Source organism: Coptis chinensis, chromosome 3 (genome assembly GCF_015680905.1).
Source record: "Coptis chinensis isolate HL-2020 chromosome 3, ASM1568090v1, whole genome shotgun sequence".
Taxonomy (NCBI): Eukaryota; Viridiplantae; Streptophyta; class Magnoliopsida; order Ranunculales; family Ranunculaceae; genus Coptis; species Coptis chinensis.
Window position 1 is genome coordinate 105,716,441 of NC_141458.1, and position 71,763 is coordinate 105,788,203.

At 37.9% G+C, this 71,763-nt stretch overlaps 4 protein-coding genes, 1 long non-coding RNA gene, 1 other non-coding gene and 1 pseudogene across 9 annotated transcripts in view; 4 read left to right on the forward strand and 3 right to left on the reverse strand.

The window, feature by feature from the left end:
* The first annotated feature begins 16,798 nt into the window (after positions 1-16,798).
* Positions 16,799-16,902, forward strand: LOC147512576 (small nucleolar RNA R71). Its single transcript, XR_015219615.1, has one exon. It is a non-coding gene; the product is annotated as a small nucleolar RNA R71 (small nucleolar RNA).
* A 13,100-nt stretch (positions 16,903-30,002) lies between these two features.
* Positions 30,003-32,683, reverse strand: LOC147512577 (uncharacterized). Of its 3 annotated transcripts, none has more exons than XM_086595611.1 (5): positions 32,373-32,683; positions 32,110-32,239; positions 31,549-31,639; positions 31,387-31,458; positions 30,003-30,476 (listed from the first exon to the last, which is right to left on the reverse strand). In XM_086595611.1, exons 2-5 carry the CDS (start codon positions 32,236-32,238, stop codon positions 30,265-30,267), a joined length of 504 nt encoding a protein of 167 aa, XP_086451737.1. In that variant the 5' UTR covers position 32,239; positions 32,373-32,683; the 3' UTR covers positions 30,003-30,264. The 3 variants fall into 3 exon arrangements, with proteins under 3 accessions (XP_086451737.1, XP_086451738.1, XP_086451736.1); XM_086595612.1 differs by adding an exon at positions 30,630-30,697 and having other exon boundaries at positions 32,110-32,683; XM_086595610.1 differs by having other exon boundaries at positions 32,110-32,683.
* Positions 32,684-35,339: 2,656 nt separating this feature from the next.
* On the reverse strand, positions 35,340-37,261 carry LOC147512578 (putative F-box protein At5g55150). The gene is made up of 2 exons (XM_086595607.1): positions 35,784-37,261; positions 35,340-35,640 (listed from the first exon to the last, which is right to left on the reverse strand). The coding sequence occupies exon 1, from the start codon at positions 37,259-37,261 to the stop codon at positions 36,017-36,019; it is 1,245 nt and encodes a 414-aa protein (XP_086451733.1). The 3' UTR covers positions 35,340-35,640; positions 35,784-36,016.
* A 1-nt stretch (position 37,262) lies between these two features.
* Positions 37,263-39,857, forward strand: LOC147512579 (E3 ubiquitin-protein ligase AIP2-like). The gene is made up of 4 exons (XM_086595609.1): positions 37,263-37,513; positions 37,603-37,992; positions 39,065-39,277; positions 39,577-39,857. The coding sequence occupies exons 1-4, from the start codon at positions 37,370-37,372 to the stop codon at positions 39,697-39,699; spliced, it is 870 nt and encodes a 289-aa protein (XP_086451735.1). The 5' UTR covers positions 37,263-37,369; the 3' UTR covers positions 39,700-39,857.
* A 608-nt stretch (positions 39,858-40,465) lies between these two features.
* LOC147512580 (E3 ubiquitin-protein ligase RSL1-like) lies at positions 40,466-42,069 on the forward strand (annotated as a pseudogene). Its single transcript, XR_015217236.1, has 2 exons — positions 40,466-41,627; positions 41,852-42,069. The product of XR_015217236.1 is annotated as an E3 ubiquitin-protein ligase RSL1-like (transcript).
* An 11,581-nt stretch (positions 42,070-53,650) lies between these two features.
* Positions 53,651-54,555, forward strand: LOC147512581 (uncharacterized). Its single transcript, XR_015217237.1, has 2 exons — positions 53,651-53,879; positions 54,186-54,555. It is a non-coding gene; the product is annotated as an uncharacterized LOC147512581 (long non-coding RNA).
* Positions 54,556-70,633: 16,078 nt separating this feature from the next.
* LOC147512582 (replication protein A 70 kDa DNA-binding subunit B-like) overlaps positions 70,634-71,763 on the reverse strand; it is a 2,223-nt gene continuing 1,093 nt past the window's right edge. Inside the window, exons 6-8 of the mRNA XM_086598743.1 lie at positions 71,153-71,267; positions 70,994-71,065; positions 70,634-70,816 (exon numbers count right to left, since the gene is read on the reverse strand). Of these exons, the coding sequence (XP_086454869.1) occupies positions 70,634-70,816; positions 70,994-71,065; positions 71,153-71,267 (370 nt within the window). The remainder of the gene's footprint in view (positions 70,817-70,993; positions 71,066-71,152; positions 71,268-71,763) is intronic.

Consider the following 71,763-nt stretch of genomic DNA (forward strand, 5'->3'; position numbering starts at 1 on the left):
TTCAAGGCAAAATCATGAATGAATTATGCCTGGGGTGCAAAAATGGGGTGTCTACACCTACCGACCTCCAATACTCGTCCTACGAGCTCGCTTCATAGTGACTCAAATCGGGTAAGCGACCTTTACGGCATATGCTCCATCCAGTTCCCCAACATCTAGTAACGGATGTCCTGGTTGTATCCTTCAAGAGCAGAGCTTCAGTTGTGCACCTCATTAATACCTCTTTACTCGCCATCATGGCTCGCTGGATGACCTTAAGACCCGAACCTGACCTGACGCGGGAGAGGAGAAAGCGCGGGCAACTTGCTGGCCTCTTTAAAGAGAAGAGGAACTACGTCTAATTTGATTCAAGTTTGGCTGAAGAACTTGATACGTAGGCAGTTCAAATTAATCTATCGTGAACTCAATCAAATTCATACTCAACCCTCCAATCCCTCAAACAATTAGATCGTAAAGCTTATCCCAAATTGAGCCTTTACATCTATCACTTAGCTCAGGTCATTGGTTCTACCTTTTTTTTTTAAATATTAATTTAGAAGCTCGATCTCTCCTCTGGATGAACCATATAGCCAATTTCGGATAGATATTATTCACCAGATCGTTTCTGTTGGGCCGGACCGTTTATTATTTGCTGTCAAAGGTACTTTTCATCTACCCGGGCCATTTTTTATTTCGTGTTAAGGGTATACTTGAACTTTCATCTACCCCGTCCGTAATTTAAAAAAAAAGGTTTTGAGAGTGATTTTTCCATTGGTTTTGTTTTGGGAATTGAAACAAAAAGAATTTAATTCCACTGCATTTTGTCATAAATGGAATTTCGATTTGTACCAAATTTACATTTATCGTGTGGGAGTTAGTATGGATAGAAAAAAAGAAAATTACCATAAAAATAAAATAGAAAAAAATTAGAAAAAAGAAAAAATAGAAGATAGAGATAGTCCAGTACTCCTGTAGAGAAGGTGACTGAGGCAAGGCTGAAAATGAAGAGAAATAGAGAATACAAGAACTAGATCTTGGACTATGCCCACCAGACCACAATTCCATATGTAGATGATGCATATGTTGTCTAAGCTCCGACATACGGCCCAACAAAAAATGTCGATCCAGTACAAAAGCCCATTTGGGAAAACAACAAAACGCCTATGATGTGTTTGGCAACCAGGATTTTAGTGTGGAATTCAAAATATATTTCCGAAAATTAAGAGTCACTCTATTTGGCAGCTTTTTCTATACTGGAATGGAAACCTCAAATCCCCAAAATCAAGGAAATGTAAGTTTCTATAGGGGGCAGAAACTTGAGAGTTCCATATATTCAGGAATTTTAACTACTTGAAATTGTAAGTCTTGGAATTATATTTTCAATTCCAATTTCAAAGGAAAACTTCCAAACAAACCTAGAGAATTGGAAAAGTAAAACGTGTCGTCCAATTTTCTATCGAGAACTTTAAATTTCGACCCTAGCAATTAAATCTCGGATTTTAGGTGTTGAAATTTTGTACATTTCAAGTTTTTTTTACTAAAGGTGGAGGTCTGGAACACACACCTGCAAATTAGGACGGACTGTGTTAAAACACTACTGTGCTCCACAGAAAGATTGTTAGTTATCCAAGAAATGAGCCTCATCCCCTTGTTTAGTTATCACTCTTGTTAGACTAGCTCTTTAATTTGTTCCGTATGAAGAATGCATAATGATTAATGAGAGCCTTAACTTTGTTTTGAGTCATAAAGAGAGCAATATTGGAAGGGTGGCAAATGATACATTGAATCCATATACAACCGAAAAGAAATCAAATATGATAACTGTAAAGGTGCATTTTAGTTTTCCTATACATACAAGGGAAGAAGGAGAATGGGATCAGATTTAGGAGAGACCGAGTTCGTTGATGAGCAAACTGTCTACGTATCTTCTCTTGATTCTGGGGGGAGAGAAGAATCAGCTCTGACGTAGTTCATGTAGGTGGTATTTATAGATATTGAGGATACAGATCCACGAGACACGTGCACTGCCATGCACAAGTGTGTGGTCGAGATGAAGAATGAGTGTTAGGTTGGTTTTGGTAGGAATTATGTAATCATTGGAGTAGTTAGAGTAGTTCGTATATCACGGTGATTGGAAGTACAGGTATGGCTTTGGTAATGATTGCCTCCGGATAAGGGATGGTGTCATCAGATGAGGCGTTCTATTTGAGGTCATCTGTTCGATCTGTAATATCTTGTAGCGAGCTGAGGTAGATCACCTACATGAAGCGAGCTCAATACAAAGCGATCTTACATGTGCTTAATACTCCTGAAGGAGAATATTACTCCCTCACACAACCCCCTCTCAGTAGGTCGTGTTGTACATTGAAGCGATCTGCTGAGAGAAAACATTGGCACGTGTTGATCGTGAGCGGAGAAGCGGACTGGTGATAGCGGAAATGCGTATCGTGTTGGAGAGATCGATTCACGCTGTGTAGCGACCTGGTGCGAGGTGTAGCTGGCTCGTGGTTGGCACGTGAGAGAATCAGAGAAGTTGTGGAGGAAACGTATCGCCATGTTTTCCGAAATCTTGAAAAGATAGGGCCTTGGTACACGTGTGTGGGCTAGGGCGTAGGCTATAATCATATTGCATTGGGAACTGAACGGGCAGTTATTCAAAACCAAATTTGGGAGAAACGAAAAGTTATCTTCTGTTTTCTTCTTTAACAAAACCGCAGGCTAGGGTTTCTCAGGTGAGTGCTTTTGCTGCCGCTGCTTTTCCATTTTCTGTTTTCTTTCTTCTTGCTCAAGTGTTGTGTGTCCAGTAGGTAGGCCAGTGTTAGGTTTTGTTGTTTAGGTTTGGGTATTTGAGAAGAAGAAACACAAAAATGTCTGACTCTGATGGTACTCGATCTGAAGAGGTTCAAGAATTATCTTTAAGTTGTAAGGAATATGAGAAAGATACGAAAAAGTCGGTGAGTCTTGAAAGTCGTCCTGAGTATGGTGAGGGGGAAGTTAGGGAAGGTGAGGGTAGGATACGATCTGGCTCTGTTGGTGCTGTGGCTAGCACGTCAGGTCGTGATGAGGGGTCGTCCTCGAATGGGTTGCCCCCTAGGGCGGTGGATCGACTTGCAGCGAGTGCGTTCCCCGAACTGAGGGCAGCTTATGGGATAGAAGGAAACGACTTGGAGATATACAAACCAAGGCCGAGCGAAAATGTGTGGAGTGAGGAATACAACCCTCCAAACGGTGGGATAATAATCTATGAGGGTTAGCTGAGAGCGCATATGCGAATACCATTCTCTAAGCTGGTTTGTGACTTTTTAGCTCACTGTTGGAAATCCCCTTGTCAGTTTGTTGGTAACATTTGGCGGTTATCCAAGGTGTTCGATCTACTGAATGCTAGTGGTGAATACCACATAGGGGTATCTGACATTACTGAGCACTTCGTTGTAAAGAGATCTCATAATTTCAATTTTCGCTTGCAAACTTTGACAAAGCGTTCCAGTGTGATGGATGGTGTAAAAACCGAGGCTTGGAAAAAGAGGTCGTTGCTGTTAGTTGGAAACTACTGTGCTAAAGGATGTAGGTTGCAAACTAGGGTTTGCAATATCTCTGGTGGGTGGGAGTGTATTGCTCATGTTGTTTTGATGGTTGGGTTACTGTTATTTTAATTGACTCGTGTTTTTGTTCTGCTTGCAGAGTTCGCTGTAAAGACACGAACTAACCGGAAGGAGATAGAGAGGTTTGCAAGGTTGACTCGGGTCCAAAAACAAGCGAAACTGCCTAAAGTAGCTCATTTCTTCGTGGAAAAAGGAGGTCCAGTAATCAGGGAGAAAAGAAGAGATCAAAAGGAAAAGGCTCGGGTCAAGCTAGTGATAAAGTGATGGAGAAATGCAAGAGCGATTTGGTGACAAGAGAAGATAGGAACCTAGGTCGCGCTGGTCCTAAGTGACCCTCCGGAGGTGCTGGTGCCCCGGGAACTAGTGGGTCGGGCTGGCGACCTGAGGGGGGGGGGTCGATTGGTGCGCATGTTGAGCTGGATAGGGTGGTCTTCAATCCTCGTGAGCGGAGCAGCTCATTGAAGAGGAAGGCTGATGCATCTGACCAGGACGCTGCGAAGGTTGTCAAAGCTGTGAAGCATGTGCTTGGGGAGAATTCCAGTACTGGGGGCAGTTCTAGTGGTGGGCGAGTTGGCGGTACAGCCACTCGTAGTACCAGGTCGAGGCCAGCGCCAGTTATGGACTTGGAAACTTTTGGGGTAAGGCAGAGTTCGTCCCCTGCTTCTCGAGAGCCCACTCCGTTAACGAAGGCAAAGGGCCCGAGTAAGGTGAGTGGGAAGTCTGCTATGATTATGGAGGAGTTGGAGCCCCAAGTAGTGTACTTGGATGATCAGGGAGTGCAACGGGCTGTGAGGCGAACTGACGCCAGCTTCAAGTCGAGTAAGATATCGGCGTGTCTGCTTGATCATATAGCTCTGGATGGCAACCGTAAGGAGCTGGATTCCAAGGGGCTAGCTGATAATCTGAGGCGAATGGATATAGCGCAGTGTCTGGTAAGTGAAATTCTCCAAACCTGGATTGCTAGCTCGTTTATGAGAATGTTGCGGACTGACTGCTATTGTGTGTGTGCTAATACAGCTTGTGAGTAGGTATCAGAAGCTGAAAGAGATCGCCCAGTTCGCCGAATCAGATAGAGAAACTGTGGTGAAGCTGAAAGACGAGTTGAAGAATGTTCGTGACGTGTAACCGATAAAAGTAAAATGAATAATCGATAAAAGTAAAGTGTTACCGATAAAAGTAAAATGAATAGTCTACCTACTTTAAAATGAGCGATGAATTCAAAACGTAAGTAAACTAAAACTAAACTTTTACTAGATATTTATCAAAGCTTCTTCTACTCGATGCGAATTGCACTAAGTGGAGTAGGAAGTTCGTTCCACTCCTAGTTCCCTAGCATGGATTGTTTTCTAGGTCTAAGAAATCAGTCCTAAGTCAATGAGAGCTTTTCTTTAAATGTTATGCTAACAAGACGCGTTAATTTAAATAACAAGATATAATATAAACTAAAGTTAATCTATGAAAGCTACGGGAATACGATTGTTTGACTCTAGATAAAGAAATAGAGGGGAATTAAATCCACCTCGAATCCAACTTAATAACCTAGTATAGATTGTCGTATCTCGATTCTTACGTTTTCACGGCAAGAATTTCGAGTCTAATCCCTAGTGTTCATGGCATTCCTACCGGATACTAACTAGCATGTGAGGTCAGGTCCACCCATTCTCATGGCTTAAACACGACCTTCTAGAGTGGAATAGATTCTACAACCAATTCTATACTAACCACTAAGTTTTCATCAAGGCTTCATCAACCCCTCTAATGGAGGTTTTAGCCTTGAGTCATCAACCTAACATTTTCCATTGAATCTAAACTAAACATAATGTAAGAAATTGAGATTTACTTAATTAAACAATAATGAATCTAATTTAATGGTGGAATGGAATAAGAACAAGAATTTAAATTAGATCTAGAATGGAAATGACAAGAATGAAATTGAATAATAACTATTTTATTTATCTAATCAATCAAGAACAATCATTCAAGAATTTAATCTAAAACAAGAATTGTAATGGAACTAAAACTTAATTAATTAATTAAAACAGGATCTAGAATTCTATATATTAATTTAGGTCTAACTAGCTACCATTAACAAAGAGTGAAGCTTTTGTTTTTATACATCCAGATCCAAAATCGTGCATGGGCTTGGAGCCATGTTTTGGGCGAGAATCGGCCCAAAACCCAATTCTTTTCGGTCCAAAAATGCCTCTTCAGCTGCAGTTCGCTTCAACAGACTTTTCGTCCACTTCTGCTCCTCTGATTGGGTCAAGGCTTGGACCATTGGAAAGCTCTTTTCCGAGCCGGTCGTTTTGACATAAGGTAGGCCCAATTCGAGGTCTGAGTCTAAAGATATGGTCTTCGGAAGTTCTGTTGACTTTGTGCACTATTTACACTGCGTGGACTTTGACTTTTCATCTTTTGACCAGGCTTTACAAAGGCTTGGTCTTCTTGAATCTTGGCCTTTAATCACCGAACTCCTTAGTAACCAACCATTGCTCCTTTATCTCATCAAAGTGGCACATTCCTACACATAATTGACTTTGAAGCCCGAAAACATAAAACACGTGAATCGGTCTTAACTCTTACTTATTACTCACATAATTGGTCTAAAAGTATGATTGCTAAGGGGTTAAAACTACAGTTTGGGCTCTTATCAAACCACCCCCAAACAGCATTTTGCTTGTCCTCAAGCAAAGATGAGAAATTAGAATAAGTGACCAAAATGGAGTTCTAACTACTCGCGTTTGTCGAAGCGATTGCATTGACCATATGCAACAAGGCCTTAAACCACTAGGAATTCCCTAGTGGACGAAGTTATAACCTCGTGAGAGTTTTCCAGTGAAGGTACTCACAAACTTCATCTATACTACAACGACTAAGAAATAAAACTATTGTTTTTTCTCCTTCATGTCTCAACTATCTATACATCTCACTAGCAAATACATAAGAATAACCCGGTCGGAACCCTAAGCTAATATATGCATAATAATCAATCATCTAAAATAAACATATAACAATGAGTAATACTATGAAATGTAATGGCAGGTCCGTTTCGAAACTTCGAATAGCGTCCTTAAGTAGGTCCTCACATAAATGTCAAGACAAAACCACTCTGATTTTTCCACTCAAGTTTATTTGCTCCGATTAGTGCGGTGGGCACACTTTACCTTACAATCTCAATGACAACAAAGGAAGCCGGAGTCGATCAAACACATCTGCCACTTACTATCACACTAACCTATTCCTAATTAAGCTAGAGGTCTTTATTAGGTGTTGAGGATTAGGAGATGGTTTAAGAAGGAAGGAAATGGATATTCAAAAGGACAAGTCCGAGATAATAGAGTCTTCATATTATGTAACTAGAGAAACCTTGTTATTTACTTTTTGCTTCTACACTTTGTTTCCATCCTTAGCCATATTTTTCTTTTTCTTTTCTTTGGCTTTTGACTCCCTTTATTCTATTTTTGGAGTTTTGATTTATTTCTATTTTTTCTTTTTTCTTTGGATGGAAACTTCTTTTCTTTATTTCCGAAGCAACTAACTAATTTTTTTGTTTACCACAGGTTTTTTCTCTTCTTCTTTCTTCATCATTCTATTCTCGGACTTATTCTAAATTGGGTAGGTTGATTTTTTTTTTTTTTTTTTTTTTTTTTTTGTAACAGGGGTAAAGGAATTATGGTTTATGGAAGGGCTAATGAAAGGATCGAGGGGCGACTAGCGGAAAATAATTCATAGGTTTGAATTTCTGGCTATATCGATCCAAAGAGGGCCTAAATTTCGCTTAGGATATGGCATAGTGATCAAGCAAGTGGGCGTGTGATTTCTCTATCCGGATTTTACTTCTCCCTTGTGTCATTTCTCAAATGTTTTAGCTCATATAAGGTTTTAGGCTATATTCTCACAGGATTTGTAGAATAAGTACTCTAGCCTAGATTTGAAACTTATCGCTAACAATCATAGATACTCATGTAATATATTTATAGATAGATGCAAAGATTATTACCTACATATTAACCTAAGTTTCTAACAATTATTCCGATGCAAAAGCTCATTGAGACTTCTAGATTGTTAAGAGCATAGAGAAAGAAAACAATACCAATATTCCTAAGTGTATAGCATAAACTTATTTATTTATATTTTTGAAATTTTTAACTTGAAAACAATATGCATATTATACATATCTATATCCTATCAGATGTCTTAATTACCGTGTTTCTATGCCCCCAAACAAGAAGCATGCTTTGTCCTTAAAGCATTTAAATAAAGAGGGTAGGAAAAATACCATTGAAAGCGTGAAATTCGGGAACATCTGCAAAACAAAGTTAAAACATACAAATATAGTAATAAAAAGCCGACGAACTCTATAAGAGTTCCACCCATTATGGGGTTAATGTAATTAAATTGCTTGGGACATAAGCGGACACTAACTTAACTAAAAAACTTACCCGCACCCCCAAAGATTTTTCGTCATCCTCCTCTTCTATATGAGGTTCTTTTCGCGATCCCCGCCATGCCATAACAACTTGCCACGCCTTCCCGTGTATCATCAACTAGTGCTAACTCTAGTGTTATTTGGTGCGATGGGGTGTAAGGGGCAACCAAATGTGGTTGCACCTGCCATCCCGCCAAGTCATGGCTCGGAATGATCTTACCCACGATTGGTGGGTCTCATGATTTCGACCCTTTCCCAATGCGGTAATCGCGGTACTGAGAATATGGGTAGGCAAAGCGGCGCATAATCGACAAACCAAAGGCAGGCATAAGAAGGTACTTATGCCTCAAGGTATGTCCTCGCCGAAGTAGCAACTAAAACTTCGGGGAATGTCATACCGACGGCGTCCCTCGCCTAAAGCAAGGAAAACGTCACCCGGCGATATTATTGGCGAAGTAAACCGCCGTTCCCCTAGAATGTTCATCATGATGAACAACATGGTTATGCCTACATTCAGCGATAGGCTACTTTCGAGGCGATGTTATATTGGTCTTGGTCCATGATATCTGAAACACCCCCCCCATAATACTCATGGAAATAGGCATATTCATATAGGTATGAGTTATCGTCATATATCCCCACGCGTGCATAGGTCGCGTAATGGCAACCCGAAACCAAAGCTATCAATTGCTTACTTGAATTTCATAGTCGTGCCATCAATAGCAAGGGAAAATTTTTGTTCTCCTTCTTGGGTACAATAAAAGTAATATTATTATAGAAGAATTCGGTTAGCTTAGGTGAAAAGAATCGTCATCACTCTTCTAAGAAGATGCCGCCATCCTAAGCTGCCGCGATCATTCGTGAACGATGCTCCATAGGTATCGGTTCCCATCAAGTTTTCAAATGACTGTTCGGGAATCACTATAGGAGGTGTCATCTCAAAACTACTCAGTAGAAACGACTGCGAAAACACGGAAGAAACCTCGAGAAAATCGGAAATTTTTTACGAAGGGAAGGAGCGCGCCTCGAGATTTTTCGATTTATAGTGTTTTAGAGGCGAAGTTTGGCTCTGAGATTTGCTTGGTGTTTCGACAAAAAAATTTATGGAAGTGTATAAGCAAAAAAATTTTGGAAGTGTATATTAGCCGTGGCTTCGTAAAAGCGAGTGTTTACAAGAAAAACAAAGTTTGAAAAAGCTTGGAGTGAAAGGTGAGAGATGATTGTGGGGTGTAGTGTGGGTTGTGAGTGTAGAATGATGGAAGTTTAAATAGGTTCGGGTTTCCAAAACGAATCGGCAAGTTGCCAAATTGTTTTAAGGCAATTTCCGGAAATAGAAATCTGCCAAACCCGAAAACGGAAACTAACCATAGTTTTGATTTCCTAACAACCCTGGTATCTTTTAAACTTGGTTTAGAATAGTAACTTCTAAACTCTCCTACATATCATGCTACCACTACAAAAAATCATAGATATGCCGATATCGGCCTAATTTTCAACTTTGACTCCAAGACATCCTTACGAAAGATGATCAAAATAAATTATATTAAAATAATATGAAATCCAAGCAATCTAAAACAAACAACTTAATATTTAAATCTAACTACTGAAATAAAATTCCACTAACAAAACAATAAAAACAATGAAATAACGAGGACCAACCGATGTTGAACACCTAGGCGTGTGAAGAAGATGGTCCACGAGATGGAGGCTATACGTGGTGAAGAATGACTTGAGCCATCGGCTGCGGCGACGGCGCTCATGCCTCTCGGACTTCGGTGAGACGGACTCATCCACGAGTGGCATACGTCATTAGCATCTCTATCTGAACAAATTTGTGCTTCCATCTCGATCTTGAGTATCGCATCTTGGGCTTGGTGATTACGGTGGATAATCTCCAAGTTAGACAAGATATCTTCGACCCCTTTTCGAGCATTTCAACTCGTCGAAAGTTCGTTTGCTTATTCGAATTACAATTTGTCTATGTCGGATATCTTCCGAGATCGATAAGCGCATCGAAACCCGGTTTGCGGCATTATCATTCGTTCTAAATTAGAAGTTTGACTATCGAAATTATCCTCAACCAACCATGTCATATCTTTTGCCTTCATTATTCGACTCAACTTTATTCTCTGCGGACAGCGGCCAAGTCTCTTGGATGCATTCCTTATAAATACTTGCATTAGAATGCAATTTGATCTTTAATAGGGCGATTTAGCGGCGACTCTAAATGAGAGCATAATCTTTAGTGATCAATCACGGGAAGAAGCGCCATGCTCTTTCCCACTCCTCTAATCACATTCAAAATTACATCGAGGGATGCAGAAATTACACTCATTCGTTTGCAAAATCCGAGAACGCGATGGAACGAAGTCCGATGTCGCTGACTTTGTCTTTCAGGGGCGTTCCTACCAATCCACCGAGCTACCGCCGGTTGATTGGTTCTCGTGGTCGATGGCGCTTAAATGAGATATCGTATTGTATTCACCCTCTATGACCGTATCTTTCATCAAAGCAGAACTGCGGTAGATTGGGATTCTGAATGGTAAAATATCAGGTTGGTTCTGGCGTGATTCCTAATAGCTCGCCAACAATTTGTCTCGTTACTTCCTCCTCCGTTCACCTTTATCCTAATGAAAATCCTATTTCCCTCCAATTCTCGTTTCTCATAAAACTGTTCTACCAAATCATAGTGATAAAACTCATCTGTCGAATACCACAGTCTGTTCCAATCCCTCTTAATCATATTGGCGTCGTAAAATGGTGCGAAATGGTCGGCCTCAAACGCGTGCTCCGGCAACATTCTTCGTCGTAGCGCCATTGAAGTTTCTTAGATAACTAATGGTTTTTGTAGCCTGTGGGGGAGGCGAGTTTGATAAAAAACAACGAGAAACAATGGTGGTGGCGGTGGTGGTTACGGTGGCAGGTTTGAAAACTTGAATTGGTGGGTGTTTTCTTGGTGGAAACGGTTGGAGATTGTGTTGGTGTTTCACAAAGGGCGTGGGTGGTCTTTCTATTTTGATGTATTCTATTTTTTATTTTTTTTTTTTTATTTTGGTTGCTAGGGTTTGAATTTTAAATTTGTGACAAGCGGTTGGAGAAGATGAACTCGCGATTGGGTTTTTGGAAAGGGAGGCGCGGGCGCGCTGTAGGTGAGCGCGAGTTGGCCCAAAGCCCAATTCGATTTTTCGACTTTCGTCGATTTTCAGCGCAACTTCAAACTAAATTTCCGCCGTTATCGGTCCGATTTTTTTGCGAATGAGATATGGAAATGATCGGGAGAGAATTTCCAATCCAATGATCCATAAACTACTCTATTCCGACCGTGGGTGACATATAAGATAGTAGAAAATGCCTCGAAGTGCGTGCATGGCGTAAGTTATCGCGAACAAATGAACACTAAATTAGATGGCGTCAACCCCAATGAACTATACTAATGGACCTAAGCAGCATGAAAAGGAAGGTTCAAGCAATCGGATGCAAGGATCGTGCCCACCCCAAACAAATTTTAAACACAAAATTTGTTTACAACGTGGAGTGGATTTAAAGTCGATTCCCAAGACTTGTTGGATTGCTATGTTTATGATTTTAAAATTTTTATTTTATTTTTATTTGTTTATTATAAGAAACCACGAAAAACAATAAATACATAATTCACTCCATAGAGGAACATGACTCAAAAATCCGAGAAAACATGCAAAGAGTGGAAGCGTGAACTATGTGAGCTGTGGACTTAGGATCCGGTACTTACACCCACACACTCCATAGGGAGGGCCGGTTACCTTAATGGTGCACTTACCATTAAATGGAAGTGAAAGGAAGTACACCAATGACAAAGGGTCATTCCTCATATATAGGGTCTGTAAAAGGACTTCCTCTATATCGGGGGACGAAGTTAGTGAAAATGTTTTAATCGTTGACCGTTAACTTGAAAGATACTTTGTTGTCCTTGGGATTTACCAAGGTAATTGCCCCGTAAGGGGGTGACTTGATAACGAGAAAAGGACCGACCAGCGGGTTTTAGTTTCCCAGGGAAAATATGTAGGCGGGGAGTTGTAAAAAGCAAAACCTTTTGTCCGACCACAAACTCTTTGGCGCAAGATATGCTTATCATGAACCGTTTCATGTTAGCTTTATAATCCTTGGCGAGATCGTAAGAATCGCTACGGATTTCTTCAAGCTCATTTAATTGTAACTGCGTTTGACACCGCATCATCAATATTGTAGTTAAGGCTTTTTATAGCCCACGAGCCGCGGTGCTCTAATTCAACGGGCAAATGACATGGTTTCCCAAATACAAGTCTAAAGGGAGACATACCTATAGGAGTTTTGAAAGCAGTTTTATATGCCCATAAGGCATCCGATAGGACGCCGACCGGTCTTTCCTATCGGGGTTTCTTGTTGTTTCTAAAATCTTTTTTGATTTCCCTATTAGAAACTTCTACTTGTCCGCTAGTTTGTGGATGATAAGGAGTTGCTACTTTGTGTGTAACTCCATACTTTTTCACTAGGGATGCAACAACTCATTTGCAAAATGTGTTCCACCATCACTAATGATGGCTTTAGGAATGCCAAACCGGCCGAGAAAATATATTCTTTAATAAAAATACCCGCGGTCTTATGGTCATTGCTCACGGCAAGCTAGGGCCTCTATCCATTTAGACCGCGTAGTCCACGGCAACTAGAATATAAATATAACCGTGGGAAACGAGGGAAAGGGCCCATGAAATCAATACCCACACATCAAAAATTTCTACAATCAAGATTGGATTTAATGGCATCATATTACGCCGTGATTAAGCCCAAGTTGTTGGCAAAGCGAATACCGTCTTTGCAATGCACTTGGGCATCCTTAAAAAGGGTAGGCCAATAAAATCCACATTGAAGAACTTTAGCGGCTGTTTTCATTCCGCTAAAGTGGCCACCACACTCTTTGTCATGGCAGAAGCGATAGAACTTCATTATATTCCCCTTTGGGGAATCTGGCGACGAATAATCTGATCCGCACAATACTTAAAAAGGTAGGGCTCATCCGGTAGTATAACTTGACTCGGCCAAGAACTTCTTACGTTTATTTCTTGTCCAATTATAAGGCATAACATCAGCCGCTAAATAATTTCACGATGTCCCATACCATGGTGATGAAAAATAGCATACGATGCTCATCGGGAAAAGAGTCGGTATGGACTCGGAATCACTACTATCGTCATTTGTAAGTCTAGATAAGTGGTCGGCAACTCACGTTTTCGACCCCTCTTTTGTCCTTTATTTCTAATGTGAACTCTTGCGGGGAGAAGAATCTATCGGATTAATCTGCTTAGCATCCTTCTTTGCAAGAAGGTACCTAGAATCTTTGCATGGTCCGTGTAAACTAAAGTTTTAGAACCAACCAAATAAGGAGCCGAAATTTATCTAAAGCATAATAAATGACTAACTAAAAATTCTTTTCAGTATTTGTATAATTCCGTTGAGCATCGTTTAATGTTTTACTAGCATAATAAATAACGGTGGACTTATTATCTAGTTTACGTCCCAAGACGGCACCAAGCTGCATAGTCACTAGCATCACACATGAGTTGAAAGGTTTAGACCAATCGGAGGTTGTATAATAGGTGCGATGGTTAGAGGCTGACTTTTAAGGTTTCAAAAGCCTGTTTACAGTTAAAATTAAAATCAAAGATTGCATCCTTCAAAAGCGAGGTTAGTTAAAGGCCTAGCTATTTTGAAAAATCTTTAATGAAACGCTATAAAACCCCTCGCATGGCCTAGAAAGGCTCTAATCTCACCCGGACGGTTCGTGGTTTAGGTAGAGGGTCGCTATCTTATCTAGTTTGGCTTTATCTACGCCGATGCCATCACTAGATACAATATGACCTAGTACTTATGCCCTTTTTACCATGAAATGACACTTTTCTCAATTTAAAAGCGAGGCTCTTTTCTTCACACCGTGTCAAGACCTTAGACAGGTTAGACAAGCATTCAGTAAAGGAGTCTCCATAGATAGAAAAATCATCCATGAATACTTCCATAAAGCTCTACCATGTCACTAAATATATGAAGCATACATCATTTGGAAGGTACCGGGGGCATTACAAAGGCCAAAAGGCATTCGTTTATAGGCATATGTTAGAAGGGACATGTGAAGGTTATCTTTTCTTGGTCATCAATATCAATAATAATCTGAAAATAGCGGAGTAGCCATTTAGAAAACAATAAAAGGCATGACCGGCTAGGCGTTCTAGCATCGATCTATAAATGGTAAGGGAAAGTGATCCTTTCGTGTCATAGCATTTAAACGTCTATAATCAATCTGATTCTCCATTTCATAGGACCTTGAGTGACAACATAGTCACCCTTCCCGTTCTACGTACCATGGTAACTCCGATTTCTTAGGAACTACATGAATGGGACTTACCCATTAATTTATCGGAGATTGGGTATATAATACCGCGATCGAGTAATCGCAAACTTCTTCCCTAACCACCTCTTTCATGGCGGGGTTCAAGCGGTGAGGTTAGCGAGAAGTCTTGGCGTTATCCTCCAAATGGATACGATGAGTGCAAACATTAGGGTCAATTCCCTTAATGTCGGCTAGGGACCAACCAATCGAGACCGATGTTCCCTAATCACCCTTATTAAACATGTCTCTTCATCCTTGTCCTTATCTTGCGTAATGAAGACTTGCTTAGGTAGCAAGTCTTAGGTAATCGTAATCGATATGGAGCAACCGACGGGTCTACAATTGGTGTGGACTCGGGATGGTGTTGACTTCCTCTAAGTAGGAGTCATTTATAAAATCTGAAGTTCAAAAGAAAGGAATTTGTACATATTGTTTTCAGGAAGCGTGTTGTTAAAATAATCTTGAGCTAAACTCTCGATCATGCTAACCTCCCCATCTACGAGCCGAATCACGGTAGCTGTTTCATCATTTTAAAACATTTACCTTGACGGAAAGATGGCCAAAAGATAAGGACATCTTTCCATCACGACAATTTATAAAGCATTGGCGGTTGCCAAGAAGTGGGCGCCCTAAAATGATCGGTCTGAGTCATTAGCGACTTACGTATCGAGGATAACAATCGGCCGGGATAGTAGAAATCACGAACCTTAACAAACGCGTTTTCCACTACACCTTTAGGATACTTAATTTTGTCCGCTAATTGCAGCGTTATTTTTATAGGTTGCATTTCTGTAGACCTATTTGTTTATACAAGTATCACTGGGGAGTAAGTTAACACTTCGCCCAGTGTCTAATAAAGGTGGTCGTCGTGTGGGAATCTCTAAGGTGCATTTTCTGATGGGGCGACCGGGGTCCTTGTACTTAACAATTCCATTATTTTTCGGATAAAGTTGGGAACTGTTCAGTTAAGAAGGCGTCTTTAGGTATATTGGTCTTCGCGCCTAGTAGTACAACAACTTTAAGAAACTTAGCATGGTTAGGTAGCTTTTTAATAGCCGAGAAAAGGAAGGTTTATCGTTAGATTCTTGAAAACGTTCCTAATTTCCTCAAAGTTTGTATCCCACGGTTAGCATGGCTAATTTTTGAGGGAGCGGTGGTTTAAGCTCTATATTTACAGTGATATGGCTCTACTTTTGTGTAACCTTGGCTTTTCGGTTTCTTTGGTTGTGATTTAAGCGGTACCTTTACCGTGGTAGGCTCCTCGGTTTCTATTGCGGTATCTAGTTCGATGTCCGGTGTAGAGTCTTGATCGATGGGGTAACTATAGGCGTAGTTACTTTGTTATCAACCACTCTTCGAGGAGAGTGGTGATGGCATTTAGGTCACCTACGATTGTAGTTTTCATTACTAGAATTACCGTTTACCTCAAAGGTCTGTGTTCTTTGTTTTAGGGTTTGGTATTGCTTGTCACGGAAACGCCTTTTGGTTGGGCTTTCGCTTGGGCTAAGCTGTTGTATGCCCTGATTTATGGATTGTAAAATCTGTTGGTTTGATTGAGTCATTGTATGCGGAAAAGTTGTTGGGTAACTTGTATAAAGGCGTCGATACGATCCGGTTGTGTAGGTGTAGTAGTCACGGGTGGTGTTTGGAACTATCTCTCGTTGATTATTTATGAGTGGGTTGTGATAGTTATTATTATTAACCGGAGCGATACCTCTATTGGTATTATAATTATTATAATTATCGACCTTGTGCTTGACCTTGTCGTGGTTGCGCTTGGTTGTTATAATTATTATAATTCCCTTGACCTTGTCCTTGTCCTTGTCCTTGCCTAGGTGGAGCTTGGTTGTTATAATTATTTGCTTGCCTAACGTTTTGATTATTGTACCCTGGAGGTGTTACTTGTTGATTATTTCTTGAAGTTGGGATGTTGTCTCCACGGCGTTAGGAATAGGATAGTTATTAATAGAGTAAACATTATCTTGTTCTGGTGGTTGTTGTTCATAAGCTAGAGGACAATAATCGTCAGGGTGCTCTGGACTCAAACAGAAATTACATGGGTTGGAGTTTACATTCATGACGGGGATAGGCTTTTGTTGAGCAGAAATAGCCTCTACTTTTTTAGTTAGAGATTCGATTAGATTTTTAAGTTCTGGATCGGTTTTCTTCTCAAACATACCGGCGGCCTTTACTGTTGAAGAAGAACTAGCTGAGCGGGGGATATCATCACTACCCCCCCAATTATTATTCCGTTTAGTTTGGTCTTCTAAAAATTTGTAAGCCTCCGAGGCTCCTTTACTTAGGAAACTACCCCCATTCATTATGTCAAGGACTTCTTTATGGTGGTGTAGAAGACCTTTGAAAAGGCCGCGAACTAACGTGTCTTTAGCTAAGTTATGATGTGGACACTCTATAAGGAGATCGGTGAAACGATTCCATGCCTCAGAAAATGATTCATGAGGATTCTGTCGGAAAAAATGAATCTTGGAAAGCATTTCATCCGTCTTTAGGGGTGGGTAAAAATGTTCCATAAGCGGTGAACAAGTTTAGCCCACGAGTCCATTGAAAATTAAGCTTGGGCGTTAACCAAGACGCCCGCCTTATCGGCTAATGTGAAAGGGAATACCCCGGTTTAATTTGTTCGCACCTACCGTAGGATGATGGAATGTTGTAAGGACTTGTTCAATCCCTAACGCGATGTGTGATAAGGTTTTCATGGTCTAACCCATGAAAAACGGGTAACAAATTAAATATGTTTGGGGATTCGAAAATCCCCCGGGGTCTCCGGCTAGAGCGATGCGATTTAGGGCTATCGCTCAAGGCTTTGTAAAAGTCGGAGAGAGGAGTCTCTCTTTCTTGACCATTATGTCGGTATATGGTGTGTGTGATAGTAGTTAGAGGTGTGGTGGGTGGTGTACTAGATAGACTTGTTTTTGTTCGTGTAATTACGTTTGTTGTTTTGTTCGACCGGACCTTAATCTCATGCAAGACTAAGTTGAGCTTAACTAAACATGCAACACTCCAAACAATTCGATATACTAGTAGAAAACCTCTAACCGGAAATGCGAGGTATGGAAGAAAGGAATACCCGATAAGCGTCCTTGCTTCGCTTATGAATAACGTCTTGTAATGCGGCGTGTTCGGTGTATATAAGAGATTAGAACACCGAAAAATATGAAAGATCAAAGTTTGAATCAAAACTGTGGAAATCCGGAAATTTTAACTTTGCCTGGCCTTTGGCCGCATAATTTTCAGATTACGGTGTTTTTTTAGGTGGGTTATTTCGGTGGGAAGTCGAAGTTCAAGTGTTTGGCGGTCGCGCTTTGGTATGGCGGGCGCGCTTCGATTGGTAATTTTAAATTCCAAAGAACTTAGCTGGTCGTGCTCTCGCTGAAGCGTGGCGCCAAGGGTATTTTCTCGTGGAATTTGTCACGCTGAAATGGGCAGCCACAGTATGAAACAAACAAGGGTGGGTGGGTTTAATGGGACTTAAAATGACTACTTCTACTATGAAAACAATGCTAAAGTGTAACTAAGATGGCAGCGGCGCCATTTGATAAAAGTAAAATGAATACTGATAAAAGTAAAGTGTTACTGATAAAAGTAAAATGAATAGTCTACCTACGAAATGAACGATGAATTCAAAACGTAAGTAAACTAAAACTAAACTTTTACTAGATATTTATCAAAGCTTCTACTCTCGATGCAAATTGCACTAAGTGGAGTAGGAAGTTCGTTCCACTCCTAGTTCCCTAGCATGGATTGTTTTCTAGGTCTAAGAAATCAGTCCTAAGTCAATGAGAGCTTTACGAAATGTTATGCTAACAAGACGCGTTAATTTAAATAACAAGATATAATATAAACTAAAGTTAATCTATGAAAGCTACGGGAATACGATTGTTTGACTCTAGATAAAGAAATAGAGGGAATTAAATCCACCTCGAATCCAACTTAATAACCTAGTATAGATTGTCGTATCTCGATTCTTACGCGTTTTCCACGGCAAGAATTTCGAGTCTAATCCCTAGTGTTCATGGCATTCCTACCGGATACTAACTAGCATGAGGTCGTCCACCCATTCTCATGGCTAAACACCGACCTTCTAGAGTGGAATAGATTCTACAACCAATTCTATACTAACCACTAAGTTTTCATCAAGGCTTCATCAACCCCTCTAATGGAGGTTTTAGCCTTGAGTCATCAACCTAACATTTTCCATTGAATCTAAACTAAACATAATGTAAGAAATTGAGATTTACTTAATTAAACAATAATGAATCTAATTTAATGACTGGAATGGAATAAGAACAAGAATTTAAATTAGATCTAGAATGGAAATGACAAGAATGAAATTGAATAATAACTATTTTATTTATCTAATCAATCAAGAACAATCATTCAAGAATTTAATCTAAAACAAGAATTGTAATGGAACTAAAACTTAATTAATTAATTAAAACAGATCTAGAATTCTATATATTAATTTAGGTCTAACTAGCTACCATTAACAAAGAGTGAAGCTTTTGTTTTATACATCCAGATCCAAAAATCGTGCATGGGCTTGGAGCCATGTTTTGGGCCAGAGAATCAGGCCCAAAACCCAATTCTTTCGGTCCAAAAATGCCTCTTCAGCTGCAGTTCACTTCAACAGACTTTTCGTCCACTTCTGCTCCTCTGATTGGGTCAAGGCTTGGACCATTGGAAAGCTCTTTCCGAGCCGGTCGTTTTGACATAAGGTAGGCCCAATTCCGAGGTCTGAGTCTAAAGATATGGTCTTCGGAAGTTCTGTTGACTTTGTGCATTTGTTTACCGCGTGGACTTTGACTTTTCATCTTTTGACCAGGCTTTACAAAGGCTTGGTCTTCTTGAATCTTGGCCTTTAATCACCGAACTCCTTAGTAACCAACCATTGCTCCTTTATCTCATCAAAGTGGCACATTCCTACACATAATTGACTTTGAAGCCTGAAATACATAAAAACACGTAATCAGTCTTAACTCTTACTTATTACTCACATAATTGGTCTAAAAGTATGACTGCTAAGGGGTTAAAACTACAGTTTTGGGCTCTTATCAGTAACATAGATCGCCAGGAGCTTGATGAGGTGAAGAAGGAGGACCAAGCTCTTAAGTTGGCAAAGCTACTTAAGGATAGCGAGGTGGAAGACCTTAAGCTGAAACTACACACTGCTGAGGAGAACGTTGTGGCTGCTACTGGCAAAATTGGTATGTTGAATGACTATGCCCAGCACTGCAAGGACGTTGCACAAAAAGCTACTAAAGCGTATGACGATCTGGATGCTGATTTCCTTGAGTTGGAGGCATATTACAAAGCCTTGAAAGAGGAGCATGAACGCGGGGCTCCCAGTACATCAGTGGTACCTATACTGAGAGATGCATGTGATGCTCCTGCTGCTGCGGTATCTGCTCAAGAGGTTGTTGAATCCTGAACTGAATATGCTACGCCAGAAGTGTTTGTGAACTTGGGTGTGGATGGTGTTTCGATTGTGGTTGAGGGAGGTGATGCAGAGGTTGAAATAGACCCTCTAGCTATTGAAAATTTGGTTGTGCTTCCTGGAGTTTGAGAGTTGTGAGGGTATTTTCTTGATTCTGATGTTTGTAAGTTGTGATACATTAGAGTTGGTTTTTTGGGGTAACCTGGACAGTTCGACTTTCTTTTTATGGTTGTAAAAATACTCGGCAAACTAGTTCCCCGTACTGTTATGGGGAGCTGGTTGTATGATGAATGATGATTAGCCGAGCTGGATTTCCTGAGTAGACTTAGCAGCTCGGCAGGTAGATGAGCTGGGGCCTTAATTTGGCTGAACAGTTCGTCCTTTTGCTTTTATGAAATGCTAGTTTTTGCTTTATCCGTTCTGTTTAGCTTTTGATGGTGTGAATGTATGATTCTTGATATTGTTAGAATGGTTTGGCTATGTGGGCGACCCTTGGTAAGAGTGGGTGAGGCTAGGTAGCTTGTACCCTGAGTGAGCGTCTTGATTGTTATTCGCCCTTCGCGTTGTAGGTTGCGACTAGCGAGGAGTAGTAAGTCTATACGAGCGTTGTAGGTCGCAAATTTCATTAGGACGCATGGCCGGGCGGCCAGACGCGTGGCATGGCATATGAGTGGTAAAATATGGTTGAGGAAGTGAAGATCGATGTTGAACGATCGTTATTTGATTTGTAGAAGACCAAAGGTTTGCTCTAGAGTTGTGCCATTTTCTTTGGCTTCGGTATGTGGAGACATGTGAAGATGTGTTCTTGTTGTTGGTGATGAGGGGTCGAGGGAAGCCTCACCCCTTGTGATGGAAGAGATGGAGTTCAGACCCCATCCTCATGTGAATCGTGGCAAGCGCAAGGCTGTTGCGTCTGGCTCAAAGAATGGCAAACATGCCAAGGTGGAGGGTCGCGAACAACCTAGAGGTATCGTGTTCAGGTATCCCAGTCGTGGAGGGGATAATGACCTGAACCGGGAGGAACATGACAACCTAGGTCGAGGTCACCATACTGTGGCTGGCATTTCGTCCTGGCGTTCTGCAAATGTGGGGAGCGACTTCTTCTACGTTGGGAAGATGGGGAAGAAGCGCATGGTTAAGCGTTCTGACTGCAGTTTCCATTAATCTTCTATAGCGACCTACCTCCTGGAAGGAATGGTCCTAGACGGTGATAAAACTGAGCTTGAAGATGAAACGTTGGAGACGACGCTGAAGACCACTAACTTGGCATGTTGTTTGGTGAGCTTTTTACTTGCATTGATTCCTTATTGTGTGAAAGATGAATATTAACATTGGTCTGTTATTTGTAGTTCCTGGCTGGGTATGATAAGTTGAAGCAAGCTGTTCAACTAACTAATAATGTTGATGGTGATACGGCTGAGTTGCCGAGGCTGTGTGCTGCTTGGGAAGCTGACAAGAAGAAGATGAAGGCCCTGAGGAAAAAGCATCAGGACGCGCTGGAGGAGAAAACGGTGTTGGTTAGTTCGATGATGGACCTGCATGAAAAGCTGGCTTCCGTGACTGCGTACGCAAAGCAGTTTCAAGGTGTGGCACGAAAAGCGTAGAGGGAATATGATCGAGTTTGTGGAGATCATGCTGTGCTGGCAGAGATGTACATTGAATTATTGGAGAAGCAGGATCGTGAAGCTTAGGGTACTACTGCACTTGTCGTACCGCGAGATGCAAGTAATATCCCTTCTACCAGTGCCTCTCCTACTAATAAACACGTTGTTGCTGATGCTGGACGATGATTGCTGGACTTGTCTTTGTAAGTTATGAAAAATCTTTGGAAGTTTTGTTAGTTCTCCTTTTCGTAAGAGAGTCAAACAATAGAACTGGTTTCTCAGGCTTGCCTGAGTAGTTCGCCTTTTGGTACAGATACATAACGAGCTGGTTTCCACGAAAGTGGCAGTTAGATATTTTGCAAAGGTTGTAAGAAATATCGATCTAGATTTCCTGGGTAGACTCAGCAAATTGGTGGATTCGCAAATTGGTTTCCTGGCGTTGGTCGGGCAATTCCATTGATGAATGTGTATGGAATGCATGTTTTTGCTTATGCTTGATTGGTTGTAGCTAGTGTTCCGTTTATAATGCTTATGGCGTATAGTGGCTAAGAAGCCTGAGATTTAGCTTCAGGAAGCGTTTTGCTCGTAGATAACGTTCTCCTATTTGGGTTGCCCACCAGTAAGAATTGTATAAGATGTGGACCTTGGTAGCTTAGGTAAGCATGCTAGCTTACTATGGTGTAAGGCTCGCTGAGAGCGTTCTCGTTGAGTTGTTCCTAAAGTTAAAGGTATTCAACTGAGGAGAATTTGAGAAGCCGCTGTAAAGCCTGTGAGCTAAAGAGAGCAAGAGGCTCGCGGAGAGCGTAGTGCGTGTGTAAGTGTACCGCTCACTGAGAGGGTTCTCACTGAGTTGATCCTAGAAGTATAGGTCCTCAACTTAGTGAGAATTGGAGAGGCTCTGGAGCCTGTAAGCTCGAGAGAGCGTACTACTCGCAGAGAGCAGGTTAGCTTATGAAAGTGTACTACTCAATGAGAGCGTTCTCACTGAATTGATCCTAGAAGTATAGGTCCTCAACTAGTGAGAACTGGATAGGCTATAGAGCCTGTAAGCTCAAGAGAGCATGCTGCTCGCGGAGAGCGGGCTAGCTTATGAAAGCATACTGCTCAGTGAGAGCGTTCTCACTGAGTTGATCCTAGAAGTATAGGTCTTCAAATAGTGAGAATTGGAGAGGCTCTGGAGCCTGTAAGCTCAAGAGAGCATGGTGCTCGTGGAAGAGCGGGTTAGCTTATGAAAGCGTACTACTCACTGAGAGCGTTCTCACTGAGTTGATCCTAGAAGTATAGGTCCTCAACTAGTGAGAATTGGAGAGGCTCTGAAGCCTGTAAGCTCAAGATAGCGTGCTACTCGCGGAGAGCGGGTTAGCTTATGAAAGCGTACTACTCATTGAGAGCGTTCTCACTGAGTTGATCCTAAAAGTATAGGTCCTCAACTAGTGAGAATTGGAGAGGCTCTGGAGCTTGTAAGCTCAAGAGAGCGTGCTGCTTGTGGAGAACGGGTTAGCTTATGAAAGCCGCATTTCTACTACTCGAGAGGCGCCCAAACTCAAGGCGATCTTTGGAAGTGCGATATACCGGGTAGTGTTCTCATTGTGAGTTCGGTACTTTGTCGACGAGATTAGGTAGAGTAGGTTGTAATACATAAGTAAACTAAACTTGAATTTACGGTAAACCAAAACATGGAATATACAACAATGCATTTTTATTGATAAAACATTTTTAACAAATAAGTGTTCCAAGGGCGTGGCAATGATTTCCCCTTTTGGGTTTTGATCCAGTACGCTCCATTGCCTACAACTCATTCCACTATGTATGGTCCTTCCCATGTTGGTGCTAATTTGGAGTCATCTTGAGTCTTTTTTAGAACTAGATCGCCAAGTTGAAAAGATCGAGAATGTACTCGCTTGTTGTAGGACTTCTTCAGAGTTTGTTGGTAAGATGCCACTCTGATGGCGGCTAGGTCACGCCGTTCTTCCAGCAAATCGACCTCTCGTGCTAGGACGGAGTCATTACGTCCAGACTCGACGAGTTTTAATCGAGTCGTAGTGACTGTCAGTTCGGTGGGGATAACGACTTATGTGCCATAGCACAAGGAGAATAGAGATTCACCTGTGCTGGAGCGAGCTATGGTGCGATGAGCCCACAAAATGTTCTCTAACTAATTTGGCCATTGGATTTTGTTCTTTTCAATCTTTTTCTTCAGATTTTCTAAGATTGCTTTGTTGCTAGCCTCTGCTTGGCCATTGCTTTGAGCGTACTGAGGAGTGGAGAATGCATGAATGATTTTCCACTAGGCTAGAAACTCCTTAACTATTTTTCCCTTGAATTGGGAACCATTGTCCATCACCAATGTGTGTGGCAAGCCGAATCTGGTAATGATATGAGTCAAGATGAAGTTTCTGACATGTGATTCCTTGACATGAGCTAAAGGAATTGCTTCGACCCACTTAGTGAAGTAATCAGTTGCAACTAAGACGAAGCGAAAACTGGTACTCTTTTGTGGGATGAATGGTCCCATGATTTCCATGCCCCACATGTGAAATGGCCAAGGGCTCGCAATGTTGATCAACTCACGAGCTGGTTGTATGATGTTGTGGCCAAATGTCTGACATTTGACGCACTTGAGGACATATGTTTTGGTGTCGATCTGCATTCGAGGCCAAAAGTATCCTTGGGAGATCACTTTGTGAGCCAAAGAGCGACCGCTGACATGGTTTCCGCACTATCCCTCATGAATTTCAGCAAAAATTAATTGGCCTTATTCTGGGCTTATGCACCTCAAGTGAGGTCCGCCAACAGATTTTTGGAATAACTTGTTATTAACCAAGCAATAACGGCCAGCATGATATAGAAATTGTCTAGCTCTGGCACGCTCTTCAAGGAGTGTACCGTGCTGAATGTATTCTATGATGGGGTGCATCCATGTTTGACTCATCTGATCCTCAAAGAGTGGGCACAGGTCGCTGACTTCTAAAACGTGCTCAGCTTGGTAAGCAGGTCGGTGTTTGGGTAGCCAGGTAAGCTAAACTGTCCGCATGACGATTTTTGTCGCGCAAGAAATGATGTATTGTGGCTTTCTTGAAAGCAGGAAGTAACTGGTAAACAACGTGAAGGTATTTAGAAAGGTTACCTTCATGGGTAGTGTACTATTTAGCAACCTGGCGAACAACCAGTTGCGAGTCACTAAAGACTTAGAGCTCTTGTACACCGAGCTGTAGCGCCATTCGAAGCCCCATGATTAACGCCTCGTACTCCGCTTCGTTGTTAGAGGTTGTGAAGTCGATGCGAACTGATTTCTCTATCATTGCTCCATCTGGGGAAACTAGGACAACTCCGATTCCACTTCCTCCGGGGTTGCTAGATCCATCCACAAAGAGAGACCAGACGTTCTTGTCATTCTTCTTTGTGGATGGAATATATGTTTCTGGTTCCCAATTTAGGTCGTCGATAGGGAAATCTGCTAGGAAATCTGCAACGACCTGTCCTTTCTGTGAGGTACGTGGGACGAACTCGATGTGGCGCTCCCCGAGCTCTTCGGCCCATACTGCCATGCGAGTTGTCTTATTCTTCTTATGAAGGATTTTCTTCAACGGGAGGTCTGTGAGTACTTTGATTGGATGCACTTGAAAGTAAGGTCTGAACTTTCTTGCGGAATATAACAACGCAAGTACTGCTCGTTCAATGTAAGAGTAATTCTTTTCTGCTGGAGTTAGTGTCTTACTTGTAAAATAAATCTGTTTCTCTGAGTTGTTTTCCTCTTTGAAGAGAACCGAATTGATGGCAAAGTCTGATATTGTTAGATACAGCCCCAGCATTTTGCCATCTGTTGGTTTTGCCAGGACGGGAGGTGTAGTCAGGTACTCTTTGAGGGTGGAGAACGCTTGGTGGCACTGATCGTTCCATGAAAACTGCTCACCTTTTTTAAGAAGTTGCAAGAACGGTCGGCATTTGTCTGACGCCCTCGATATGAATCGGTTTAGTGCTGCAACCATTCCTGATACTTCTGTATTTGCTTCTTTGTCTGTGGATCGGGCATGTCCAAGAACGCTCTGATTTGGTCTGGGTTAGCTTCGATCCCTCTTTGTGAAACTTGGTACCCTAGAAACTTCCCTGAGGACGCTCCAAAAAGGCACTTTTCTTGATTCAGCTTCATTCGAGTCTGGCGTAACCTGGATAACGCTTTCTCAAGATGAGTGAGGTGGTCACCTGCTTTATTGCTCTTGACGACCATGTCGTCGATATAGACTTTCATGGTATCCCCTAACATGTCCTGGAACATGTCAGTGACCAGCCGTTGATAAGTCGCTCCAGCGTTCTTGAGGCGAATGGGAGGACATTGTAGCAGTAAATTCCTTGTTCAGTGATGAATGACGTTTTCTCTTGGTCCTCTTCAGCGAGTGGGATTTGATTGTATCCACTGTATGCATCCATAAATGGCAGAAGCTCGTGGCCACAAGTTTGGTCCACAAGTCGGTCAATTCTAGGCAAAGGGAAGCTATCTTTAGGTGTTTCTTGGTTGACATTGGTGAAGTCAACGCAGAGGCGAACTGTGCTATTCTTTTTTGGAACTGCTACTATGTTAGCGATCCAGTCTGGGTAATCGACCTTTCTGATGAAACCAACTTGTTTGAGTTTGTCGACCTCATCATTGATTGCTTTTTGAAATCTCAAAGATAATCTTCTAGGTCGGTGACGAACTGGCCTAGCATTAGGATTTACATTTAGTCTATGACATGCAACATTAGGATCTATACCCGGTACATCGATATACGACCAAGCGAAAACATCTTTATTCATTGCTAAAAAGTTTACAAGCTGATCCCTGAGTGTAGGGTCTAAGTTAGCCCCTACATATACGAACTTAGGGTCATCTTCTATTCCTAAGTTCACTCGCTCTCTGTCTGCAGGTTGGGATGCTGCCTTTGACGATGATGCGTCTTCCAGGGGATTGATTTCTGGCAACGCTTTGCCGTTCTGAGGGATGGTGGATTTGGCAGCTGGGGTTGGAGCGACCTCTGTGGCGACGACAACAGGGGCTAAAGTGGCCTCTGTGGTCATGACAACAGGGGTTGGAGTGACCTCTGGAATCTATATCTGTTGTAGAACGCATGACGGAGCGACCTCTTGGGTCGTGACAGGTGGAGTAACGACTTCTGGAGCGACCTCTGGGGTCCTGACCGGTGGAGCGACAGATGCGGGAGCGACCTCTGAGGTCCTGACTGGTGGAACAACGATTACGAGCGACCTCTGGGGTCCGTATAGACGAATAAATCCTCTTGCTGGAGCCCCCAGCGCTTTGTTTTGGTGCTTTGGCTCTGACCTCTGCGACCAAGTCTTTGGCCATTGTGTAGCTAGTGGGCTCGTTCCTTGTGCCGATGGGTGAGTCAGCAGTCTTGTTCGCTGAGAAGATTTGGTTACAATGATAAGCCTCAAGCTGATTACTTCGAAGCTCCATCATGCCCCTAGGGCCTAGGAAGCGGAGAACTTGATGCAGTGTTGACGGTATAGCTTGCATTTGATGAATCCAACGCCGTCTTAGGATAGCGTTGTAGGACGACTCGATGTCCAAGACGCTGAAACGCGTATTGAAGCTGACTTTGTCCTCTCTAGATCCCACAGAGACTGGGAGTATGATATCACCAATTGGATCGGCTCTGGAGCCATTGAACCCGTAAAGAGGAGAGATTGGATCTATGAAGACTGACTTGGGCAAATTCATCTCTTGTATGGTATGGTAAAACAAAATGACACATGAACTGCTAGGATCAATCTAGACACTTGACTGTCCAGTCACTGATTTTGACGTGGACTACTAATGCGTCATTATGTGGGAGGCAAACCTTGTTGAGGTCGGCCTCCGTAAAAGTGATATCACGAGAGCGCGACCAGAAGCTGCGTGGAAGCGGTCGCGCCTGAAGAGAAATGGTAAACTTATTGCAGGGCGCCTACACGCCTTCTTTTCTCTTTGGACGATGTTACTGAATCATCTAGAAACGTGATCATATGAATGGTTCTGTCATTGTCGCGATCTGACGAGTGTTGACGTCGCTCATAGCGGGAACGGTCTCTGGAACGTCCTCTGCTGCAGGAGCGAGCTTGAGCATTGTGGTGATCATGGTGAGGTGGAGTTCTACTACGTGCCCTGCGAGCCATAAGTTTATGGTGCAAGTCGCCATCAGCGATGTTGGTGTACTGCTTGATATGTCTTGCTTCGATGAGGTCCTGAAGGTAATGTTTTTGCCCCTAGCATGCATCAGTCTCGTGACATTTGGCTCAGTGAAAGGCACAATAAGGCCTGCCTGATCGATCTTCTGGTTGTCGTACAGTAGGTCGGTAATAGGTAGCTTTCTTGATCTTTTCCAGTATGTAACTGGGAGATCGTGTGAGAACAGCGAACTCACGGTCATTGTTCATTATGTTTCTCGACTTCCATTCTTGCTGTTGGGGTCGTTTTTGAAGCTCGGGGGTCGTCGGATATTGCTGCGACTTCTTCTTCTTCTGGTAGGCCTTGGCACTTCAGGCCTTCCTGCAGCTTAATGTACTCGTCAACTCGAGCGTATAGCTCAGATAACGTCTCGGAGCGTTCTTTCATCAGTGATCTAGCGAGTGCCGTGTTACGCACACAGCAGGCGTTGGAGAATGCCAGTGTGGCGAAGGACTCTTTCAGACCAATTTCCATACATAATAGTTTGGCTTTGAACCGACCTAGAAACTCACGAATTGTTTTACGTCTTAAGCTCGATCTTGTTTGGAGCAAATGAATCAAGATCAGCTTTTTTACGCCTGTTATGGACGTACTGACTAGCAAACGAATCGGTGAGCTGCTCGAAGGTCTTTATCGAGTCTGGCTCGAGTGAAAAAAACCAATCGAGCGCGCCATCTTTGAGACTGGCGGGAAACAAACGACAGTGAAGGTGATCGAACTCTAGTGCACTATATAGTGCCAGGCTTTGAATATAGCGAGCCACGTGTTGACTAGGACACGTGCTACCATCATACATTGGAAAACGTGATTGAATGAAATCTGGAGGAGAAGCTTTGCTAAGTACCTCAGCAGCGAACAGAGACGCCCGATATGTCTTCAGCATCTTTTGAACGATCTGGGAAGCGTCTTTCTTGACTGCACTTTGGTCGATTCTTTGTGACAATTCGTTAATCTGTTGATTAACCTCGTTGATGCCGCCCTCTGCTAAGATAGCAGGTGGATTCTGCGTGTCCACTTGTGCGCAGAGAGTGACATTCTCCTGCCTGAGCAGGGTGATTTGCTCATTCATCGTTCCTAGCTGACCTGCCAAACTCTGGATTTGAGCTTCGAGGCTTGCCATGCTTCGTGGGCTTGAGTGTTTTTTCTTTTTGGTTTAAGGATTTGTTAAGTGGTTTCTCAAGAAATCGAGACCATAGACGGCGTCAATGTAAAGGTGCGTTTTAGTTTTCCTTTACATACAAGGGAAGAAGGAGAATGGGATCGGATTTGGGAGAGATCGAGTTCGTTGATGAGCGAATTGCCTACGTATCTTCTCTTGATTCTGGGGGAAGAGAAGAATCAGCTCTGACGTAGTTCATGTAGGTGGTATTTATAGATATTGAGGATACAGATCCACGAGACACGTGCACTGCCATGCACAAGTGTGTGGTCGAGATGAAGAATGAGTGTTAGGTTGGTTTTGGTAGGAATTATGTAATCATTGGAGTGGTTGGAGTAGTTCGTATATCACGGTGATTGAAAGTAGAGATATGACTCTGGTAATGATTGCCTCCGAATAAGGGATGGTGTCATCAGATGAGGCGTTCTATTTGAGGTCGTCTGTTCGACCTATAATATCTTGTAGCGAACTGAGGTAGATCACCTAGATGAAGCGAGCTCAATACGAAGCGATATTACACGTGCTTAATATTCGTGAAGGAGAATATTACTCCCTCACAATAACTCATTTTAAAAATGGTTTCTAAGCTTTTTTACCAAATTAATATTGTTATATTCATAATCAATAATGGAACTCATAGTCTCATAAAAGTCATAATACATTATTTTTCAAATAAAATGAACTATTACAAATGGTCCAAACGGCCCCCTAAATTTTAAGCTAAATCGATTTCCTTGGCGCATTTCCATCGCGGATAACGTGCTTTGGGTGTGTAGATTTGGGACTTGATGCGTGTGCTGGATGTCTCAATAAAATAGCAAAAATGCCCTATTTGAAGATCTGGATATTGCTCTAGCTTAATTGGCTAATTTTGTAATTACTCCATGACCATCGTGTTTTTAGTAAAGTAATGCGAGCAAGTAAAAGGTATGCTGTTTTATGCCTCGCCTAATCGATAAAGTTTTGCCGCCTAAATGAATTAGTTGTGTGAACCTGCACGCACTACAAACATTTGATTTTACGTATAAACGAGAGAAATTGAGAATCCTAAATTGATCTTTTGAATTGAAGATCAAACCCCAAACATTTGATCTTCAATGACAAAGAAAACATAATGATATAAAAGTATATCACCTATTTCCACTAATATAGCAGCTGATTATACTACAATTGCATAAATAAACATAATATAATTATTATCACTGAACCATCTCAGACAACGTATACATGAACAAAGACCAGTTCGGCGCCCACTTTACAATATGACAAATGATAACTAGATAAACAAGTTGCAGGATCATAACTTACAGCACTCCTGAAACAGTACTAATTTCTACACATGAAGCTTAACATAGGACTCCAGCTCTGACCAGTGACCACTTGTTATGATTACTACCGTCACTTGTTATGATTAATACCTTCCTGTACGGAGCAGGATTACGCTTTAGTTGGAATACCTGAAGCGCAATTGGTTCCATTAAGAATCCTACGACTTGCATGTGCAGCACTAACAGGGCTTGCCCGACGTGGTCTTTTTTTATGAGAGGGTCTTTCATATACAGAAAAGGAGGATCGGAAATAATACTCTACCATTGCCACATGGTATTTGGGGTCGTATGGAAGAGCTTGCCCGTCGATAAATGGCTCTCCTGGAAAATGAAACAAATTAAAACAAGCCACCACAGCATAACTAACTAAGAGCATGTAAGTAAGCTTTACTCTTTGTTCTAAAATGGTTTGGTATGGATAGCCTTAGCATAACCAACTCAAAAGAAAATAAGGGAAAGGCAATTGGATCCCACTTTCTCAAAAGTAAATAATGAAGTATAAAGCATCTTTGCTCCTCTGCACATCCACAAAACTAAACCATCTAGTCAAAAGAAACAGTTAGTTGTTACATTTGGAGTCTGGCGGGGGATACCATGAACACCATTAAATACTGACGGGCAATCAGTTCGACCTTTGATTAAGTTCCTATAAAATTATAAATAAGTATGTCAATAACTATTATAAGTTTCCCTTGGCAAACTTGTACATCCGTTTATTATGAAACATAGTAATATCCAAATAAGGAACTCTAACTTTGGGTCAGACCCTGTTCACCACAAAATAATTTGAACTGTTTAGCAACCCAAATAAACCTCCTTTTGTTGTTTCTAATCTGTAATCTATATAATAGAACAGGGTGGCGCTGGACATCCAACACCACCCCTTAACCTTTGGATCTAGCTTATGACGTGGCAAATCTTAGGGCTTATAAGGTCGTTCGGAACAAGAGTGTTGCACCATTACTAAAGTCAACAAAGGCGGCTGGATTTTATTGGCCTTTGGTTGGGCGTTTTTAGTGGGGCCAAAGCTTTTCTCAAGTGGAGCTACAATGCAAATCTTGGTGTCCCTATAGGCTATGCACACCCCCCCCCCCTCTCCCCTAACCAAAATATTTTTCATACGCAGGACATTATGAATCAAAAGTTACCACAGATATAAACCTCAATATCTAAATTAATATTAAAAAAAAGGTAGAACCAATGACCTGAGCTAAATGATAGATAATCAAACCTGTTTCCCAAAAGTCGGTCCTTCCCATATCAGAATCAGACAAAGGGTTCACAAAAACCGCCAATTTCGAGTCTGCAAAACAGTTATGGGCGGAATAATACATATTTTTCATATAAATACTGTAAAAGAAACCAATCATTCGTTAACAGATGGTGGAAATACCTATAATTTTGTCTGCGATTTCCAAAGGCACGTTGCAGACAAAGAAAAAGATGTACTTTGTAGACACCAAGTAAATTTTCTTCCTGGCTTCCTCCTCACCGTAAAACCAAAGAAGGGAAAATAAAATTTACTCAGACTACAAATCCATCAAAGAAAAGAAATTTATTTACAGATGTACTACAACGATTACCAAGACACGTCATATCAAGTGCAAAACACAAACTCTTGGAACTAAAGACTCTTAGAAATGGGGGTCATATCCATGTAGTCCAGTCAACTAAAGCTTCCTTCACCAGATTCGACAATTATGTTGAATAACCTTGCGAAAAAAATATACTTTTTTGAGAGACCCACGGGATAGCATTTGTGGATTTAGTTTGAAAGAACCAACCTGCATCTTTGAGTCTTTTAGCAGGTGGCATTGTTTGATTTTATGTTTGACATACGTTAACACTTGTTTAAATGTTTTGTGCAAACCCAACACCTCTCTACAATGTCAACAATTCCAAGCAAATGATTTTCAGATAATTCGTACTAAATAAGGTTCAAAAGAAATGATACCTTCCGAGAACCGCCGTGAGGGTTTTGACGTAGATATTTATAGCCTCGTCCCGGGAGTATCCTTCTCCAGGCGCATTGAAACCCTCCAGAAGTTGCAACCATTAGTATAAGGTTGAAAATCCACATCATTCTGTGGAGCATAAGTAGTAGCAGTAGTAGGGTGAGTCGAGGAGTATCTCGAAGGAAAAGGGAATGAGTTGCGAGAAAAGGCAGCAGTGATGGGAAGTCGAAGAAGACGAGAGTAAGCAGTTTTGGAGATGGACCTGGAAATCAGACAGCGAGAGAAGATCGCTGGCAATAATGATCTTCCTGTGATAAATAAGAAGTTTTGGTGTCTCTCCAGTATATTGGAAGACTAAATTTCTCTGTATTTATAATGAACTTTACAATATACAAAATAGAAACTTTCTCCTTCTGCGAGTGACTTCTTCACCAAGGATTACAATAAGGGAAAGTACTTGCTACCCAAGGGATACAATAAAAGGAACAACCAAATCAGCTGAGAAAAGAAATACTTGCATCACAAGGAAGCAAACACTTGTGACTCAAGTCACACATAGCCGTGTGTGAATACTTCAACACTCCCCCTCAAGCTGAGTGTGTATGTCAATAACACCCAGCTTGCCGATCAGACGATGAAATGAATCTGCTCCTAACGGTTTGGTGAAACAATCTGCAATTTGATTTGAAGAAGGCAGATAATGAGGTGCGACAAGTCCTTTTTGAATCTTTTCACGAACAAAGTGGCAGTCAATTTCAATGTGCTTTGTGCGCTCATGGAAGACTGGATTTTCAGCTATATGTATAGCTGCTTGATTATCGCAGTACATACTGATCGGTGATGAATGATGAATTCCAAGATCTGAAAGTAGATAATACAACCATTGAAGCTCACAAGTTAAAGTTGCCATAGCACGATATTCAGCTTCAGCTGAAGAACGAGATACTGTACTTTGCTTCTTTGTCTTCCAAGAGATAGGACTAGAGCCAAGAAGAATACAATATCCTGAGGTAGACCGCCGAGTAATTGGGCATCCTGCCCAATCTGAATCACAAAAACCATGAAAGTGAAGAGAGTTTGTTGATGACAAAAAAATTCCTTTATTGATTGAACCTTTAAGATAGCAACGAACTCGAAGTGCTGCCTCCATGTGACTACTTCTTGGAGATGTCATGAATTGACTGAGAATGCTAACAGAATAAGTGATATCTGGCCTAGTGACAGTCAGATAGATAAGTCGCCCAATAAGTCGACGATAAGAAGTCGGATCAGGAAGCAAGGTGCCATCATCAGGAGATAACCGTATATTTTGTTCCATAGGAAAAACTGAAATACGATCACCACTCAAACCAGCATCTTTGAGAATATCCAGAAGATATTTTCTTTGAGATAAAAATAATCCTTTACGAGAGCGCGCGATTTCGATACCAAGAAAGTACTTAAGACGTCCAAGATCTTTAATGAAGAATTTGGCTTCAAGAAATTTCTTAAGGCGTGTGATTACTGGATCATCATTCCCAGTTATAACAATATCGTCAACATAAACTAACACAAAAGTTGAGGAGGTACCTTTGATGTTAGTGAATAAGGAGTAGTCTGACCTTGATTGAATGAATCCAGCCTGAATAAGTGCTGAAGAGAACTTTGCAAACCATTGACATGAAGCTTGCTTTAAGCCATATAAAGACTTATTTAGCCTACAAACTTTATTCTCCCCTTGTCATGCAAAACCCGGTGGCAAAGTCATGTAAACCTCTTCATCAAGATCACCCTGTAGAAAGGCGTTATTGACATCCAATTGATGTAATGGCCAATTCTTAACCGCAGCAACAGACAACAAAGTACGAAAAGTAACAAGTTTTGCAACAGGTGCAAATGTGTCATGATAGTCCAACCCTTCCACTTGATTATAACCTTTGGCCACTAACCTGGCCTTATATCGCTCCACTATCCCATCAGAATGATACTTGATTTTGAATACCCATTTACATCCGATTGGCTTCTTGTTGGAAGGAAGAAATGTGATACTCAAGTATTGTTTTGTTCAAGGGCCTCTATTTCTTTTGCATTGCTTTGCCGACATTGTGGACACTTTAATGCCTTGATTGAAAGACTTAGGCTCTTCTCTAGAACAAACATTGGAAAGAAATGCTCTATGCTAATTGAAAAATTAGAATTGGAGAGAAAATGATTCATAGGATAGGGAGTACCTGTTGACTTAGAATTGGAAGGAGTGGATGAGCTATCATGAGTGGCATTGTTACATACATAATCAGCAAGTTTTACAGGAGGACGACGATCACGTGGTGGCATATGCCTTCCTTGATCATCAGGAACAATAGCAGGTGCCACATCAGGGAGTTCCAAGTTGTCGACATTAACAACAGTGTTGTCAACAGTTTCTTCCCTGCTAGTATCGATCTCAACTTCAACCGGATTATGAGAGTGATTCGAAATGTCAAGAACATCATTATCATTCAAGGGAAGAGGAATAACACAAGGTGGTGAAGAATCGGATTTATTTAGATCACGAAAAGGAAAAATTCCTTCATAGAAAATAACATCTCGTGAGACATAAATAGAGCTACTAGTAATATCAAAAATACGATATCCCTTTTGACCATGGGGATAACCAACAAAAATTCCAGGTTGAGCTCTTTGATCAAATTTGTGTTTGATGTTATTATTGTGAGCGTAACAAAGACTACCAAACACTCGTAAATGTGAGTAACAAGGTTTAGTATTAAACAAGACCTCATGTGGACTTTTACCCGACAAAAGAGGTGAGGGCATTTTATTTATGAGGTATACTGCGGTGAGCACACATTCACCCCAAAATTTTAAAGGCAAATGAGCCTGAAAACGTAAAGCACGAGCAACCTCAAGGAGGTGACGATGCTTGCGCTCTACTACACCATTTTGTTGTGGTGTGGCCACACAACTTCTTTGGTGGATAACACCATGATCCGAGAAGAAAGACTGCATGTCATTAGAAAGAAACTCGTACCATTATCGAGCGTATCTTTTGGATTTGTGAGAATAGTTGAGGACCATTCCCTGAATACGATATGAATGTGAGTTTTATATTGTGTTCTAACCATGGCAAAGAAGGATGTAATAATCTTTTTGTTTCAGATTTAACATGCATCGTAGATCCAGGTACATCGACTATAATCATCTACGATAGTCAAGAAATAACGAGACCCATTTAATGAAGGATAAGAAAAAGGACCCCAAATATCACAATGTATTAATTGAAAAGGTTCACTAGTAGTGATATTACTAGAAGGAAAAGGTAAACGGTGTTGCTTAGCTTGCGGACAAACTTGACAAACACTTTTATTTGAACACAAAATAAACGGAACATCTTGGCTTAAAATTTCTAAAGAACGATAAGACAAATGCCCTAAACACCAATGCCAAAGATCGATACTAGGTGGCTTGATAACTGCTAAAGCCGACGAAGACTGAAAATAATATAACCCTTCATGATAGCTACCCTGTCCAATCCTCTTCTTCGTTAACAGGTCCTGGAAAACACACCGATCATGTAAAAAAATCAGTTGACAATTAAGAGATTTCGATATTTGACTAACTGACATGAGGTTGAACTTGAAAGATGGAATGTAGAAAACATTTTCAAGCTTAATAGTAGGTGCGAGAATAACAGTACCAATATGTGTAACTAAAGAATTACTTCCATCTGGTAATTGGACATAAGAGGGCATGGAACAAGATTTATATGAAGAAAACAGATGGTTCTCAACGCCGCCATCACCTTAAAACCTCTGGGAGACTCTAGGTTTTATAACTCCATATGATAACCATCTGATTAAATGAGAGGCCAACTTGATTTAAATCCTCGAGACCAAAAACAGAAAATTGTTGAAGACCAAAAACAGAGGCTCAGTTAGAGAATCCTTGAGGCGTGGGCTGAATCCAAATAGGGGCGGGAAATATTCTCTTGGACGCCAATGGGCAATGTGGTTCAATGGTCCCATCTTCCAAGTTGTACACTCCCATGTCATGAGGTTCTTTTGTTTGTCTATAGCAATACCCTGCATGGTAGTCATCTGTAAAGTAAATGCAATTCGGTTTGCATCCAGGATAATCTGAAGCCAACAGAGAGATGGAAGAGTTTTCCCCTAAAAACAACATTTGGCCACATAAACTCTTTACTTCAACCCACTTAAGCTCAACTTCATCAAGCTTCAAGACTTCAAACTCAATAGTCTCATAGTTCTCGTCATCTTCCAGCAGTATTCTTTTAACTTGCAGCAAGTCCCCGGATGATTCTACTATATAATTCTTCGTCCAAAAAGACATATCGTCAATGGGTGATGCAACTCTCGACACCCTTGGATGAGAACCTCTCACATCACAAGCCCAAACAGCTCCATAATGATCCACAGCATAAAACTGATCTCTACAATAAACAATATCATCAATCAATGTGCATTCAGAATCAAGAGAAGTCCAACAATCATCACCAGGCTTGTAGAACGCTAATTTGCAACATCCACCATAAATTGCCATAACCACATAATTATCAGGATCTGATGTTGGACTTGCAGATAAAACAGCCTTGTATAGATACGCTTCATTGACAATCATATCATCTTCATGAAGCTCAAATGCAGTCAAAGGTGGTAGCTCAATTTCATTATCAACGGACAAGAACGGGTTTAACAAACGAACCACTTGTTTCTCATACACAGTAACCAACCATCCTTCACTAGAACCACGACAGTAGTAATTATGTGGCACTGGTAATTGGAAATCATAGACTCTTTTTTCAGACGGGTCATATAAACCGCGATATTGATTATCACGATTAATAGGAAGCATGAGTAATGGAAGTTGTCTGGGTAAAATACATGGATTGTTAGTATAAATGGTACGCCATGCATGACAAACTGCGCCAAACCGAATGTAATCTTTGATGCGGGTTAGTTTCTGTGAAATAAGTGGTAAAACATGGTCTGGCAGATCTAACCACTTTACTTGCTTCATTCTATGGGACAAATACTCAAAATTTATAAAGTTTACCTCAAGAAATTGGATCTGCGAAGCCTGGCGATGATTAATCCAATATATCGGTAAAAGTCGGAGATAAATATAGAAAGTTTGATAATCCCAGAAGTTTCGCATATATTTCGATATATGTCCAACTTTCACGAGTCCCAAAAGTCGGTGGAAGGAAAACTTAAAAGAAAACCTAAAATTAGTGTCGATCTTAAAATAAAATAAAGAAAGGGAATGGATGAGGAGTCAGTGAAGGAAAGCTTGAAGTATTTGGAAAATGAGGTCAAGGAAAAAGATACGTTTATAGAAGCTGTTTCGTCCACTAAAGCTCTTCTCACAAATTACTATCCCTCCGCTTCTCCCTCCCTCCAAGAATCAGTAAGACCCAATCACTTATTTACTACTAAGTTAAGTTAATGTATAAGAAAACTAATTATTATTATATTCTCGTTTTCAAATTTGTGCAGTTCTATGTTTGTATATGCCACGTGGCAAGTATTTTACAGACACGATATACCGAGTGTGAATTATGGGTTGCTGGTAAAGAGCTATTCGAGGAGGCTGAGAGGCTAGTTGTTGATTCATCTGAAAGAGCATATATGACTACTTGTATAGAAATAGCCAATGAGCATATAAATAAACTGGTTATGGATGCCGTACCCCCAAGGCCAACTTTACAAGTTGCGAATGAGCTTTTAGCTACTCTTGGTGTGGTACCTGGATCATCTCAGCTCATCATGAGAGGGGATAATAATACATCTCAAAGAGCTTCTGAATTGATGGAAGAGATGGTAAATAGTATGGGAGAAATTAGTGAATTTCGGAACCTTATCGATACCATTGAAGCTTCTTTGCAGGTACTGTTACCATCTTTGCATTTAAAGAAAAGACATTATATCAACTTTTGGTATTATTTGTTAAGTCCGAAATTGTTTTCATGTATGCCATATTTACCAGTTCAAGATGGTAGGACTTACGGACATGAAAGGGAAGAATGAGCCAAATAGATATTAAATTAACTGATGATCAACATACTGTGTGTTCTGTTTGCATTAGCTCAAGGTTATTATTACTGTATGTTATCCTTGTTCTTACCTTACACTTCTTTTTGAAGTGTATTTCTCCTGATTTTCAGTCACGAATTGAAAATGGCAGTTGACTGACTGGAGATTCCTTTGTTTGTTGTATGTCACATGGACACACCATATTTAAATTATAATCTGTGTCATATTTTTTCGTATCCACGTGTCCGTGTTGATGCGATAGAGACACTTTCTATGTGAGCTATCTCAATTTTTTGATATTTGCCGTGTCACACTTTGTATCCACAGGGATACGAACACACGTATCCATGTCAATGTAACTTAGGTTAGAAAAGAAAAGGGAAAAATCAAGGAAAAGAAAATAAAGATAAGAATCATAACACATAAGATACAAATAAGATGTTTTAGGTTCCCAAATCCCAAAATGAAAAGGAAGGAAACATTTATCTAATGCATCGCATAAGGGATAAAGTACAAAAGAAAGTTGAGAAAAAAGGATCAAGGAGGAAACAAAAGGTTGTCTAGTCTCTGTAGAAATTAAATCAAAAGATGATTACACAAAATTGCACAACTTGCACCTCTCACATTTTTAATCCCTGTTTCCATTTTTCAATTTATTGATTGTCTTTGAGTAATATATAATCCGATGAACTTACACAAAAAAAAAAAATCCGAGGAACTTGGTAGTTGTTCGTCACAAAAAGTAAATGTTTATGCTTGTTTTAGTTGGCATTCATTTATTTTTTGTTCTTATTTAAGCAACGCTGTTGTTCATTTCCACCTCTAAAATCTTCACATAATGTATGCCACAGTATTTATTTATTTATTTTTTTTGAATCAATGTTTGACTGGATGTTCTTATAGATGCTTTGTCTTTGATGCACAGGGCATTGGGGCGTCTAGACCAATTAGATCACCACCAGCAAGTAAAGAAGTAATTGAAAATCTTCCAGTTATTAGTATCACAGAAGAAATTATGGCAAGGTTGGGAAGTGATATGCAGTGTGTAGTTTGCAAGGAGAATCTGGACATAAGTGAGAAGATGCAGGAGTTGCCCTGCAAGCACTTGTTTCATCTTCTTTGTTTGAAGCCATGGCTGGTAATGTACTTCAACTCCAGTTTTAGTTGACAAGTAAACATGAAACAATCTTAGATACTCAAATTCTCCCCAACTTCATTGACTTAAATATATGTCATACTTCACTATACTTGTTTCCTTTAATTATATTTGTGTAGCAGGTAAATCTTTTTGCATCTGCCTTCAATCTACATTTTTTTATGTTAATTAACAACCCCCAAGGCCCCAACCCAACCACACCCTCCAAATCTTGTACTGATTCGATTGTCGCACAGAAATTTATCAGATACTCATATTTCGAATTTCTAAATCTATTTCAGGATAAGCACAATTCCTGTCCAGTCTGCCGACATGAGCTGCCAACGGATGATCATGCCTATGAGAGTTGGAAAGAGCGGGAGAGGGAGGCTAAAAGCAATGAAATGGTGCTGCAGTTTCACTAAGTGTTCGCTTTATTTATGTATGTTGTAGTCAAATATTCTAATTTAACAGGATACACATTATATAAAAGAGTTCTTTCTGGGATCCTCGCCATTTAAGTTGTAATCGTGATTGGTGTCTTAGGCTATAAATTGTTCCGGTATAAAGTTCTCTTTTAACATTTCTCTAAACTTTGTTCACTTGGATGTTGAACCAATTGAGTTGTATTGTTACAATTCGTCAAGCCTTAGGAAAAAATATATTAAGTGTTGAAGTAGGTCCTATAAAGGCTAAGAAAAATGTGCTTCAACAGTATAGCCATACTATTGAGGGCATTTCCAATGGGAGGTGTAAAATTACACCTCCACCTAGGTGCCATTAGGATTTTACACCTCTAATTGTATAGTATTGTATAGCTTATAAATATCCACACTCTATACTCTCCAATGGAATAGTGTTAAAAAAAATAGATTTTAAACTCGGACGTCACTTGGAGTGACGTCCTTCTTTAATTTAAACTGGGAGACGTCCGAGTTAAAAAATTACTTTAGAATTAGAAAGGGACGTTACTCCAAGTGATGTCCGAAAATTATTTCACCGGGCTAAGAAAAAGTGTCGTCCGGATTTTTATTAACTAATAAATAGAGGTGGAATTCCCTATCCTCTCACCTACGGTATAGCGTCCCCATTGGAGAGAGTTTTTTTTATATTTAGAGTGTAAAATTTCCACTCTATACGGTTTACACCCCCATTGGAGATGCCCTGAGGAAGAGAGAAAAAGGTCTAAAGTCAAAGTATCCATTCAGCAGGACACTGCTCTGTTTCAAGTACGATTGCTCATGGTACTCCAAATATAGTTGCAGTCAGTCCGGTGACGATTGCTTGGAATTTATGGTCATCTTACAGAGACGAGTAGCAAATTTATCTGGTAATGCAGAACATAGCGAGGAGCTCGTTTGAAGATGCAAAACCGTCAGATGAAGGGTTGCTCATCTTTCTAGGTCTAAACATCTGTGAATTATTAAACATATATGAAGGACGAAACTCCTCATTGACCCTAACTGAACATTTCGAGCTTAATCCCCTGTGATGAGGCAACAGGCATGATTGGACTTCCCTGTAACAAATGAAGGAAAGGGGATTAAATAGAATGTAATCTGATCCTGAACAAGACTAGACTAAATAGCGTTATTCTGCCTGGTCGTAAGTCTCAAATTAATACAAAAAAGAGTCCCAGTTCTTGTAGAGTTCAAAATTAATACAAAATCCTTCTACTTCCGCAAGTCTGCAACAAGCAACTCAATCACAGATTTTGAGGATAATGACGATGGAAAACCCAGTGCCAATACCAAAACAAACTTGTAAAGATTTTTTCGTTAAACAAACTTGTAAAGATGGAGAAGGAAAACAAGTGGAAGACTTTTCAAGCTTCATCTGTGAGATTTGCATAAACTCCGTCTCTTCCAACAAAAGGTTCAAGAACAATAATAGCTGCGCTCAAGTTTTTTATTGCTTTGATTGTATTGAGAGTTACATCCACGAAAAGCTTAAAGGATTTTCCTTAGCAGAGATCAAGTGCCCTGGTTCAGGTTGTACTCAGATTTTAGACCCTCTTGTATGTCGCTCATTCCTATCAAAGAAACTATTCGAAAGATGGTGCCGTGTGCTTTGCGAATCGACCTTGACACAGTACCAAAGAGCATACTGTCCGTACCATAATTGTTCAACTTTGATCTTGAATGAATGTGAGAAAATTCCTTTGCAAGAGACAGTTGTGTTTCCAGTGCCAGTGTCCATGGCATGCTGGTTATAGCTGCAGTGAAGCAAGGGGAATGACTGACAGAAACGATATTCTCTTCGGCAAAGCCATGGAGATAAATAAATGGCAGAGATGTCCAACATGTAGACACTTTGTGGAGCGCAAATCAGGATGTAAAAGAATCTATTGCAGGTTTGAAATCTCTTCCTTTTTCCAGATAACTTTCGTCCGTAATGAATTTTACCGTTGATGTTGCATAACCAGGATTGTTATTCATCAGCCATTTGTACTTACCTATTATATATCAATCAATGCAGTGCTGGAGGGCTTTTCCATTATGATCTAACCTATTATTTTATTTCTGTTTTTAATTTGGGAATGTTATTTTATTTTCTGTTTTTAATTTGGGAATGCAGATGTGGGACTACTTTTTGTTATTCATGTGGAATCATTGCTTCAGAATTTCGAGCGGCTCAATGTAAACCAGAGCCTATACCTACCGGGGTACGCATTTGCGTAACAGTTAACGTGCTTTTGGGGATCGTCCTGATCGTATTAGTGATGTTGGTGATGTTGGCCAGAAGTTCTAGTCCGGAGAGCTACTAAGTCCCATGTGTAGGGTTTCTAAGTTTTGACCGAGGGTTTTAATTTTTGACCGAGTCTTGTACGAGCAATTTTTTTTGAAAGCATGTTTTATTGGATTAAAAAGAGAAACTTTTTGAAAGTTTACTGTTTTATTGGATTAAAAAAAAAGTATGTTACATTATTTAAAGCTAACATGAAAGTTCGATGTATTTTATGGTAATTTTCTCTTTTCAGTTTTACCAGTTTTGGCATATAGAGTACGACTGAAAGTTCTAAGTGTTCTACTTCGATTCTTCAATCTGAATAGTACTAATCTGGCATTCTGAATCCTGGGAGGTGCAGTATGTGCCTGAGGGCAGGGATAATCTACCTTCAGGACTTTGTGCACAGCACAAGCATCGGCTGTCAATAAGTCTTCTTTACTCATCATATATATTCTCCATTTTTGTTTCTAAAAAACAAATAGAATAACAACCAAATCTGCTTAATGCATGTTTTAATTTGTTTATCGAAAAACGTTGCTGAATACCCTTTTTAATTGTGTTGCAGCTAGAATTCTTCGGCAAAAAATTAGATGGTTATTATTCTTGTATATAGAATATTTTTAACCGGGGAAAATTGATGAGCTTGTATAGGTGTAATAGTGGTAGAAAATGACTCTCACAAAACTCTGCAAGATCTGCCGAAGTGTAAGCAATTGACAAGATTTAGTAGCGCTCGTACAGTACATACGTATGTCTAAAGTTATAGGCTTTGTAGTGTTAATAGTTGAGTATGTTCAGAAATCTGTATTGAGATTCTAAACTATGACTTACTAATAGCGTAAGGAAAATGAGTGTTCAGAAATAATCTGTATTGAGATTCTCCAACAGGGTCGGCCCTGAGGTCTTGGGAGGTCTTAGATTTTAATGACAGTCTTTTAACAAGTGAAAAGGGAGGGAGGTAAACCAGGGCTTTTGACCTCCATTGTGTTGTGCTTCGATCGTTGAATTGCTTCAATCAATGTACCAAACAATCCAAGGAATAGGAATAACGTTAGCATCTAATCTTAAGGCACTTAATTGGCATAGTATACAATGTACTATACATGTTTTGCACTTTTGATACTATACAATTTTCTAGGCACTAAACTACATTATACTATCAAAAAAAATTCAGGTTGTGACCTGGGCAAATATTCTGACCAAAATCTACTGACGTGGCCAAATTTGGAGGTTTTATAATCTTACGTGGAGACATGTCATTTTATTTATCATAAAAAACATGTGTTGACATTTACCACACAAGCTGAATAGCCAACAAGTTAAATGTCATTTCCCGCATTTTCCCTCTCAAACTTTTCCCTCTCTTTTGATTAGCGCCCAAAAATTGGAGATTTCATCAGAAACCCTAATTGACCAAAATTTGTTGTCTTTAAGATGAAATTGCCTAATTCACACAAACCCTAACCTATATAAAACACTAATCCACAGGAATCTGGTCCAAATTAAAGTAAGTTAATGTTTTTTTATTCTTAAGTTAATATTTTTTATATTGTTTTTTGTCATATTGTTGTCGCCTATTATATATGAATATTATACTATGATTGTTGTTATATTATTGATATATTGTTGCTAAATTACTGCAGTGGAAACAGTTGTAATTAATCTCCATCATGGGGGTTCATTTGTTACTAGTCCAAACCTTCATTACCTTGGTGGTAGGATAGAGTGCTTGGACAATATTGATCCAGATAGGTTTGGGTATTTTGATTTAAAATCAATGGTGGAGGAGTTGGGGTATTATAATGTGAGTAAAATGCATTATGGTCAAGCTAGCAGTAAGGGTTATATGTTAATTTTTGATGATACTAGTATTATGAAAATGCTACAAGAAGCTAGGGCTGGGAATAGAATTGAGGTATACATTGAACATGATGTTGAGGTGGATTCAAGTGAACAAAATGTTGTGCATGATATTGAAGTAGTTGAGTTAGAGAATGGAGAAGACATTGAGATACAAACTCAGTTACAGAGTGATAATGTTTGTATTTCAGATGATAATGAGTCAGATGAGGAAGATTTTAGGTTTGAGGATTTGCCTGAATTGTCTGATAATGATGAGGAGCTTATTGAAGTTAGGAAAATGATAGAAGAAAGGAAAAAATGAAAAAAGACTTGAAAGAATGAAATCAATTTGGGATGATGGTGATCATGAACCCGGAAGTGAATGGAATCGAGCCGAGCAAGCAATGAATCTTTGAAGGTGATGATGATGTTGAAGCAATGAACGCTAGTAATCGGGTGATGTAAAGTGGATGGGCTTTATGTTGATGAAGGCAACAATGTGTTTATTAGTGATGATGAAGTTGACCATGGGGATGTTGATAGTGACTATATAGATTCAAGTGATTATGAAAGTTCAGATACTGATAAGGATGATGGTATTATAAAAACCAAGAAGTTTAGGTACCCTAGTTTTGATCCCAAGACTGATGTATTTCATGTGCAACTAAGACTAGGGATGGTGTTTGCATCCCCTAATCAGCTCAAGGATTGTTTGAAGGATTTTGCAGTTGCTCATGGGTACCAACTTTGGTTGAAGTTAAACAACCAGAAAAGAATCCTTGCATTATGTGCTGAGGATTGCCCATTTAGACTATATGCTAGTTGGATGACAAGCAAGAGAAGCTTCCAGATAAAGTCTTATATAGAAGAACATAAGTGTTCAAGGATATTTGATGTCCAGATTGCTAACTGTAAATGGATTGCTAGGATATATGGAGAGAAGATACTGAAGTATCCTAAAATGAAATTTAAGGATTTGAAAGAGCATATTATGCACAAGTTTAAGCTTGATGTGACATTGTGTCAGTGTAGCAGAGCTAAGCGCAAAGTTCTAGATGCAGTGGAAAATAGGTTAGCTGGTGTATATGCAAAGTTGTGGGACTACCAATTTGAACTAAGAAGGAGTAATCCTGGGAGTACTATTGAGATAGAATTATTTCATCCTACACCTAATGAACCTGCAGTGTTTAAGCGCATGTATATAGGGTTTGTTGCACTTATAAATGCATGGAAGAGTGTTTGCGACCAATTATTGGAGTTGATGGATGTTTTTGAAGCGGGTACCGCAAAGGGGAGCCACTTGGCACCATTGGTAGAGATGCAAACAATCAAATGTTCCCAATAGCATGGGCAGTTGTAGAAGTGGAAAACTCAGATAGTTGGATGTGGTTTTTGGATTTGCTGATGCAAGACTTGGGTTATAGTGAGGGTCGTGGTCTTGGGTTGACTATTATTAGTGACCGCCAAAAGGGTCTTGTACAAGTGATAAAAGACTATTTGCCTTTTCGAAAGAAACGTAAATTGTGCCGGTTTATGTATATGCCAATTTCAAGAAGACATTCCCCGGTTTACGATAAGTTTCTATTTTGGAAGGCTAGCAAATGTGGGACTCATCAAAAGTTTGAACAAAACATGGATGAAATGGAAAAGTATTCTGAGGATGCATATCACCACTGCATGGTGAAGCAAAACCCAAGACAGTGGTCAAGAGCTTTTTTTAGCATGTTTCCTTGTTCGGATTATGTTGACAACAACATATGCGAGACATTTAACTCAACAATAGTGGAAGCAAGGGAAAAGAACATCATAGAAATGCTTGAGGATATCAGATTGCAAGTAATGGCTAGAATGCAAAAGAAGATTGCAGCAATGGCTAACTGGAAGACTACCTTTTGTCCTATTATAATGCAAAAGTTAGAAAAAAATAAAGAAGATCATAGGTTTTGGGCTGCACATTACAATGGAAGCAACTCATTTGAGGCCAGGAAGAACAAATATGAGGCCTTTATCTTTGTGGATGCAACCGCTATGAGATGCAATTTGTAGAATGTGGGAAATGAATGGCATCCCATGTCCACATGCCATTTCAGTTATGTATTATCTCAATATTGATCCATTGCAGCATGTATCTAGTTGGTATAGTGTGGCAGAGTACAAGAAGATATAAAGTCATGTGTTACAGCCTTTGAATGGTCAAAACATGTGGCATAAGACAAAGAGGCCTGCTATTTTGCCTCCCATAGCAAGGAGGATGCCTGGCAGACCCAAGAAGAATAAAAGGAAGGAAGGAGTAGCAGTGGGAACTGGAAGAGTGAAACAAGTGGGACTGGAAGAGTGATGTAAGACAATGCTTCTCACCAACTATTTGGGAAGGGTAGGAAAATGCATTGTTCTAGATGCAATAGTGAGGAACACAACATAAGGTCATGCAAGTCTACAGACCCACCACTTAGAAAGAAACAAGTGAGTATGCATTTGTCTTTTACTTTTATAAGTTATTTTTACAAGTGGTTTTGATTGTATTTAAATATGTTAATATAACATTAGGTGAGGAAGAAGAAAGGAGAAGTGAATAATGTCCCAGCTGAGGATGCAACTAATGAAGGGCCAACTAATGTAACAGTTGAGAATGCCAGTAATGAAGGTAGGTGTACAAGAGGCAGAGGTACAAGGGGTAGAGGTCAAAGAGGGAGAGGAAGAAGGGAACCAGTCCCTATAGGCTTTGGAGTATACACTAGTCCTGAAGGAGAAACTTACATCAATGTGAGTCTTCTAATATATTTAATGTATTTTTCATTTATTATATTTTGTGCATTATCTTATTCATAGTGCATTATGTGTAGACTGCTTCAAGATTGACACCCTTGAATTCAAATGAACCATCTCCAAGTAATGAAAGGCCAAGTACTTTAACAGATGAGAGTGCAACTAATCAGGAACCAAGTACAAGGGGTAGAGGTACAAGGGGTAAAGGTACAAGGGCTAGTGGTGGAGGAAGAGGAAGAGGAAGCAGTTGAGCCAATTCTTTGTTCCACTTGGTGTAAAAACACTAATACTATTGAAAGAGAAGTTTGACATCAATGTGAGTGTTTTAGTTTAGTTTTTTTCAATAAATTAGTTTGAGTGCATTGGCTTATTCATTGTGCATGATTTGTGTAGATTTGCTCAAAAATTAGGCTTATTCCACTTGCACCAAGAGTAACTGTGTCAATGGGTGATGGAGTACACATATTACCTCCAACTGGAAGAAAATATTTTCATGTAAGTTATTACTTTAAGTTTTTTATTCATTTAAGTGTCTGCAATTTAAAATTTAGTTTAGTTTATGTCTTTATTCTTTAGTTTAGTTTGGTAAGTTTTTATTAATTATGCTTTATTTCTTATATAGCCACCACAAGAAAGGAGAGTTGTACAAAGGAAGACTTCAAGTGCAAGTGATCAAGTTGGAAGTAGTCAAGGGTCAAATAATACACCACTTGGAACTCAGGAATCAAGTACTGCAAAGAGTACAGCATAAGGCATCCCATGAATTATTTGGTAAAATTGATCTAGCTCATTTTGGTGTTTTAAGAGTGTATTAATGGTTTCAAACTTGTTGCTTTAATGAACAAGTGTCATGTTTTGTATGTTTCTCTCAAACATGGTCATGCAAAGAACAAATGTCATATTTTGAATGTAAGAGTTTTTTTTTTTTTTTTTTTTGTCAAAGAGAATGCTTTAATGAACATATTGAAAACTGATTTGACTAATGTCTTGTAAATAGTGTTATAGTTTTAATTTTGGACTTTATAGTTGGTGATAATTAATGGTGTTTGGTATGCAATCTATAAAACCATCCTAGAGGGGTAAAGGTTGTATGCAATAGGTTTAGATTCGAAAAAACAATGCCCAAGGGTCAGATGATCCATGTTGAAGGTAAGAGAGAACCCAAAACTTTTGAAAGAGCATTGGTTGCAGTTTGGGACCTCATCAAAACAAAGGAGGGGAAGAGAGTGTTCATGGAGGTTGTTTATGAGAATGATGCCATTAATTTGAAGCCTTGTGATGACTGTGGAAGGGTGTGCATCATTGAGCTGTTGGAAGAGGGAGAGTCAAGTCGACCTAGAGAACCAAGTCCAGAAGTTCCACCTGGATTCGAACATAAGCTCAGGAAATCTCCAAGGTTACCAGCAGCAGCAGTAAATGAAGCAGCAGTTGCAAATGAAGCAGCAGTGAGGGAATCAGCACTAACACCATCTAAGCAGCAAGTTCAAGAGGTTATCCTGGTCTTCTTTGCCGCAGCCTTTTCCGGGTTTTGTATGAAGTCCAAGAAGTCTAAGAAGTCTAAGTCTAAGAAGTGAACTGATGTTTGATATGTTAAAGTGAACTGATGTTAGGTTTTCTATGTTTTGATGTTTTTTTAGCTTGGTTGTTTTGTTTTTTAGCTTGTTAAATTGTTCTAAATTATCAAATCATGATGTAGTGTAGTGATGTTTAATGTTTGCTTTTGCTATGTTAAATTATCAAATGCATTTTTCATTACATACATACAGTGATAGAAACTAGAGAACTCTACAATTTCATTCCATTTTCATTTTCATTCAACTTATTACATTACAAAAACCATGTTACAGAACATTACAGAAACACAGAAACCAGATAACTCTACAATTTCATTCCATTTTCATTTTCATTCAACTCATTACATTACAAAAACCATGTTACAGAACATTACAGAAACACAGAAACCAGAGAACTCTACAATTTCATTCCATTTTCATTCAACTCATTACATTACAAAAATCATGTTACAGAACATTACAGAAACACAATGCATTTCACTTATTAACCAAACAAATACTTGTAAAGCAAGAATACAACGACCAAAATCAAACAAGTTTTCTTCATTTTATAATTCTGGCATTCCAAAGCTGTCACCTTTTTCTTCAACTGTGTTATCTTCTTCTTCTCAGAGTGAACAATTACATTCAATTTTCCTTGCAACTCCACCTTTTTCATGTTAGCTTCCTCCAAACTTTCTTTCAATCCGTCAACCTCTTTGTACAAATCAATGAACCTTTGCTTTGTTGATTTTGGAACTTTGTCCTCCCAATCAAAGTAGCCACAATTGTGAGTTTTGTAATTTGTACAACCAAAAATCTTCTTCCCAAATTTCCAACAGTCTTTGACATTTACCAAAAGGAGATGGCTCTCCACAAAAGCATGAATGATTCGAATTGATAGAGGTGGACGACATTTTGAACTATTCAAATTGAGAGTTAGGGTTTCAAATTGAGAGTTATGGTTTTCAAATTGAGGAAGAAGGTTAAACTCGCAATTGAGGTACCAGGTCACGTGTATTTCAAGTTTCAAGTCGCAATTGAGGAAGAAGGTTAAACTCGCAATTGAGGTACCAGGTCGTGTGGGTTTCTTTTTAGTGTTTCAAGTTTTCAAATTGAGGTATCAGGTCATGTGTATTTCAAAAAATGCCACATGTCTAGATGGCCGGACACGTGGCATAGGCCGGTGGCCACATCAGCAAAAATTGACCGAAAATACTTCCAAGTCGCAAAGTGATAATTTTTTGATAGTACAATGTAGTTTAGTGCCTAGAAAATTGTATAGTATCCAAAGTGCAAAAACATGTATAGTACATTGTATACTATGCCAATAAAGTGAATCTTAAGGTTGAGTCTCTTGTCTGAAGACACGCGTTTTTCTTTACAAATCTCGCAAGTCACAAGTCTAGAGGTAATAAAATGGGCTCTCGTGACGTCACTTGAGCCTAAAAGGGCGATTTGAAAGGCTATTTCTTATCTTCAGGAGTCCACTTTCATATTAAACTATGGATCTATCAGAGTTTGAGCTCCCACCTGCTGTTGAGAAGACACTGAGAGCACACAATCAAGAAACTACGGCATGCGAAAATGTTGCTGATGCAAGTGAAAAAAGACAGCCTTTTTCATATGCAGATGCAACAAGGCAAGTTAGACCACCACAATTTTGAATTCCAAAACCTTCCCCAGCTTGAGAAGATGGGGGAGTACCGAGCTATTCAAATCCCTCAAGCCGCTTATGAAAGTGGTTTGCAGTATTGCAAGTTCTGTCTCATTGGAAGGATTGATCTGATAAAAGTACCAATTGACAAGGTAAGGCAGATTGCAAAGGAGAAATGGAATCCTTCAGGAGACTGGCTCATCACACCTATAGGTAAGGGTTATCTCTTCATTCGATTTTCTAATGCCGATGATTTGAATAGAATATGGGCTAAGGGCTCCTAGATCTTTGGGGATTCTCCCTTGAGACTTTGCGCTTGGAGCCCTGACTTCAACGCATATGTACAATGCCAATCTCATGCCCTCATTTGGATTAGATTCCCAGGTCTGAGTCAAGAATATTGGGACCCTGAAGCTCTCATGTAAATTGCTCGAGGTGTGGGGCATCCTATGCAAATCGACCAAAAGACACTTACTAGAGACTTCGGCTACTTCGTAAAAGTACTGGTAGATGTGGACTATCTTGTAATATTCCTAATGAAATCTATGTGAATACTAAAAATACAGAATTTTGGCAAACTGTAGGAGTTGGTAAGATACTTAAAATGTGCAATCATTGTAAGTTTGTTGGGCACCTAGTCACTGATTGCAAAAAGTTGAAAGGAGTCATGAAACAGCAAGACAAAATGAAGGTTGTGGCTGAGGATATTGCACCCATATCTCATCAAATAGATGTCAGTACCATGGGTAAGAAAAGACGTCGGAAGAAAACTGCTAATGTGAATGAGAAAGGGAAGGAAACATGATGGGTCCCTAAAGCACCTCAAGTTAAAGATGTCTCAAATAAAGTTAGCATACTTGCAGACATGGCTGATGTTTATGCAGACGAGTCTAACATTTCAGCAACTAAATCATCCTCACCGATGGTTGAGAAGGTTGCAGAAAGCACTGAAGTTGAGGTGGTTGAAGTGATTAATGTTGCAGACAACCTGGTTGTAGAGAATGAACAATTTGTTCAAGCTTCAGCAGGAAAATCTCTGTGTCAAGACGGAACTGAAAACTTTCTTTGAAGGTGCTGCTGGAAGATGTAGAATATGGAACTAATAATGAGGGTAATGGATCTGAGGATGAAGTCAGTAGTGGCTCTGAACCAGAATATGCGGATGCCCTCAATGCATCAGTTGAAACTCTAGTCCCTACCAGTGAACGCAACAACGAGGCAACCGCTAGCTTGGCTGAAAATCTTGTTACTACTGATAAAGATTTGTTAGATGATGTTGACAAGGGGGGATATGAGATGAATCAGATGAGGTCAGATGTTGAGATTCAAGGGTCTCCAACTCTCAACATAGCTCCTAACTTAGCATCCCTTCCTGATATAGATAAAGGCACTGCAGTTGGGATCCCGAATAGTCGAGTAGATTCCTATTCTTCTTCATCTACAAGATATGCAAATCAATTTTCTTCCACTACTAGAGATGGAAACAGGCTCAAATTATTGAATGAGGCAAATTCACTGCTAAGATCGGTTAATTGGGCTGACCTCGCAGATGATGATGAAAATGCCGAGGATGGTAAAGAACCATGGCAGAAAATAGCAATAAAAAAGTATAAGCCTGCATGGATGTCGCAAGAGCATGTTGATGATGAGGATAACTCACGGGATGGTGATGAACCATGGCAGATTCAAAAGAAGAAAGGAAGCAAGACAAAGGGGAAAGATGTGGATTTGACTCCTCTTCCACCCAGGGCTAGAAAAATTCCAGCAAGATATAAATGAATTACTTTTACTGGAAATACATGTAGTAGCATAATGTTGGAAGTTGGACTAAGTCAGCGGTACAGAAGATCAGGTGCAACATAACGCAAGAAAGGGTGGAGTATGGAATCGTGACTGCGGAACCCTAGACCACGGACATGACATACGTACGGTAAGAAGGAGGGTCATGGGATGGCAAGACAAATGGACAGTCCAGAGAAAAGGGGGGAGATATAAAAGGAAGAGGATGGGGAGAGAAAGGGAGGCCGCTTTGGAAAAAAAAAAAAAAAAAAAAAAAAAAAAAAATGAACAGTGAGGAAGGGAGAAAAAGAGACAGACTGTTTAAGTGAGATATTTTAGGTTCATACAATACACATGGTTTAGACATTAGAATGAAGGCTTGATCACCTTCATGGAATTTATTTTTTGGTTTCAAAGTGGGACTTAATCCAACCCGGGTGGTGCTTAACCCCTAGATTGTAACCTTATTATTATATATAATATATTCACATAAAGTAATGAAGTAAAGCTTGAATTTCACATACTTTGCTTTTTTAGAATCTTAGAGTCATTTGCCTTGCATTTGCTACTGTGTTTGCCATGGTACTTGGTAAATCCTACCTACATTAATATCTATTCTCCTAGGATATTCATAGTGAGCCACGTCAGCAAAATTTTCAAAAAAGTCCTCACTTAACAAATAATTTGGTTGATTACCAAGTTAATCTTATTATTGGTGTGTATAGTAATTTATAAAAGAACTTTTTGGTCTTTTCAATTGTCTAAAATGAAAAAGTAAACACACGCATGATTTTGCTATTCGCCCGTTTACAAAACCTTGCAATTGCTTTTAAGGATGATATGAGGATTAGCAGTGAACTGTTTGGTTATATATTTCCAGCAACCTGGAAGCAGAAAAAGGCACTTAACCTTGGATCTAAAAAAGCAACTGAAGCAAGCAATTTCTCAAACCAGCGAGTTTGCACAAAACATTGTGAAAGAAAAGAAGCAAGAACTAAAAGACAAGTCCTCTCTAGAAACCGTCGATCTTCTTTCAAGAATCATGAATTCCGGCCATTCAAATGATGCTTTTGTGATTGATATGGTTATAAGCTTCATTATAGCTGGTCGTGATACAACCTCAGCGGCCTTAACATGGTTTTTCTGGTTAATCTCTTGCAACTTTCATGTAGAAAAAGAGATACTTAACGAGTTTATGATGGAGAACCCGAAAGGATCAATGTACGATGAAGTAAAGGACATGGTTTACACTCATGTATCACTATATATGCGAAAGCATGAGACTATACCCACCAGTCCCTGCAGACACAAAAGAGGCAGCAGGTGACGATGTTTTACCAGATGGAACTATTGTAAAGAAGGGAATGAGGGTCACACATCATCCTTATGCAATGGGGAGAATGGAGAATTAGTGGGGTAAAGACTGGGCAGATTTCAAGCTAGAGAGATGGTTGGAGAGTAGCATAGACTATACATTAATCATTTAACCCAAAGAGTAAATTGAATTTTCCATTATACATATCATGGTTGATGTTAATTTCTATTGTTTGAAATGTTTTGTCGGTTATTGTCATGAAAATGTTATGAATCTTGGAATGTTTCTCACGCATTATAAACTTATGGAATGGTAGGAAAAATCTTAGTTTTACTTTTTATTTAAATAAAATTACATTAGACCTCAAAATCTTAAACTAGAATGCGTATGGAATTCTAGCTATTTTCATTTGTTAATGTAACTTCTATTTCTCATCAAAATAGTATTATATTATCTTACATCAATTTACTATGTAAGATGTTTGCAAGTCAGTAACGGGTAGTTGAATGCTTAGCATTTTCTAGAGCTCTTAGACGTTGCGGTAGCTTTTGGTTGTCCCTCCTAATAATTAATAATATAGATTTTTGCTTTCTATGAAAAGTTTGATTTTTTTTTTTTTTAATTTCCTATTCTTTAGTCATATTAATGGCTATTTTTTTTATGTGATCAAATGGTTTTAATTGTGAGTTTGACTGTTTGAGGAGTTGTCTCATAGAATGGTTCCATTAGTTTTAATCAGGCACTTTGTTACCTATGCTAGGGATGTCGATCAGTATATATAACAGTGACAAATGTGATAATTTGTTTACTCTTGCATTTAAAATTTCTAATATTGTTTTCATCAATAATTTCAGTAGCTATAGAAGCTTAAAGAATTGAAAAACCAAAGGCACTCGCTTGGAGGCTCTAGAAAAGTTGTATGGTGATTTGAAACAAGACCATTACGAGCCAACGACAAGCAAAGTGAGTCCAACGTACCCTGCTTAACAAATATTATGGTTGTGATCTATATGATATTTACAGTTAGAACTACCACTAAATATATTTATTTGCATTTGTCAATATATTAGATATACCATTCAAGGTTTAGGCTAGACATATTGGTAACAACATAATTTGGCACAGATACAAAACCGAAATGTACACAATATGCATGTTTGTTTGTTTGTTTGTAGTTTTTTTTTTTTTTTTTTTTTTGGCACATAACTTAGATTTTTTGTATAGACTTATGAATTGGTGTGGTAAATTGACCTTCTTTTGGCATTGTAGGACGAGTGGTAGAACAAACTCTAGGGATGCAAAGATCAGTGGTTAATCACATGGCCACTTTCAAGGTGCACAACAGATATGTTCATGGTGCACATCGAATTGCAACTATTTATGGTCGTACAAGTACCAAACAATGAAGGATCACTATAGAAAACAATTATATTATGTGGTATACCATAGAGAGTGATTAGACTATGTAGATAGTTTTTTTGTATGAAAAAGCAAAAAAAAAAATGTACACTTGAACAAGTTTTTGGAGTATGTGAGAGTTTAGGACTACTAATGAGATCATTTAGTTATGTAAATGTATTGCTCTCTATGTGAAATGTGAAAAAGAAATATAAAGTTGAACGTGCGGAATTTTGTCGTATTTTTGTGTCTATTGATATTTTTGTGTATCTACTTATCTACTGATATGTTCAATGGCAATGGCAGTTCATTTTTGTGTTTCCAATGATTATCTTCTCTTTACTTCTTCAAGCTTTTTAGTCTTCTTTTAACTTTATGTTCTTTTCAAGGCAAGTTAGAAGTTTGCAACTACTCTTCAACATCAAATATCTCCTCTTTTCACCAAGTTGCAAGCATCACAGCCCTTATCCTATATTTTGTTTCATGGCTGAGATTGCATCACACAATCATTAGGTGAGGTTCTTTGGCTAGCTATGAATAAATAATAGGAAAATAAAAGTTCATTGATTGATATAAGACCATGTTAAGTTCTTAGTGATATCCGTGTCTTAAAAGTTATAACTCATGTAATTTCCGTTCACTGTGAAACTTTGAATACAATGGTTTGCTAACATTGTTAAATAACATGTGAGAACTTTCTTACTCTTAAAATTGTTCTTCAATAACATTCATTTTTCTCCATTGTTATGTTAACAATTTTGGGATTAATTTGAAAAGAATCGAACTTATAATCTTCAGTTAATTATATTTGTAACTTCATAATGTTACTGTTTCGGCAAAAGCTAACGCTAGGAACTATATATATATTATATAAACTAGTTTTGAACCCGTCCTAGGAACGGGTGCTGTTATATTATAGTGATTACTCATTCAATTTTTTTGCAGTGTGAAAACCCATAAAAAGAAACAACCCAGCTGCCGATTTCCCATTAATTATTCCTTAAATATTTGCTTCTAGTTTACGATTTCTATGATTTTCCGTTAATTATTCTTTGAGGTTAGTTTGTTATTGTTGTATCCAGTTTTTAATTTCTTGTTAATTATTTTTGGAGATTAGTTTGTTGCATTTGTATCATGTTTCGAAATCCCGTTAATTATTATTTTATATTAGTTCGATGCATTTGCATTCATTTTTCGATTTCTCGTTAATTATTATTTGATGTTAGTTCAATGTAATTACATCCAGTTTTGATTTCCCGTTAAGTATTCTTTGAATTTATAGTTCAATATAGTTACATCTAGTTTCTGATTTTCCGTTAATTATTCTTTGAGGTTAGTTCTATGTATGTAGTTGTATCAAGAATTCCCCGTTAACTATTATTCAATGTTAATTCAATGATTTGCATCAAGTTTCTAATTTCCCATTAATTATTTTTTGAAGTTAATTCAATGTAGTTACATCCAATTTTCAATTTCCAGTTAATTATTCTTTGAAGTTAGTTCAATGTAGTTACATCTAATTTTCGATTTCCCGTTAATTAATTTTTGAGGTTAGTTCGTTTGATGCATTTGCATTTATTTTCTGATTTCCTGTTAATTATTATTTGAGGTTTGTTTTATCTAGTTGCATCCATAATTTTCCGTTCAATATGTATGTAGTTACATCCAATTTTCAATTTTTCGTTAATCACTCTTTGAGGTTAGTTGGATGCATTCGCACCGAGTTTCCGATTTCCCATTAATTCTTCTTTGAGGTTAGTTCGATGCATTTGTATTGCCCGAGTTTCCGATTTTTCGTTAATTATTCTTTGAGATTAGTTCAATGTAATTGCATCGAGTTTCTCATTTCCCGTTAATTATTCTTTGAAGTTAGTTCAATGCTTTTGCATCTAGTTGTCGATTTCCCGTTAATTATTATTTGAAGTTAATTCAATGCATTTGCGACCAATTTCTTATTTCCCGTTAATTTTTCTTTGAGGTTAGTTCAATGCATTTTCATCTAGTACGTTTTCGATTTCCTGTTAGTTATTATTTGAGGTTAGTTCAATAATTGTCTCAAAAAAGACGGGCGATTGTAAGAACATCTGAAAGATGGTAGATAGTTGTGACTTTAACTACGATGTTGCAGGTATATTCAAAAACATGAGTACATAAAATATGTGTAATGTGGAGTATCTTAATCCATCAAGATTGTTCCAATGACCCATTTGCCAAAGAACTCAAGAACACCTCTTCATGGTTTAGTAATTGAGGACCATCTACTCAATGTAATTCTTATTAGTACCATTATGCACGTAACACACATATCTATGAGCGTAATTCTTTTTGGCTTGCTACATATATATAGTTGGTGATCAGGTGATTGAAGTATCCCAACCATTTTAAAAGAAAATGCAATTCTATTATTAAGGTGTATTGGGTTTTCAAATTGGTTTGGGCCTTTCAATTATTTTAGTTGTCAAAACATTTTTTCCCTTTTCGTTGATAAACCCATTATTTGTGTAAAACTACAAATTTTTGAGAGTTTAGCATTAAATCAAATAAACAACCGTAAAAAAACATATTTAATTATATTTTCCATTCAACCAGACATAAAGAAATTGTTCATTCGACACTAACTATAAACACCAAAAACGAAAATCATTATTAGGAAATCAGGAAAGAATATCTCCACTATTTTTGCCGCAAAGACAATTCTCATTCATTGAAAGACCAAAAAGATGCAAAAATGACCATAATCTAAATAGACTTAAACATAGAAAGACATCAATACAACCAAATGAAATACAAAGAATATGAGAAAGAGAATACATAAACAGTCTTTCCCGGTTTCAAAAGTGAGGACGGTACCAAAAGGGCACAATGTAAGAGCAACCGCCAAAGTATGCCTCAATACAACATTAAAAAAGAGTAGATAGAGTACACAACATTGTATCTTATCATAACTTTCCCATAAACCCTATAAAATGACCCTAATCACACTTTCAATCAAGGCCATATTTGTAAATCTCATTCCTTGAGGAAACTTAATCTTGAAGTAGGTAATTGCCACATTTAACACCGTTAAAGAGAGTTAGTACAAAACGTAATAAATATTGAAGAGAATAAGAAATTGAATATTTAGAATAAGTGAAACAAAGACCAAAAACAATCTTATTCACCTTTATATTCTGCTCATGGGTCCAAATGCTGCAACACCTTCTCATAGAGACAAAGGAATAACCTGCAATGAGTAATACATAAGTATAAATAGGAGCAATGTCATGCACAACTATGAAGGAAAAGATAATTACTATATGAATTAAGATGGATTAACCCATGCAAGAAAAATCATAAGCGGACAACAAAAACTGGCAAGAAGTTGAAGTAGTACCTGAACTCCAGTGGGGAGGTTGAAGGTTCAACCCATCTCTGGACTGGAACAAAAGTAAGGTTCTTTTGGTTCGAAAGATCCTCGGAAGGGTTCATTGGACGCATGCCCCTGTCCGCCATTTGGGAAGTTGTGAGGCGTTTTTTTCTTTTAGTATATAACAATCAACAATAATGAAGTCAACTCAAATATATATTTAAGTAATTAAGCTTGGTCACCAATAAGAGAAATCATAATGTACTGGATGCTAGAATTAAAAAAAAAAAAAAAAAAAAAAAAAGGCAGGAAAGATGTAACTGCTCTATAATTGCATTTTATACTTAGACTATGCTAAAATAGAGGTCATATAGAAAGTCTCATACTCTTTTTGTTCCTTTTTTTAAGCACCTTAGCAGATCATGTGCATTGTTGCATATTGTCAAGCGAAAATTTTAATGCGCTTTAATCCATTTAATATGGTTTCATGATCAGTATTAACTTGTGTCCTTACTCTTCTAATTCGTGTGACATCATCTTCTAATAGAAATATTTCTAAGCTTTTCGTTACAACAAATTCCCAACTTCATACTAAGAAATAACCCCTTCTACAAATTACATCCAAACCCATAGAGAAGTCATATTTACACAATTTTATCTTTTATTCTATTAGTAAAACAATAATTTAGAACAATTAAAATTGGTTTTACACTATTTAATTGTTTAGTTAGTAGTTTTAAGTTTGAAAATAGAACGGCTCAATGCGACTAAAATAGGAAATCAATAGCCGTAAAGGAGTAGGAAAACTGGATCCAAGTCAATTCATTTTACGTGGTCAAGATCATTCACCTATTCTTTCCTACTTGTTTTATCAAAGATTTATTTTAATACTTATAACCAAGCACTCCATGACCACCATAATTAGCATAGTACACAAAAGCTTAGTCATCAAGGTCACTATCAACAATCTTTCCAATAAACCAAGTAGAAACAGTTTTATTTCCTAGAAGAATTGTCAAAAAGCTTCGAACGGTGACTTCTTCTCTAAGTATGATCCTATAATTAATTAGGAGACCCAACAACATAAGACGCTAAAATAACCCTAAAAAAAATCCCCTTTGGTACTATCCATCAATATAAACATCCTCACTGCGAAACTATGACCCCTCTACGGATGAAGTCCTTCTAAATATCATATCCATGTTATAGGCTAATGACTACTCATCTAGTATTAGCTATTACATAATCTTTCGATAATTTCAAGTTATAGAAGAACCATGAGAAAAAGGAAATAAGATCAATGTGAAAGGTACATGGTAAGAAAAATTTGAGATAAAAACAGTGTACCTAGATAATTAGTACTTGGAGTTGCCTGCTTGCAGATTAGATTTTCTCGATCTCTTGGTTGGAATGCTACACTACTTGATACACTTAGCAGAAAAGATAACAATCTAAACATCTTGAAATCCAACACACTCAAATGACCATTTGCTTATTACAGTGACCACAATTTCCATAGCCAAATCCATAGAGGATCCCCTGAATGACCTGCATCATAGAGATCACTATTATCTACTAACAAATATGTTAAATTTCTTAATAATTTAAAAGAACAAAAGAAAACTAATAATACATGATTAAACATAACTTGCCTATTGTATATTAATGAATAAGCATATTCTACTATAGATTATGGTGCCTAAATTTTCTTCAATTGCCAAGCTAAAAATAAAGGGTTCGCTTTTATGTATTTTTTGTCTCGGATATGGTTTGTAATATCTTTGAGGCTTGGGTTCAAGTGAAAAAAAATCAAATTCATCAAATGCAAAAAACATACCCACTACCACTGCAAACTGATTTAGAAACAACAAACTAATTCAAAAGCTATGTAGTAATTCAAAACTCCCAATCATTTAGCTCCAAACAATTTATGGTGAACCTCACTTCTAATTTTTGAAGACTCATCACACAACTACACTTCAATAGACTCTAGTGGTTTAGTGTGGCAAATTAACAAACGATAAATTGCTTTAAGAAAGTAGAACACATTGATTAAAATCAGTGTAAAGAAAATAAACTAGTGCAGTTCTAATAATAACTAAATCACGGTGTTCACAAAAGAAAAGACAACTTACCAGATTTCTAAGATTGAACACAATAAAATTAGTGTTGGAAACCCTTCGATTGCAGAGATCTCAAATTCCATTTCTGGAAATATATAATGAATATGAGGAACTAATCTTCACCATCAGAAGTTCAGAACCAAACCCAAAAAATAAAAATCAACACTCCTAATAGAACAACTTCAAGATAATATTAATAATAAAATAGCTTGATTTTACCTCACGATCATGGAAGTTGTGTTCAGGGTTTCTCAACATCTTGATTTGAGACGATAGAGTTCGGGGTGGGTTTGAAGCAAAAAGATCTCACCTGAAAAAATTCCTAGCCAAACCCCAAAAGTTTAATGAGGTTGAAGAGAGAAATTAAGGACTTCTCTAGGTGTCTGATTCGCTTATTAAGCTTATCACGTTGGCCAAGCTTAAAGAGAGAGAGAGAGAGAGAGAGAGAGAGAGAGAGAGAGGAAAGAAATTGATTCGTAGTGTTCAGGAGAGAGGAAAGAACTTTGCAAGGAAGGCAACTACTTATAGCTTGAAAAGAAAAATACCAATGTTTATTAAGGATGAAATGTTACTTATGTTGCGAATGTTGACAGTGCTAGCCATATTTCCCTTGGTCTGTTATGTAGAAAGCTTAGTGTCAATTATATTCGTGATGCCACTTATTACTGCTGAAAATTGAGTAAAGAAGCAAAATTTGCCAAGAAACATTTCCATAAGGAAATCAACCAGTCACCTTTAATTTTGCTAGTGTTCATTTCAGTGATATGCACTGATTCAATAATTAGTATATTCAGCATACATGCATATAAAACAACATAAAACACTACAAAGATTTACTCCTTTACTTTCATGTCGGTGATATCTGCGTAAAGATATCAAAACCACATCAACGTAAGATGCTATGGCAACATCGAAAAGACATGAACTACTTCAAACATATAATTGTTACTTGACAATAATTTGATTCTTCTAAATTTCAAAAACTAATACCTTGAACTAATTTGTACGACCGCCAAGATGGCATGGCTTTATGACATTTTTCTACAAAATAATTTCAAATTAAGTTTCTGGCATGGCTTTATAGAAACTGATCTTAAAGATGACTTGCAAATTTTCATCACAACTCTTTCTCTACAAAAAGAAGAAAGAATATAAAATGTTCATAAACCAAAATCAATAAAATTCCATCAAAGATCATAACCAAATTACAAAAATGTATCACTGGTGTATTTTCAATTGATTAAAACTGGAAAAAAGATGAGAACACTCTAAGTTGAGAACATACTATAAAGTCTATATATTCAAGCTTAAAATTGCCCCCGGGGTCTATTAAATAATAGTCACATTGCACCAACAATGCTTTAATTTATATGGTATTTAACACATGCAAAGCTTTCGATGATAAACTCACAATTGCTATAACATGTTAAACTCAAGCAATTAATGTCGAAAACATGTTATTATTTTATTAATCATAGTAATGGAGCACTTACATAAGCATTAGGAAACCTCAAACATCTTATGGTCACTTCTAGTTCTCTGTCATGATAGAACGGCAAAGTCTAGTGGTGCTTGCTCAATTAAGTCACCACTTCTAACTCTAAAAATTAATTTCTTTGGGCTCCAATTCATGTGTCGATCAAGTTGGTTGTCTGGATACAATTCAAACTTCTTATAAAACATGCATCATAGGCAAAGGAAACTTGAAGCAGAATCCAGTAATGTCTACTCCATACAATGCCAAATTGCCAACTTTAATTTAAGCCAAAAGAACAAAGAAATTAACCAATGAACAAAGGGAAAACTTGTAAAAGGAAGGAAGAAATCATATTTATAAGAGAATGCAAGGAATCATGTAAGAACTCACAATAATAAATCCGTATATATGTTGGTGTTAGCTTCGAAAGGCATGATTATAGTTGTTTGAAATTGTTTGATGGTTTTAAGTTTCAAGAATTATTGTTGAGGCACGGTGGATGGAGACTTTTGTAGTGTAAGTTTCTCAAGCAATCAATAAAAATTGTAAAAGAGCAAAAGATCTCACCTGAAAAATTCCTCGCCAAACCCCTAGAGTCTAATGAGGTTGAAGAGAGAAATTTGAAGTTCAAAGTAACCGGCGAAGATTGAGAGAGTTCCGGTGTAGGGTTTAACCGAAGGTTTTTTTTTTCAAGGCTTAAAAGGAATATGTTTTAAAGAAGTAAGTTAGTAATATATTTTTTTTTCTCCTAATTTTTCGTGAGTAAAAAACTAACATGGACACCCTAAGAGAGCTACCCCCCACCCCCCCGAAAGTATATACTTCAACAGGAATCACATAGGGGTAGATTGATACAATAGAAACCTCTAGTAAAATGCCCGCCTGTAACCCAACAGATAAAGTACATTACATAGTCTGTTTTAGGGACCATTTGATATCTTCATACCCGAGAATCAACAAATTCGACTCCGCATTGTTCACAAAATTTAGGGTCTTATTTTTCATCTCCAATTACTCGATAATTTCCACTTACAGATGTATCATTGTCTAAAAACAGAGTCATAATTTAAAAAATCCTAAAATATTTAAATTAAAATCATGCATCTATATGAAAAGCATTTCATCCTCATTGCACCATGTCTCCTCAACCAATTCTTTAGTACCTTTGGGAAAAAAAACAAATAAAATATTTAATGATATTTCAAGGACCTATTACCTTATATATTATATGACTTCAAACTTGGCTTTATAGGCTTGTACCATGTACTCCTTGATGAAACTTTGCTCTTGTAGAATGATGCCTTCCTCTGTCTTAATCTCCTCAATAAAATATTTGGATTGTCGGATTCTTGCGTTTGCATGGAAATAAGTAGAGTTTCGATCACCTTCTAGCTCCTCTTCGATGCATGCTCTTTTTCCTTACAGATGTATCATTGTCTAAAAACAGAGTCATAATTAAAAAATCCTAAAAAATTTATATTAAAATCATGCATCTATATGAAAAGCATTTCATCCTCATTGCACCATGTCTCCTCAACCAATTCTTTAGTACCTTCGGAAAAAGAAAACAAATAAAATATTTAATGAGATTTCAAGAACCTATTACCTTATATGTTATATATACAAACAACTTTTCACTAAGAAGCTCTTGGAGGTGTGACAAATTAAAGTTCTCCTATAAAGTTATTCATATTAACATTTGATACTCAAGTTTCCTCAACCTTTCTGGTTTTAAGACAAACGTTTCAGATGTTAGATTACGGACCTCTCAACACCAAACATCAAAGAAATAGAAAATCATTGAGACATAATGATGTCCAACATACCTTTAAGGGTGAATTCTTGTAAATCCAATCCTTATAGAATGAACTATTCAGTAACGGATGGTTTACTCGAAGCCATTGGAAGTGACTTTACCAAAATTCCTTGCACATCAAAGATATACAAACTTGAATACTCTAAAGTGGTATCAACATAGCAAAAACAAAAAAGTGATATCAACTATACATAGTCTAATGCTTTGCAGTTAAAAAATAGCCACGCATCACTGAATATGGGTAAGGCATAGATAATGATCAACTCTATGTGGATCTTCATGTCAAAATGTCATGTATAATTAAACCAAACCCCATAATAAATTATTTTACCAATACAAACTTAATCGTATATGTACAGTCAACTGATCAAATAAATGTCCACATTCAAGTTAATGCAAAACCACAGTAGAATACTAAAAAAAAAATAGACAATGTATTTTTATGTTTATAAACTCCGTTATACCTTCTTTTTTTTTTTTTTTTTTTTAAAAAGTTGGGAGGTTAAGGGTACCTCAACCTTTATAGATCATGGTCTCAAATACAAAGTACATTTACATTCCATCTCCAATATTTTAGCTAGCTTATGGTCTAGGGGAGGACTATAAATTACCTAAATTTGTTTTTTACTGACAAAAAATCTGTAGTAGAATGTTATGTTGCGGAAAATAATATAAGTTTCAAACATGTAGTCTATCAAAGGCAATATTAAGCCAAACTATGAGGAGATGATCATCATTTACCACTATAATAGCTATGGTATAACAGTGGCACAGGCTACCATAAACATGTACTCTGCATTATATATTCATTCATTATATATTTATATCGATAATTTATCTACAACAGTTATTGAATATATGAGATTAAACACTTCATCAGAAATGTAAGTTACATATACATCAGCATATTAAAAGAATAAATCACAAAGCTAAATAAGACTTACCAAACATGATCTAAGATTTGGATATACATCTATTTCGTTTGAACGTCATTTCAATAGACATTAAGAATAACTCTTCTAACGCCTAATTTAATGATTTCCTCTATTGTATTTTATCGGAATCATCCTCCTTAGACTTGGGGAAGTTGCAAGATAGTTCAATCAATATCACCAAATATCATTCAATCAATATCACCAAATAGACGGGAACCTTAGAAGAAATAAGAACTTACACCTTTGAGTTGAGGGGTGCATTAGTTTCCCAGTCATATGACTTAATATGCATTGAACCAAAGAGAAGCTTCCTGAACACAGTCATGCCTGGATGGCTGTGCAGTAGAATGAACCAAGATGGTGGTAGGCAAAAGATTCCAATTTGCAAATGTGCAAGTAAGAGATTCAAGGAAGACAATAAACCAAACATTTCAATGTAGGATCTCCTTCTTTCTCAAACTTTCTGAAATATAGCATGTCCTTTGTCAGTCCAACGTCTACCAGTTTCATGTTTTCTGCAAAAAATAGGCCACACAGTATGTATCAAACACCTGCAAACACATAAGGAATCAAGGGGAACCAAAAGAAACGAATTCTCATAAATTCCTCGCATATAAAGCACTACAATTAGCATGTGTTTTGAGCAGGTAGTGGTTGCGCCAGGCATGAAACATTCATCTATCTTGATACCTTTTTATCCTTCATTCAGTATATGTGGAATAGGATAGCATAGTGATCAAAGAACTCTATCCTACGGGACACACTAACAACCTTAAGTATTAGGCATACTCTATAATAATGATATAGATTGACTTGACAAAACAAAAGTCACAAAATATATAGAAAATGAGAAAAATTGTGCATTTTTTTATTACATTGGTCTAGCATATGATTGATTAATTACATTGATCAAATAAAAAATAGTTGAACACTCAAATAGAGGAAAAAAAAGTGAAGAAAAGTGAAGAAAGGGGACAAAATATATAGAAAATGAGAAAAAATGTGCATTTTTTTATTACATTGGTCTAGCATATGATTGATTAATTACATTGATCAAATAAAAAACAGTTGAACACTCAAATAAAAAAGCGACTACCAAACAATTGAATATAATTTTCAGGATTTTACATATCGATATCCAATATGAAATCTTTAGAAATTGATGGTTACAAATAGAGGAAAAAACGTTACTTAGTGAAGAAAAGTGAAGAAAGGGGAGAAAGGACAAAGTTTGTTTAAAAAAAAAAAGTTAAGCAACATTAACAACAACAACAAACAAACAAAGAATCCATTTTGTTACAGAGAAATCCCGCTAAGTAACAAAACAAAACTTAAAGGGTATTCGCTCTGCTCTTAAGGAATATCTAAAACTGAGTAGAATTCGAGGACTTTGGTTATCTTAGACTCTTCGCTCCAACAAAATCTCTATAACATAAGATTGAAATGACTGCTATGAGTTTAGGTGGGACCTATTATACATTATACACTCGATTAAATAAGATTCCTTGTAGAAGACAGTATAGGTAGAAGAGTAATCTCGACGCCATTTTAATTAAACATGTTTTATTCCCCAATATAAAATCTTTAGAAATTATATTTGGGAATTTAGACATCGAACTATTGAGTGAAACTCCCCACAAAACAAAGACAAAATAGATTTCACTAAACTACTATTGCCACCAATCTAACTGTCATACCCAAATTTGAATTGTTGGTAAAAGTAATCAATATTATTAAAAAAAAAACAACAACAACAACAACAACAACAACAACAAACAAACCCAACACCTAGATTTATAGAAAACAGAGAAATCCATTTAAAACAACCAACAAATCGAGTAGTTATACCTATAAAGGGCATCATCGTCAACATAAAAAACACTACAAAAAGGAAAAATGAAAAAAGATTTATCTAGATTATAAAGGAAAAAATGTTCAAAGTATTCAACAACGAGAATAAATGGGAGAGGTGTTTTTACCCAACAATGATTATATACCGATTATTCATTCAAGCCACCGGTTTTTCTTTACATAATAGCTAATAAAGACTCCATATCTCATGGAAATCATCTACAAAAGGATTTCCAAGATACTCTAGATAAAATTATATCTCATGTAAAAGCAAAGACAACTCACACAATTAAAAAGTGCATTTCTTTTTTTGTCGTCTACACACAAATTCATCAAGAAACACGGTGCGGAGCATAGGATCCACTCACCATTGGTGCTTAATGGTCATCAGTGAAAACAAAATGGGATTATATTTTTCTAGACAATACTTATTTCACTATTTGTGCATATCACCAATAAACTCAAGCACCACATAGGATATGATGCATCAACTGTTATCATTGTTTGTTCTTTACCCATATAGTTTCAACCTATCGAAAATTTAGCCAAAGAGTGCAAGGAGCCATGGATTATACCTATGTAAGACCACATGGCTAAAAAATTGATGGGATAATGAACATGTTAGACGCTGCATATATGGAGTGGGAGAGAGCCTCATCATACTTCAGTGTTAATTGAATGTGAGGGTGACTCTGAAACTGTTTTGCAATACCCTCGAACTCCCTCTACAAAAGAAAGTAGTCGTGTTGAGAGTAAAAGATAAGTACATCTATGATAACCGTATTACGAAAAGCTTTGCATTTAACAGCTATGCTTTCGTGTTAAATATGTTGTCGAGTGCAAGAAGTATGCAACCCCCTTTCTTTCAGGACATCTAAAACCCTTGGCTTCAAAGAACTCGACGTTCTCCGAGGACCTTGGTAGACGATCTGTCCGTCTGAAAGTAGAATAATATCATCGAAAAGATCATAAGTTTTAAACCGGCTGAAGTAGAGCAATTACTACAGTTCCACCAAGAATGTGTGAATTTGTCGCAAGGAATTCACAATTTGGAGCTTTTCTAACGGAATGAAGTGAAGAAGAAAGAAGGTTTTCGGGGACTCGTGGGGTTTAGAATCTTATTTGTGGGGACTCACCGTATAATTGTACTTTTTCCCTCTCCTAATTTTTCGTGAGTAAAAAGGGTACTTAAAATTTGCCTGCGTGGACACCCTCAGAGACCAGGAAAAGGGACTGCTATTATATATACTAGGTATTATACCCGGGCATATGCCTGGGTTCTTTTATGAAATTTTCATTTCTAGCATTGTGTAATAGGAGTAAGGGTATTATCATGTAATTTAACTAATTGAGAAATTTCATTTCCAAGCATTGTGTAATAGGAGTAAGGGTATTATCATGTAATTTAACTAATTAATTGTGTAATAGGATTAATTGTATAATAATTTAACTAATTGAGAAATTATTGTAATAAATCACAAACATGTAATAAATTTAAGCATATATTTGCGTGCTTGATAAGTTTAAAACTTGGCACAATCTATAACCTAATTATTATTCCTAAAATAAGTAATAGTTCCATTAAAATTTATTCTACTGATCATCATCATCACTAATGTTGATTATCTGAACAACTTCATCACTCGTCATGTCAACATTAGCAAATGATGTTCATAATTCTCTATTTTCTTGTCCAACGTGCATGATATCGACATGCAGTTGTTGATTTATTTCATGAAACTGTTCATTGGCTTCTTGAAGTTGTATGATTTCGTTTGTAGCTTCTTCATGAATCTGACGCAGATGATTGATTTTGCTCCTTGCTTCTTTAAGTTGTTGTCGTATATGGCTAAGTTCTTTGAAGTTGAAATCTCTGACGTCGAATTGGTACAATTCACGAAGTGATGTGAGAGCAGCTTATGCAGCTTGATTTTCAGCTATATTTTGTGTTTCTTCCAGAGTTCCATAACATGTTTGCAATGTTGACGAATTATCATAGTCGTCACAATCTTCTTTAAATTTTCCTTGTAGAATAGGAATGTCTATAGTCACATTTGATCCAAATCTATCGCCTATAATTTCCGTTTTGTAAACTGGTGGTGTATAAATTTCGTTATGCAACAGTATCTGATTCAATATTGCTTTCCTTGAAATAGGAAATATTTTATCATGATCCATTTTGCTGCACAAAAACTTAAACATAATTAGTACGTTAAATTGTAAATAAGTTTATATACATGTTGGCATAATATCTACTATTGTGCCGATGCAATATTCCAGATATGGCATTTACCGATACAGTTGTTAATTATATTTGCTAAAGTAATATGCCAAGAAATATTTCCAAATTCCAAATTCCAAATTCCAAATATTTGCTAAAGTATGTGTAATCCAAATTCCAAATAATTAGAATTCAAAAATTCAAATTCCACATAGCGATATTTCCAAATTCCAAATTCCACACAGCGATATTTATTTACTATTCAACAATTCAAAAACACGCGCCATTGGCACTCTGGCAGCATTGAAGAATTGTAAATTCAAGGTAATTTTTTCTAGTTATCCATGTTTATTTTATTTGATTTTTTTATCTTACAGTCTACTCTAGAATCCATTGTAATTGTAAAGCTTTGGAAAGAATTTGTAAAGAGAAAATAATTGACATACCTGTAAGTTGAAAACTGGAAAGAAATTAGATTGTTGCAAAGAAGAAATCAGCGAATATTTGTGTAGTCGGATCTGGTGTTATATAGAGTTGATTTTGTTGATTTTGAATTTGAAATATTGTTCTGTATCAGAATTCCGATTTGGTTTTGAATTGGTAAGCCGTATATTTTGATTTGATTTTTTTTAGGAATCTATTGCTATTGCTCTGTAAAATGGGTTCGTTGAATGTGTAAATATTCACATATCAGTACTTTAACCTTGCAAAATTCTTAGGTTGACCAATATCATTTCCAGCACCCACCCCCTCCCAATAAAGGTTTTTGCTCTATTTTTTAGTGATTGAGATGCCATAAGAACAGAGCTTCAACGATGAAGGCTTCAGTCCTCCCCCTAAGAAATGGAAAGACACTTGCCATGGAGGAAACAATTTTAAAGGCAACAGGTAACTCTCATCCTTGAATTCTGTCATTTGTGGTTAATTGCACCAAGTATTTTACGTTTTTTACGGTGTGCTAATACCTAGTCAGACATTTCCAACAAACTTTGGCTTATTTCGCTGTTATGCTAAGAACATAATTTATTATTTGAGTTAGCAAACTGATGAACATACAAAAACTAATCAACTTGATTAGTGATTTTATCCGCATTGTGATTTATCTAAATAAGGAAGTGTTAAAGTCCACTGAAAAAAAAAAAAACCATATATGGATTAGCATTCAACAACGATATCCATTGGATTATAAACAAAATTATATTTCGACTTTTCTTTGGTGTCTCAGCCCAAATTTAGATGTATTATAATCTAACATAATCTGTGAATGAGCGTACATATTTTAAGTAGAAAAAAATTATCGTTTTGGGTTCGCAACTTGAGCGCTTTTTTACCATACAAATTTTATTACATTTTAGATTGCATTTTAGGGTACTCATTATGTATTCGCTAGTGTACATGCTTATCTATCTATCTACTTTACTTCTATCAAGTTTTTCCTTTCCCAATAAGTAGATTATAAGTAGATTAGTCGCTTTCCTTGTTTAGTGATTGAGATGCAGTTTTAACCATAAGCTGAAAATTCTTAGTTCATATGCTGATGATGCGGAGGGATTGGTGACATGTGGATGATGGATTACAAAAATTGAAAAGCATGGGTGCTTTGTGAAATTTTACAATGGAGTCCAAGGATTTGCTTCAAGGTTAGCTATCTGAATCTTTCATATAGCATACTTTAGATTTAGCTAGTTTATTTGTTAAACACATATTTGCTTACATAGATAGGTTGCTGAAAATAAATGTCAGCTGTACTAAATGTGAAATTGTAGACTACAAAAGCATAGCCAAAAGGTCTTGTTTTCTGTTCGGTATGGCCTGTTATCAATACACTTGTAGGAGATCATAGAAAATGGTTTCTTAATTTTGTGAATCGCTTTGATCAATTTTGTAATTATTGCCATTTGTTTGTTTTACTTTTTTAAACGACTTAGTAGAATTTTAAGATGATTTTAACAAAGGATTATATATACATTAGAACCAAAAAGAACATCCAACCCTTGCAACCCCGACATGAGGGGTTCAGTTCACTCCACCAAAAACTCGGGTTCGTAAGGAATCTAGTAGTAAGTACATCTTCTTATTCCATATTTAGTTGGAACAGCTTTTTAGTCTACCGATGTCTGAGCCAATAGGCATTGGATGATCTCAGTTTGGTCGAAATCCAGGAATGAAATGACTGGCGTTATCTATTAAGCAACAACTTGAAGTGTACCGCCTTTATGAATAATCATGTTTCTTGGTTGAGCACCTAGGTGAAGTGATGATAGAAATCTTTATTTGAGAGTAACATCACCACAGTCCACAGTAAAATCTGTTTATGAATGTGCTATTGAGAATTTTGGTATTCGTCAATATGGTGGAATTTTGATTGGAACTGTTGTTTATATATAGAGTAGAATAACTTGAGTATAAAAAAAAATTAAAGTTTAAAACAATCTCATGAAATAACAAACTACGATTATGATGTTTCCTCAACTAACATCGATTAAAGTCGCATAGTCAAATATAAATATAAAATCAGATATGCTACTAAATTATTATTCTTGGTTATCTTCATTCGTTCTGCAAATTTTGTTTCGTTGGTGGTTGCTCATCTTCTCCGTCATTTGTGTTGTTTGAATCTTCAATGATGGTGGCCACAGTTCCATCTAGATGTGCTTTTGAATGATGTGTAATCTGATGAGTTATTTTTGTATTCCGAGATGCATTGTCACTTGGTGTTGCATCGTAGTTGTCCTGAAAGTAAAATATGTATGGTAAGTAATTTGCAAAGATGTATTATATTGTTAAATTGTTATTGACTAAGATAAAGTATACTTTCTGATTTTGTTCAGTGTTGTCTATTTTGTTCACTGGAAAGATTTTAGAAATAGTTAGTGAATTGTTGTTTTGTTCTTTGTTGAATCTTGTTACTCTTATCTGGAATATAGTTGTGTGCCTAATTAGCCTTCCAAACTCTTTTTCAGCAATCTCTGTTCCATTCTCCTGTAAAATTAAAGTAAGATAATGATCAGTTACATGAAATTAAATATTAATAATTTATGATAATTTTGAAGTTGTGTATAAATCTACCTCCATTGTGAGTAATTCCTTTGCACTTTTCTGAAGTAAAGATGAAGCCTCTTGTTCAAATAAAGTTGCCATTGCTGTGGCTGTGTTGTCCTCTATTTCCATCTTTAGGATGTACCTACAAATTAAAAGTAAAGTTAGTCGATACATAATTGAATATTGCATTTTACAATCTAAAGTCACGTATCATACTTTGGAATTGGTTCCACGTTGTCATGTTTTGTGCACTCGTATCCTTCTGCATTGGTGGTGATTTTTTTTTGCACAATGTGGGCAAGCTTTGTAATTCCAACCATTATCATGCAGTACCTTGGTTATGGATGCCTTGCATGTGAAATGTGTCTCCTGCAAATAAATATGTTTTGAATGCAAATAAATATAGTAATAAATATATTTCTATACTAAAGAAAATAATAAATAAATAATAACAACTTACATTTGAAAAAAGATTTGTTACTGAATTTTTTATCTCCGAAAGAGATCTTCTGTTGTGATTCATTACTTCTTCAGTAGTTTTTGATTTTTTCATCTGTGCTTCTTGTGCTTCAACTTCTATTGCGTTGTGAAAAAATAAGTTAGTTAGTTTTTTCTATTTATTTGATTTTGTTATTTTT

What these genes read in the sequence shown, in the direction of transcription:
- LOC147512579 (XM_086595609.1), top strand. Translation starts at nt 37,370, where the DNA reads ATGGATGAGGAGTCAGTGAAGGAAAGCTTGAAGTATTTGGAAAATGAG. An exon ending in CCATTGAAGCTTCTTTGCAG is followed by an intron (nt 37,993 to 39,064) that starts GTACTGTTACCA and finishes TTTGATGCACAG; the next exon opens with GGCATTGGGGCGTCTAGACC. An exon ending in TTTGTTTGAAGCCATGGCTG is followed by an intron (nt 39,278 to 39,576) that starts GTAATGTACTTC and finishes AATCTATTTCAG; the next exon opens with GATAAGCACAATTCCTGTCC.
- LOC147512578 (XM_086595607.1), bottom strand. Translation starts at nt 37,261, where the DNA reads ATGCGAAACTTCTGGGATTATCAAACTTTCTATATTTATCTCCGACTT.
- LOC147512577 (XM_086595610.1), bottom strand. Translation starts at nt 32,250, where the DNA reads ATGCTCCACAGAATGATGTGGATTTTCAACCTTATACTAATGGTTGCA. An exon ending in CTCACGGCGGTTCTCGGAAG is followed by an intron (nt 31,640 to 32,109) that starts GTATCATTTCTT and finishes TACGGTGAGGAG; the next exon opens with GAAGCCAGGAAGAAAATTTA. An exon ending in AATCGCAGACAAAATTATAG is followed by an intron (nt 31,459 to 31,548) that starts GTATTTCCACCA and finishes ACTGTTTTGCAG; the next exon opens with ACTCGAAATTGGCGGTTTTT.